The sequence below is a fragment of the Cajanus cajan genome, chromosome 5, assembly GCF_000230855.2.
Source record: "Cajanus cajan strain Asha chromosome 5, NIPB_CcT2T_4, whole genome shotgun sequence".
Taxonomy (NCBI): domain Eukaryota; kingdom Viridiplantae; phylum Streptophyta; class Magnoliopsida; order Fabales; family Fabaceae; genus Cajanus; species Cajanus cajan.
Window position 1 is genome coordinate 17,874,621 of NC_138521.1, and position 72,089 is coordinate 17,946,709.

The 72,089-nt window shown below is 35.8% G+C and overlaps 4 protein-coding genes across 6 annotated transcripts; 1 reads left to right on the forward strand and 3 right to left on the reverse strand.

The window, feature by feature from the left end:
- Positions 1-3,590: 3,590 nt before the first annotated feature.
- LOC145957879 (uncharacterized) lies at positions 3,591-3,902 on the reverse strand. Its single transcript, XM_083074300.1, has one exon. It carries the CDS (start codon positions 3,900-3,902, stop codon positions 3,591-3,593), a length of 312 nt encoding a protein of 103 aa, XP_082930426.1.
- A 9,589-nt stretch (positions 3,903-13,491) lies between these two features.
- Positions 13,492-14,428, forward strand: LOC109810833 (putative calcium-binding protein CML16). The gene has a single exon (XM_020374406.3). The coding sequence runs from the start codon at positions 13,771-13,773 to the stop codon at positions 14,251-14,253; it is 483 nt and encodes a 160-aa protein (XP_020229995.1). The 5' UTR covers positions 13,492-13,770; the 3' UTR covers positions 14,254-14,428.
- Positions 14,429-15,498: 1,070 nt separating this feature from the next.
- LOC109810803 (putative phospholipid-transporting ATPase 9) lies at positions 15,499-24,068 on the reverse strand. Of its 3 annotated transcripts, XM_020374367.3 has the most exons (12): positions 23,836-24,068; positions 22,142-22,552; positions 20,045-21,402; positions 19,424-19,534; positions 19,045-19,321; positions 18,866-18,954; positions 18,672-18,780; positions 18,009-18,221; positions 17,782-17,907; positions 17,576-17,674; positions 17,279-17,470; positions 15,499-16,556 (listed from the first exon to the last, which is right to left on the reverse strand). In XM_020374367.3, exons 2-12 carry the CDS (start codon positions 22,532-22,534, stop codon positions 15,924-15,926), a joined length of 3,600 nt encoding a protein of 1,199 aa, XP_020229956.1. In that variant the 5' UTR covers positions 22,535-22,552; positions 23,836-24,068; the 3' UTR covers positions 15,499-15,923. The 3 variants fall into 3 exon arrangements, with proteins under 3 accessions (XP_020229956.1, XP_082931156.1, XP_029129693.1); XM_083075030.1 differs by lacking the exon at positions 23,836-24,068 and having other exon boundaries at positions 22,142-23,730; XM_029273860.2 differs by lacking the exon at positions 23,836-24,068 and having other exon boundaries at positions 16,337-16,556; positions 17,230-17,470; positions 22,142-23,748.
- Positions 24,069-30,551: 6,483 nt separating this feature from the next.
- On the reverse strand, positions 30,552-31,836 carry LOC145957880 (uncharacterized). The gene is made up of 2 exons (XM_083074301.1): positions 31,282-31,836; positions 30,552-31,163 (listed from the first exon to the last, which is right to left on the reverse strand). Exons 1-2 carry the CDS (start codon positions 31,834-31,836, stop codon positions 30,552-30,554), a joined length of 1,167 nt encoding a protein of 388 aa, XP_082930427.1.
- Positions 31,837-72,089: the final 40,253 nt, after the last annotated feature.

The window sequence follows — 72,089 nt, forward strand, 5'->3', positions numbered from 1 at the left end:
GTTAAAAAGTTGAGTCTAATTACTATGCCACATCCTCAACCTTATCATTTGCAATGGCTTAATAAGGATGGTGACATAGTAGTTAACCAACAAGTGAAGGTCAAGTTTTCCATTGGGAAGTATGAAGACCAAGTTTTATGTGATATAGTACCAATGGAAGCTTGTCATATTTTGTTAGGAAGACCATGGCAATTTGAAAAGAAAACAGTACATGATGGTCTTACTAATGAAATTACCTTCACTCATAAGGAAAAGAAATTTGTGTTTTATCCGCTCTCACCTCAACAAGTGGCTGAGGATCAAACACAAATGAAAATAAAAAGAAAAAGTGAGAAAGTAGGGAAGAGTAAAGAGGAAGAAATATCCTCTAAGGGAGTTATGTCTAAAGAGAATTACTTTGTCAATAAAGAACCTATGAAAACTATTCTCTTTATTCATAAAGACCTTAACTCTTACCCTCACGCTGCCACTAGTCTTGAAGAAGAGATTCACAAATCCATTATTTTTAAAGAAAAAGAATCTCAACTTCAAGATTTTGTGAAGGAGAAGTGGACTTCTTTTAGTTCTACTTCTCATGCTACTTCCTTGGTGGTGCCCAAGGTAGATAGTCTTCCTACCTTAGTTGTGTCAATAATGCACCCAATTTATGGAATATATTATTTGTTGGATATAACATCTGAACCTTCAAGGTTCCTTGTGACAAATTCTTTTCATAACTATCCAACAAATAATATAATCCAAAATTGTTTAGGGAATTTCTTAGTAGTATTTTCCTTATTTTTTAGGAAAAGCCTAGCTTACCACATAGGGTACTTTAGGCAAGATATTTTAGTTTTTAGGATTAAGTCTTTAGAGTGGTATAGTTTTAGCTTTAGCACATTTTTAGGATTTAGAAATATACCTAGTCTATGTTTAGGAGAAGATCCTATTCATTATATTAGTAGGTCTAGTATCATAGATTTCTTTAGGGTTCATGAAAGGATTCCTTCTAGGATATTCCTTTCACATTTATTTGTTGAAAATATCACTTCTGATGAATTTCATTATATATTTGTAGGTATGGCCAATAATCATGAGGACCCTCGAGATTTGAGGTCAAATCCTTTTCAAGAGGGAGGGGATGATAGACTATGGCCAAGGCCAAGGAATCCAAGAGGTGATATCATAAAAGAACCAAGAGGAATGGGATGATCTTCAAGACCTTTTCATATGTTTTGTACATAGTTTCTTTTGTATAGGTTATTTTTGCCTTTGTATTTGTAAGGCACTTTATTTCCCTTTTTAGTAGCTATTGTATATTGATTCTAGGGTAGGTTACTTGGACACTTTGACTCCATTTAACCTAACCTAGAAATACATTCTTTTCTTAGTTTTCTAGTAGGAGTGGCATTAGCAAATTAGAGAGTGTCCTTAGTAAGCTAGAGAGTGCTCCTAGCAATTTAGCCAAAGGTGGTCTTAGGCTAAATTTTTCATATTAGACTCATTTTACTCCTAATTTTTCATAGATTTGATTTAGCTAGGTTCCATTCCCATTGAATGAACCTAACTAAACCAAATTAACCATTTTCAAATCAAAAGGAGTAAAATAATTCCAAGAAGCCGCCCACCTTAGAAGTGTGTTCACACTTGTGTGAACACTTGTGTGAACACTTGGACGAAATTCATGGAGTTTCTTAAGCTTGGAAGCTTGAAGCACAAGCTTCTCCTTGGCTAGCTTACCAAGCAAGCCAAGTGAGAAGCTTGCTCTCCAAGCCTCTTGACCTTGGACGGTTTATCTAGACTCAACCATGGTTCCTAGTGAACCATGGTCAAGACTAGCTTGCTCTCTAAGTTTCCTACTCCTATAAACTTGTAATTCTTTGATTGTAAAACACTTTTGACCAATTTGAGAAATGAAATCTGAATTTTCTCTCTAAATCAAGAGTCACAAAAACCGAAGAGAACTTTCTCTCCTAAGTTCTCTCCAAAGGTGCTTCAACCTTATCTTGGTTCCTTAAGCTTCTACCTCAAGCTAAGGAGTAACCGAGCCACTTCAAGGCTTCTTCTCCATTGAAGAACACTTCAAGGAGCTTCAAAGAGTCATTGGAGTCTTAACCTCAATAGCATTCACGGTCCTAAGCATGGAGCAAGTGAAGGAATCATCAATCTCCTCACCTAGTTCCATCATGAGGTCGCATTTTTGAAGAGTGAACTGGTGTCGGTAACCGAGGAGCGTCTCCGCGACGAGGTCATTATTAGTAGCAAAGAGAAGGAGATTGCTGCTCAAAAGGTAGACCTTTCGACGCTGGAGGCCGAGAAGGCGGCGCTGGAGAGAAGACTTGAGGAGGTAGAGCGTTCCATCGTGGTGGAGCATAAGAGGGGTTTTCTCAAGGCTACTCGCCAGGCCAGGCTTCTTGCGCCGGGGTTTAACTTCTCCGACATGCATGTGGAGATGGTAGTTCGCTTTGGGAGGCTGGTAAAGGAGGATGATGTTGAGGATAGTTCCAGTGAGGATGCCTCTGTGTAGGCCATATCTGTAGTAGCCTGGGTTTATTTTTGTTTCTTTACTTTTCTTTTCCTTGAATTCATGTATTGAACTCGGTAAATATAGCTTTGTATATACGTATTTTGCTTTGTCTATTTGTGCTTAATTTTTGTTGTTTTGCGCGTTTTGAGACACGTTTGGTGTCTGTTGTATGTTTTTATGCGTGGTGATACTTTGCCCCGAGTTGGTCATGCCGAGGTTAGACCTCGACCTTGGTTTTTTGTTAAGTGAATCTTTTCGTGAAGGTTCGAATTCGACCTGAGGTTCGGACTCGACCTCGAATTGAAGTGGGGTGAGTTGTACGAAGGTTCAGATTCGACTGTGTATTTTTGTTAAGTAACACATTGCGAAGGTTCGAACTCGACCTTAATCATGCCGAGGTTCAAACTCAACCTCATATTAGCGTATTAGGGTTCGTACTCGACCTTAAATCAGAGTAAAATGGATCATGCCAAGGTTCGGACTCGACCTCGGACGAGCGTATCTAAGGTTCGTTCTCGACCTCGAGTTTGTGTGAAGTGAGTTGTATCCAGGTTCGAACTCGACCTCAAATTTCCGTTGAATAATTTTTGTGAAGGTTCGAATTTGACCTTAATCATTACCGAGGTTCGAACTCGACCTCAGATTCAGCACAAAACATAAAATAATGTGAAAATAACATGAGTTGAATAGAATGAGTTGTTTTATTGATAATGTCATTGTGCCTCGTTAAAAACCCTCTCAGCCAAAACCCATTTTTCTGTTTTTTGGGACAAAAGACTGGGGTGGGAAAAGAGTGCACAGCTCATTCATACAAAATTCAGTTGAAATAGAACTTGAGATGCGTAGCATTCCAAGTTCGCGGTATGGGCTTCCCGCTGAGTTCTTCCAGCCTATACGCTCCATTTTCCAGGTCTTCTGTAACTCGAAATGGGCCACCCCAAGTAGGTGCAAGCTTCCCATCTGACGTGTCCTTCCGGGCTTCGCCTAGCAATCGCCACACCAAGTCACCAATTCGGAAAGAACGAGGTCGTACTCGGGTGTTGTATCTTCAGGAAGCTCGGAGCTTGCATGCTTCTTCGTGGATTTAAGCTTTGTCTCTAAGCTCGTCCACCAAGTCGAGGTCAGTTGCCAACTCTTGAGCGTTCTGCTTGCTATCGGAAACCTGCTGTCGGTGGGACGTCTCTCCAACTTCTACTGGGATCATTGCATCGACTCCATAAGTTATCCTGTAGGGTGTTTCTTGCGTGGTTGATTGGGGGGTGCAATGATACGCCCAGAGGATGCTGGGAAGTTCGTCGGGCCATTGTCCCTTGGCGTTTCCCAGCCTTTTCTTGAGTTCCCGGAGGATGACTTTGTTGGCTGCTTCGGTCTGGCCATTGGTTTGGGGGTGTTCCATTGAGGTCGGGAGATGCTTGATACCGAGCTCTCGGAGGAAGTCCTCGAATCCCTGTGCGATGAACTGTCAGCCGTTATCGGTAACGAGGGTGTGAGGGATTCCGAACCTGCATATGATATTCTTCCATGTGAATTTTTGTACGTTCTTAGTGGTAATTTTGGCGAGTGGGCATGCTTCAATCCACTTCGTGAAATAATCGATTGCCACCAGGAGGAATTTCAGTTGACCTTTCGCGGGGGGGAATGGTCCGAGAATGTCCATTCCCCACTGGGAGAAAGGTCACGCCGACATCATGTGGTGGAGAGCTTCGGGTGGTTGTCGGTGTGTGTCGCCGAACTGCTGGCACTCTTTACATTTTTGAATGTAGCTTTGGCAGTCCGACTTCAGAGTGGGCCAGTAGTACCCAGCTCGGAGTACCCTGGTCGCTATTGAGCGCGCCCCGGAATGCATGCCACATATCCCCTGGTGAATTTCCCTAATGACATAGGCTGCCTGAGACACAGTCAAGCATTTGAGTAGTGGAGAGGAAACGCCACGTTTGAATAACTCGTCTCCGATGATGATGAACTTAGCCGATCTCATTCTTATCTTCCGAGCTTCGTCCTTATCCTCGGGCAGGGTTCCTTCTTTCAAGTAGCTCCAAATGCCTGTCATCCATCCCAGGTCTTCATTGTGACTAACGTTGACGACTTTGTCGTCTAAGCTGGGTGAGTGCAAGGTTTCCTGGATGATGGTTCGGTGCTGGCCAGGCCTTTTGGTGCTGGCAAGCTTTGATAGGAGGTCAACTCGGGCGTTTTGTTCTCACGGCACATGCTTTATGGTGAATTCGTTGAAGGACGAGATCTGGTGGGATGCAGTGTGAAAGTACCGCCGCAGCAGAGTGTCCTTTGCCTGGTACGTCCCGCTGAGCTGCTCCACCATGAGTTTTGAGTCGCTGTTGCAATTCACCTTTCGAGATCCGAGGTCGCGGGCTAACCTTAGTCCCGCAAGAAGTGCCTCGTACTCCGCCTGGTTGTTGGTCACTTTGAAGCTAAACTTGAGGGATTGCTCTAGAGTGACTTGGTGTGGTCCTTCCAATATGATGCCTGCACCACCACCCTTAGAGTTGGAGGATCCGTCAACATGTAAAGTCCATACCTGAGGTTCCTCGGCTGTAGTAGGCGTGAGCTCGGCTACGAAGTCGGTCAGGCATTGAGCTTTTAGGGGTCCGCTACTTTCGTACTGGATGCCGAACTCAGACAATTCTACTGACCACGCAATCATCTGTCCGGCGAGCTCGGGTTTTCGCAAAATTTGCTTGATGGGGTAGTCGGTTTTGACTACCACCTGGTGGCTCTGGAAGTAGGGTCGGAGACGCCGAGCTGCGGTGACAAGTGCTAGTGCCAGCTTCTCGATCATCTGGTATCGCTTCTCCGCATCTTGGAGGACTCGACTGATGAAGTAGATTGGTGTCTGCACTTTCTGGTGCTCTTGTACTATCACCGCGCTAATAGCGCCTTCTGCTACGGCCAAGTAAAGGAGGAGGTCGGTTTTGTGATCCGGCCTCTATAGGATCGGCGGGGTTGTGAGGAAGGTTTTGAAGCTTCGAAAAGCTTCTTCGCACTGATTCGTCCACTGGAAATCTTTGGGCTTTCGCAGCAGGGTGAAAATGGGCCCTGCCTTCTCCGCGAGTCTGGGGATGAAACGGGATAGTGAGACCAACTGTCCAGCTAGGCGCTGGACCTCTTTCACCGTTTGTGGGCTCTACATCTGGATGATCGCTTTACACTTCTCTGGATTGGCCTCAATTCCTCTGCTGGTGATCATGAAACCGAGAAACTTGCCTCCCTGGACGCTGAAGACACACTTCTCCGGGTTGAGGCGCATGTTGTGCTTCCTGACCTGGGCGAATACTTCAGCGAGGTCGGCAGCATGGTCTGTCGCCGAGGTGGTCTTGACTACCATGTCGTCGACGTAGACCTCCATGTTCCTCCCGATCTGTTGGTGGAAGACCTTATCCATCAGCCGCTGGTAGGTTGCGCCTGCGTTTTTGAGGCCGAAGGGCATCACCTGGAAGCAATAGTTGGCGTGGTTGGTGATGAAGGACGTGTGCACTTCGTCAGGTGGGTACATCATTATCTGGTTGTACCCTGAGTAGGCATCGAGGAAACTGAGGAGGGCGTGTCCGGAGGCTCCGTCGACTAACCTGTCAATGCTCGGCAAGGGGTATGAGTCCTTGGGGCATGCTTTGTTCAAGTCAGTGTAGTCAACGCACATGTGCCACTTCCCCGAGCTCTTCTTTACCAGGACCACGTTCGCCAGCCATGTGGTGTACCTGACCTCACGAATGAAGCCAGCATTCAGCAGTTTCTATGTTTCGGTGATGATGGCCTCCCGCCTTTCGCCACCGACCTTCCTCTTCCTCTGGGCAACTGGTTTTGCCTCCTTGTGTATTGCTAACTTATGACATATGAAGTCAGCGTCGATGCCCGACATGTCAGCGCCGGACCAGACAAAGAGGTCGGCATTCTGGAGAATTTCAACTTCGAGCTACTGTCGCAAGTTCGGGCTTAACTGCCTGCTGATCTTCTGTTATGTCCGGGAAGTTTTCCGATCTGGAGGTCGTCAAGCTCGTCAATGGGGCTTGGCCTTTCTTCATCAGAGTCTGATCTCGGATCGAGATCATTGATTTCCACGTGGGTGCCGTGGGCCACGGTGGGGGGGTCACTCTTGCACTTTTCACTGGGTGAGGCGATCTTCAGGCTTTCGGTGTAGCATTGTCGTGCCGTCTTCTGGTTCGCCTTGAAAGAGATAATCTTCCCATCATTCCTTGGGAATTTCATGGTGAGGTGTGGGGTGGACACTACTGCTCCGAGTTGATTCAAGGCCGGCCTCCCGATGATTATGTTGTAGGAAGTATTGGCTTCCACGAGGAGGTACCGAACCATGACCCGCCTCGTGTCCGGAGGTGTTCCAAAAGTTGTCAGTAGGTCCACGTACCCCCGAGTGTGAACTCTCTTTCCTGCAAAACTGACTAGGGGCTCTGCGTGAGGTTGTATGAGGGAGTGGGGGACGTCTAACCTGAGGAACGTTGGCCAATACAGGACGTCGGCCGAGCTCCCTTGGTCGATCAGAGACTTGTGAACCTTCCAATTGGCTAACTCCACGGCTATAACCATGGGATCATCCTGGTTGGGATTGACCCCGGCATAGTCGCCGTCGGTGAAAGTAATCGTTGGTGAGTGTTGGTGCGAAGCTGAGGTGGTAGGGTGTATGCAGTTGATATTGCGTAGGTGTCTTTTGTGGGCCGAGCTGCCGGTGCCCCTTCCTACGAAACCACCTGCAATTTTATTGATTACTCCCCGTAGGGGAGCTGACCCTGTTTCCTGGCTTACCTCGGCTTGCACTGCTCCATCGGGGCTGCGTTGAGAGCTAGAGGATTGGTCCGTGCGAGCTCCTGAACCATGACCTCTGTCTCGTCCCTGTCCACCGTAGCTTCCCTGGTGACTTCGCTGGACATAATGGCCGAGGTGGCCTGATTGGATGAGTTCTTCAATGCGGTCTCGGAGTGTGCGGCACTCCTCAGTGGTGTGGCCATGATTCCTGTGGTACCGACAGTGTTTGGACTTGTCCGCAGTGTTGGGAGTGTGGCTTGGCGGTGGCAGGGTGAGCAGGTTGTTGTTACTGGCCTCCTCCAGAATGTGAACTCTGGATGTGTTCAGGGGAGTGTAGAAGTCATATCTCCCCCCTCTGTTTGCTCCGGCCAATTTTTTGAACTGGTTGTCATTGTTGACTTTGACTTTATCTTTGTGACCTTGCTCTGTCTCCGCTAGTCCTTTTCCGCGAATTTGATCACGGAAAGCGGAGTGTTCCTCCATCTGGATGTAGCCTGCCGCGCGAGCGCGAAGTTCGTCCATGTCGCAAGGGGACTCACGACATAGGCTATAGACGAATGGTCCGGGCTTGAGTGCCATAAGCATGACATGCAGGGCGACCTCGGGGTTCAGATTTCTGATCTTAACCGAGGTGGCGGCGAATCGCTCCATGAACGCCCGGAGTGGTTCGTCGTCGTTTTGCCTGAGACTGGCCAGGGCGGCTGAAGTGACATGGTGAGGTCGGCTCGTCGCATACTGTGCTGTGAACCTTCTGACTAGGGTGCCGAAACTATCAATGGACTCGGCAGGCAGTTGGGTGTACCAGTTGAGCGCGGCCCCCTTTAGCGAGGTTGGAAAAACCCTACACAAGATAGCGTCATTGTTAGTGTAGAGGTTTACCTGCGTTGTGTACAGGTCGATGTGCTCATCTGGGTCCATCGTGCCATCATAGCGATTGAGGTGGAGAGGCTTCCACCCATGAGGGAGTGGCGTCTCCATGATGCCATCCACAAAAGGGTGGCGGCAGAAGGTTGTTGGATCCCCTGCGACATGAGTAGGGGCCTTGCTGACTTCATGGGCCGACCTGTGCGTCGGTGCATGGGACCGATGCGTGGCAGGTCGTTGAGTTGGTGCCTTGGTCGCAGTCCGAGGTTGAGAGACTGAATGTTCTTCTTCCTCGTGGTGGTTGCTCACATGAGGAGGGTGATCAGAGTGGCGTCGAGGGAGTTGAGCGCGAATACGCTCGTTCTCGGTGCGTAGCGCTGCCAGGTCGGCTTCATTGGCAGTTCGCGTCGTTGCTAGGTCGGTTTCGTGCTGGGCACGCATGTTTCACAGATCAGCGTCGTGTTGCTGTCGCATCTGTTTGACCTGGTCGATCAGTCTCCTTAATGTGGCTTCGTTGTCCATGGTAGTTGAGTAATATGTATTGTCTGTTGCGCGTCTGCTATGGCTTCTGGTGAATACCATAAGCGTGGCCGATAAGAGCTGTCTTGATCGGCCCCACGGTGGGCGCCAAATGTTCTTACCGGAAATCTGCTGTAGAGATGATCCTCTGAGTAAGATTGGTGAGCCTCCTTCGCCGGTACGCTTGATGCTCCAAGATGGGGGTGGTACCTGCAAAAGAGACTCCGATGCTAAAGTTAGGATTTGTATGAGTATGAATCTCGTATATATAATGCACGTACCTTGATGTATATTAGGGTTGCGTTGGGCCTTGGGCTTGAGATTAGTTGTGATTTGATCAGGTAGAGAATCTCGCCTAGACCGAGATTCCCTGAGATCGGTTACGATCTATTTAAGTGCCGAGCTGACGCCACGTAGCGCGTGTCCGAGATCAGCTCGTGCTGTGGTACCGAGCTCGGAGCTCGGCTTCGGAGTACGGATAGTACAAGTCTAATAACCATCACATTAGTCAACATCTTTTTATTAAAAGTCATTCACTAATTACATGAGTCATTATTAGATTAAAAAATTTAACATTCTCCCACTTGGTTCATGTGATGACTTGAAGATTCAACATTAGACTATAAGTGTGCATTGTAGGTTGAAATTACAAGTCACCATCCTTAATTAAATTAAAACGATTGAATCATAGCGATTGCAAGTTATCTTAAGAACTTGGTTTCTTTCACGAATCATTCAATTGAACTTAACTTTAATTAATACCATAACATGTGTATTTATTATCCTTTCTAAAACATTTTATCATCTCACTAAAATAATAATGTATACCATATAAGTGAACAACCAGACAAACGAAACAACTATAATTGAATTCAATAGTGTTATACAATATGAGCATTATAATTATAATATATATCTATATTTATTTATTTATCTATATATATATATACACACACACACGCACACACGCACACACACACACATCACACTACATTCTTCACAAGGACTTATCCATAACATCCATCATTTCGACATGATCGATGAATATCTTAGGTGGTAAACCTTTAGGCAAAGGATTCACCATCATAACTTTTGTACCAATATGCTCAATCGATACTTTTATATATGTTTATTCACTTCTTTTTTAATTGACAAAAAAATTAAATGCATATATTTTGGTCCTTTAGAGTATTTGTCATTTTTAGGAAAGAACACAATTGCAAAGTCATCACAAAAAATCTCACTGGTTTGGCTATATAGTCAACAATGCTAAATCCTAAAGTAACCATAATGCCTGAATTGTGGCCTCAATGTATGTCACAAACTCAACCTCCATGGTAGAAGTGGAAATCACGAATTGTTTTGCACTTTTCCATGAAAATGCTCCTCCAACCTAAAGAAAAATGTACCAAAATGTAGAGTTCCTTGAGTCCACACATCCAAGATAGTTTGAATTTGAATATCTAACCACTTCAAGATGTTTGACCTCCTATATATAAGCATGTAATCCTTTGTGCCTTGTAAATACCTAAGAACTTTCTTTGCAAATTTCTAGTGATTTATTCTAGAATTGATTTGATATCAAGCCAAAGTTAATATCCCACTACACTACAAAAGATTTGCATATTACAGAGAGAATGATCCCTCACAAAATTAAAGGGTGAAGGAATATCAAGGGATTTGTGAAGGAATGTTCCTTCTCTAAATTCAAGTTGCTAAATCGCGATGGCCTTGAATCTCTTGTTAATCCCTTGCAAATTCCCTCGTTGTTCCCCTGCAAATTATGTTGCTAGTCCGTCCCAATATTCCGTCACTAATTCATTATTATTGCCTCATCGATGCAATTCATCTTATCCCTCGCTAAAGTTTCCTTGTTATCGCCCTGCGAAGCCTTTGCAAGGTATATCATTCGCTATTTCATCACTATTCCATCACAAAGCTTTGTTTATTACTTCCTTGTTAAACCTCCACTACTCTGTCACTATCATGCCTCGTTGTGACCTCTTTAATCCCTTGCCAAACATTGCCTACAATTTCCTTGCAAATACCTTGCAATATATTTGTTGTATTGTTTCGGTAATCCCTCACTAATTCTTTGCAATTATCCCTTATTGTGTGGCCGCTACTCTCTTGCAATTAACAATGCTTATTGCAAATCCCCCGTGAGTCCTTCACAATATATTTATTGTATTCTTTCATTAATCCCTCACCAATCCTTCGTCATTATCTCTTGTTGTATCCTCACTAATCTCTCAAATATATTTTTTTGTATTCTATCACTAATCCCTTGCCAATGCTTTGCAATTATCCCTCATTGTGTGGTTGTTACTCTCTTGCAAATACTGCCCGCAAATCCCTCACTAATCCTTCACAATATATTTATTGTATTATTTTGCTAATCCGTCATTGATCCTTCATAATTATCTCTCGTTGTATCCTCGCTAATCTCTCACAAAACAATGTTGGCAAATCACTCGTAAATGCCTCACAATATATTTATTTCATTCCTTTGCTAATCCCTCGTCAATCTGTCACATAATACAACTAAACGATCCTGATCCTAACTAATCTATCAAATTTTCCCAGGAATTTTTTACTTCATTTATTATTTTGTGGATTCAAAGAAATTTATCAAATACATTAAATACTTCAATTAAGTTGATTTAAATCAGGTATAGAAATTTATCAAAAAGAACTTGAGTTAAAAATAAAACTTTGAAGTGACATGTGTTTTAAAACCAAACTACTCAATGTTTTACAAAACCCAACTTGCCAATAATGTCTTAAAAACCTCAATTGATCAATGCCTTGTAAAAAAACAAATAAGTTAAATTATAAGTAATAACTTAAGCATATAAAATCAACCTAAGCTAGTAAAATCACCATCATATCCTTGATCCTTCCTAGGTTGGTTGGTTGATGATGTTGTTGATGGTTGGATTGTTTGAATTATCTTCCTCATCATCTCTAGCAACTATGCCTGCAAAAAAGAAGCTAATGTTGTATTTATAATTGCAATGACCCATTCTTCTGGCATAGGTGTAGGATTTATGAAAGGAACCTACAACCTCTAAAGATGAAACTTATGAAGAGCTACTAATGATAAGATCCAAGCTATAACCAACGTCATGGACTTTTTTTTTCACCTGTAGCTTTTAATCATAGATCAAAATCTACTAGGTGATGAGATGAAGTGTCCTTTCCATATTTTTGTGTCACTGATTCATCATATGTTTCTTACAAAAAAAAAATAGTAAAATGGCAATAGTTTAACAAAAGTAATCATTCTTAACACAAAAACACATACAATAATAAAGTTTTATGCCTTTGTTAAGAAAAATTCACCATCATTCCTTTTATGAACTTTGTTATACACTTAACAATAAGAAACAAGATGCTTCTCTTCCACCTCTTGTAAAAAGGTTATAGTGTAAATTGTAAGTAATGGCATTAATTAAAAAAAACTCATCACTTTTTGATTTCCATAGTTTTACTTCATTAGAAGACTAATTTGAAGATTTTTCCAATACATGGGGGACTACATATATTTTGTAGATTTTTCCAATACATGGGGGACTACATATATTTTGTACTAAATTTATTTATCTATATTTATTGTTTTTGTTTTGGCTGAGTTGTACACACTATTCATTTGCTTTATATGTGATTTTCACATTGTAAAAAAATGTAAGTAAATAAAATATTGAAAGACTACGAAAAACAAGGAAAATCGTGCATATTATCAATAAAGATGATAGGATAGAAAAATTTACTAGTTTATTTCATATTTTTAATGTTAGTTTTCTTAGGAAACAAACATTGATCCACATGAGAAAAAAAATAATTAACTTCAAAATAATTTACTAATCTCGCTCGCACACTCCCAAATCCACCAAAGCGTCGTCTTTGAGGATGCACATGACGACAAGGATAGGAACCACATCATTGCCAAGCTCCTTGGGCCATCCAATCATATTAGATGGGTCATCGACAAAGGCAGGCAAATCGTGCATTCGCAGATTTCAAAGCCCTAATTTGCTTCTACAACTTCATCACTTACCCAGTCCTTCCTACAACAACGATGCTCAGTATTGTTTAAGGGAGGCTCTCTTGTAGCTTTGACCAGTGACAACAGGGTTTTTTAATGACTCCAACTGATTCGATTGATCCAATCAATCGTGACAATCTGATTCGAAGTTCTGAACTAGTTTAATTCAATGTTTTTGGTCGTATCAACTTTGAGAAGATGTTGAATTATAAAGAAGGTTTTTTAATAATTTTAAATAATTTAAATTATATATATATATTGTAATTGTGAGATGAAAATATAATTTATGTAGTTTAATATAAACTACATATATACATTCAATTTACTGGAATAAAATATGAGTTATCTTATCCCCATCCAATAATTCCAAATTATATTAAATACGTGAAAAATAAATAAATAATGCAGGAACCCGAATCAAGAGTTATTCAGTTTTTGCTTCTAGAAAAAATTTTGACCTACCTGCACGGTATACTCACAAGTAAGCTATAGGTCATACTCATCCATTGCTATCGGATTATAAGCCAGCCTGGCCCCACTTTTAGTGGTATCAGCTGGAAAGCCTCAGCCGTCAATTTTTCCTAAATTTAAGGTAAGCAAAATCTGGTTCTGATGATCATTTACCATATCCAAAAGTCAGTTAATTCTCTCAAAATACTGATATTAGTTAAATTTGACCATGTGATTAGATGATTCGACAGTATCCAAAAAATCGAACATTTTGAAAACAATTCCTACTTTGTTGATAATAATTCCAACCAGACATGCATTAAATATAGCACCTTAATTATCCCGGAGAGGATGTATCTATCTATCTACACAGTTAACGAGTTGACGTTGAATCAAAACGACTTTACTAAGCGGTTAGTTTCCATCAAATCAATCCACCCCGTTGAACCATTCCAAATTGCCAAGCGCGCACGATCCATCGATAATCGACCATTGTCACACACATAAACCAAAACCAAAAATAAAAAAATAAAAATAAAAAAGTGACACCCCTGACCTGAGCTAGGTAAACCTTAATTCACGACCTGGTTTTCCTCGACGAACGAGAAACGATATGTCAATGGAGGAGAGCGAGCAAATGAAGCAACTGAACGACATATTCAAGCGCTTCGACATGGACTCCGACGGCAGCCTGACGCACCTGGAGCTGGCGGCGCTGCTCCGGTCGCTGGGCATAAAACCCACCGGCGACGAGATCTACGCGCTGCTGTCGAACATGGACGAGAACGGCAACGGCTACATCGAGTTCGACGAGCTCGTGCATGCCATCATGCCGGACATAAACGAGAACGTGCTCATCAACCAGGAGCAGCTCTTGGAGGTCTTCCGCTCCTTCGACCGCGACGGCAACGGCTACATCACCGCCTCCGAGCTCGCCGGCTCCATGGCCAAGATGGGTCACCCCCTCACCTACCGCGAACTCGCCTCCATGATGGCCGAGGCCGACAGCAACGGCGACGGCGTCATCAGCTTTAACGAGTTCGCCGCCCTCATGGCCAAGTCCGCCGCCGACTTCCTCGGCATCAAGGTCGCCTGAACAAAATTCGTTTCTTCTCTTTAAGGTTTAGATTTGTAACATAAAACAGGTTGGGTAGAATGTATAAGATTTTATGTTCGAATTTTGACGTTGTCATTGTAATTTTAATGAATAAAAAAATTGTAATGTAATTATATTTTATATTAATTAGAATGTGTTTGATTTTACGTTCAAATGCATGCCTCCAAACAGATCTTTGTACATTTTAATGTTCAATAGATTGAAGAAAAGGTGGGTTACTTTGAATTTAACGTTTTTCAAACATACACTTAAGAATTGGAAATCACGTGTCTGCATTTTTGTGGCTTTGGTTTTCGTACGTTTTTCTTTCCGCATGCATGCAAGAGAAAGATCGAACGAGCCCAGCTTCGACGTATCTTATTTAGATATAACGGGGACATGATAATTTGGTTTCTTTATGTCTGGATTTTCCTTGATGAAGGGTGAAGTATTTTTTCTTCTTTATTTTTTCATTTGATTTCCGGGGATCTTCTAAGTAATTGTGGGCAATTGATAAATCCGAAATATTGCTTCCTTGAATGTTCGTTTGCCCACAATCAATTACTAACTAATGAAAGATCTTTCAAACTCTACTGTGAGAAGGTGAGACGAATTACATTCGCGAATGTTCAGCCAAGATTTTAAATTCCAACGCGACTGTGGTTTTGTCATTACCTATCGTGTTACAGAAAACTATAGATGAATGCTTCCGCGGTTTTTCCTTGCTATGATATATATATATAGGAAGTTGCATCACTTGTTATAAATCATAGGTAGGATTGTAGAAGTATATCAAGAAGAACCCCTCTATATTTTTGTATACATAGTGATATGCAAAAGTTATGTCCTACATTCTAAAAGAATGAAAAAAAAAAAAAAAAACTCCAATTCGTAAGAATAATCCTCGCCAAGTCTCTCAAGAATCATGCAAAACTTAAGCACTATTTCCTACAAGAAAAAGGAAGAAAAAAAATTATATTTACTCTCTAAATTCAATAGGAAGGTTCAGAAAGAGTTGGAACAACTCTTTGGACGCTACATTACAAGACTAGCTTTCGACGAATAACTTTCCCAGCAACAATTTATTAATAATAAAAAAATTCAGATGGTTCAAGCTATAGGTATGTAGCTGATGTTGTTCTTTATATTTTATTCCTCCACAAATATTCTAATTTAAAAATTCCCTTGATCTATTAAGTACAGGGGAGTTAACATAAAGCAGCTGATTTATATATATATTCTCAGTTGGAACCAAAATAAGTAAATAAATGTATAGAACAAGGAAATAAGACTAGGATTCATAAGATGATTACACAAAAATGAACTTCAGTAATAGGATAACTTTGTTTTCTACAATAGCAAGCAGCTCTAATCAATCCTACAAAGAATTATTGCGTCTCTATACAGTAACTACTATGATACAAGAGGGTAATGAATGCTTTGCAGCACAAATGGCTGAAACAGATATACAATTTTAATTCCCTTTCAAGATCCGCGCCAAATGTTGGTGCTGTGCACCATGTAATCACCATGGATGTGGATCTAAGCAACATTCTTCTGGTTTAGAGGAGCCAGCAAGCAATTCTATGGACACATGTAAAGACAAAAAACATATTTTCAAGAAGCTATGCACAAACTACATGCTTTGGTGGTTAATTTGTCAAAATATCTTATCTACGGTTAACATTTCTGTTTCTAATGTGGTGAGCCTTAGCAGCTAAGCGTGCTGTTGCACCCACAGTTGTTGGCCGCAATGATCTCTGCCGCACCATGTCACAAAACTCAGGATCCTTAATATTCCCGTCATACCTTATCCATTGTACTATTTCATGATACATGGGAAAGAACCGCTTCTGAATTGCCGAGTATGAGAAGTATGGTATAAGGGTTGATATCACCACAAAGAATGTCACAATCCAATAGGATGGGGAGGGAGCAAGAGCTTCAATGAAGACTTTGTAAGCATTTGTAGAGAAGTGCGGAGGCATTGCTCCATATACCAGAAGAAAAAGATACCAGAAACCAATGGAACCCCAGATGAAAAAATGTTGGATCAAGGTGAAGTAACTTATAGCTAGTGCCATTTGCAAGTTTACAACCCAAACTACACAGGTATACATTGTTGCTCCCAGTATATCCTTTCCAGCGGTTCTCCCCTCCACATCAAAGGCCTGGAGCTCTATAGATTTTGTGCAGAAGAAGAAAATTATTAAGGCACTGATAAGTCCGTTAAGCATCCAGCTGAGTATTCGACGCCAGCTGAAAAGGACATTCTGTACTCCTTCTTGATATAACAAAGGAAACTGCTACATTAACAATGAAACATCATCAGAGAACCAAACAAAGGAACCCCAAGTCAACCAAATCAATGCTCAATGTATTTTTATTCAGAAACAACCAAGGGGGGTTAACCCGGGCTTTAATATATGTGATGTGACAGCTGTGTTTCAAAAGCTATGTCCACCCTCTAGAACTGAGGTTGATTGTAATTCAATTAAATCTAGTAAATATAAACTGGATTAATTCATTAAGTGGAAAATCAAAGTTGTTTCATGATGAATTCTAGCAGATTAAATATAAAGCTATACTGTTGACCACAATAAGTTTTATTCAAATATGATATACAACTTTCTTTGTTGACTTCCTGGTATGTGATATTTAGTGAATAATTGTGCAATACATGAATCTTTCGTCTCAGCAAAGATTCTTATAGTATTCAATATGAACCTGTGTTCCATGCAGCAAAACAAACTACCAGAAGTTCATACACCTGCCAGTGCTCAACTATAACCAACAGTGTCCAGATGAGATTCACTACTGATGTAAATATGACAAGACTAAAAGACCAAGGATCCAAAATCAAGAAGGCCTGAAGCTAGTTCTGATGTAGGTATTATGTAATCATGAGTACTATGCAGATTTTTTTTATTTTATTTTTCTCTTCTATGTGCAATCTATTTAATGACAGAGCAATACCCGTTACAATAAAGATGACCTGCATACAAGATGGAAAGAAGAAATTGACCTTCAAGCAGTACCGAGATGATACATCCTGGTCAAACACCCCAAGTGCAATCACAGGAAATGATGAAAAGAAGACATTATAGAGAGACAAAAACCAGTCATTGTAAGCAGGTTGTCCAGAGAATGATGCATACACCTCGTATAAGAATAGAGTAAAACCAAATGTGATATTCTTGTAGAAAAAATAGCATATCTGTCATAAAAACCAAAGAAAAAAGTTAATAGAATGTCAGCTTTCCAAGATATTCTAGAACTATTCTCTATAATATTGAAATCTAAATATAAGCATGGTAAATACCATAGAAGAGATCCTCCTGTAACACCAATGTCCATGCACCAGAAGTAATCGTTCCAAATACCGGAATTGTGCAATTGCAATATCACTGGACATAACTGCCTGGGGGATTGTGATAATAAGACAGAAAAAATATTGTTTAGAAAACCACATGCATAATTTATAATCAATAAAATAACAAAAGAATATTTTGTGAATTTTCACATCACCTGCATTCCTTCAACACCACTTATACCAATCCCTATATCTGCTTCTTGAAGCATTCCCACATCATTAGCTCCGTCACCAATAGCTAAAATTGTTTTCCCAGTTCCAGATTTGACCAATCTAGTGACCTTTAAACAGAGGAACAAGACAAATCATTTTTGTAACCATAACTAACCAGAATCCTTATCAGGATTAGCATATTATAAACAAATAATGGATTGAAAATTACCAGTGCCTTCTGCTTTGGCGATGAGCGACAGCAAATAACAGATGCACAACGAATTGCTAGCTCCAGAAACATGTTCTTCATATTATCTTCTAATGCATAAACAAGTGATTTTCCATCAATAATCAGAGAAAATGCCTGTTGAGAGCTCCCCCTGTACGCAGTGAGTTGTGCAGCGCCTTCAGATATCTGAAGGAGGACACTTTGTCTTGATGCCTAAAACAGGAATCAGCATAAAGAATATCAGCATATAAATTTTCAAATCTACAGCATCAGTACCAAGACACTAACCCACCAGCAATCACAATTCAAATGATGCAAAGACAAGTTTTAAGGAGAAAAAAATAAATGGAAAGAAACAAAATGATGGAAAATTTATAACAGCGTAGAGCTTAAAAGTACACAGGCATGCATTGCCACTCTTTTATCTTCTGAAATATAAGAGAAAAATCTAGGTTGAGCAATCTGTTTTGTTCAAAAAAACAGAATGAAATATAAGTTCAAATAGTCAGCAATATAAAGCAGATTATGCTGCTGACATGTCAACTACATATAGGAGGATGCAACAGGAAGGAACATTGCATGCTTGCTAAATATTTTACAACTACAAATGCAGGATACATCATGGTAGTTAAAAACAATACTAAGGTATGAAGTTTATGTTACTTTGGCAATAGCCATCTTGTCCCCATCCTTCTCTAGTGCTTGAATTTCTGGAGTATCCAAATGAATTATAATCTGCTTCATTCCTTGTCTAAGCAAACTACAAGCAAAACTGCAATCAAATATTTATGTCAGATAACATGGAAAATAATTCATGAGGTGAAACCATAGTACTAAAAGCATGATCAGAATAGTACCCAATATTGATTGCAGTCTCCATTTTATCCCCCGTCAAAACCCAAATTTTAATTCCTGCTTGGGCAAGCTTGTCGATGCAATCAGGAACCTAGCAAACAATACGAGAGGCATCACTTTGAGTCCTGCTCCAATGAATAAATATTCAGAAGTAAAACATGTATTTTTTATTCTAACTCACCCCATCTTGCAGCTTGTCCTCTACAGCAGTGGCACCAAGAAGGATTAGGTTCTTCTCAATCTTATCTGATACTTCCTCAATCAGTATTTCCTGATCAGCACTAACTATGTTCTTGGCCTTAGAGAATTTATTATCAAACTCCTTGTATTCTTCTGCATCAAGTTCACGATAGGCCAGTATAAGGGTTCTCAGACCTGCATCAGCATACTCATGCACGTGCTCCATGGTTTTCTCTTCAAACTGCCTCCCATTCTTGGCAAGCCTTTCAAACATGATGCTGAATTAAAATATCACTCAAGGCGGGTCAATAGGGTGAAACACAGGATAAATGTCAGAGAATTCAAAACCATTAAACGTTACAGACAAGTTTATCACAAACCTGTCTGCACCTTTGCAGAGAAGAAAAATTTTCCCTTCTTCATCTTCCACTATCACTGACATTCGCTTCCTTGAGCTATTGAATTCTAAAACATTGAGAAGTTTGTATTTCCTGCAAAAGAAACTAGTTACTGAAAATCTGTATCATTGACATGCAGAAAGAAATCCAGAAACATAGTAGTTATAAACAATAACAAAGTTGGGTATACTGCATTTTACAAATATTAACATTAGGTAGCATGAATAAAGCGAAATGACATTATTATTAAATAGTACAAAGAATAGCTGAAAAAATATAATGTAGACACAATTTAAATGTTTTTTTTCATTTTAAATATTTGAAAACAATACAAATACTTTGGGAAAAACAGGTATAAGAGAAAAGTACAAAGTCACCTATTGTATAAGCAACTATAGTAAACTGGTCATGTGCAGATGACTAGACCATCATCAGATAGTAAAAGATTCTACTTAAAGTTTTTTCTATTAAAAAGTACTTACCTTTATCAGATGAAAGTCATTACAAAATTTCATGTGTGCTCTTCTTAAAGAGTATCCATCCTTAAGCTTTTCATATCCAAATGCAAATAGACAAAACAATTGATAGTTTGAAACAACTGACCTTTCAACTTTCTTGCCCGAAACAGGATCCAACTCATGTGTTGATAAACTAGTCTGACCCCTTTTGTAGAATTCAAAACCAAGTTCTCTTGCTGCAATCACAAATGCTGCTTCATCCGGGGATTCAGCCTCATATGAGACATTTCCTGTGTCTTCATCCACTTCTGGTATGGCTGTATGACAGACAGCCAATAGGCGAAAAAACTTCTGGATAACATCTGCATGAGGTTCATTAACCCAATTTCCATTTATGATTCTTTCGTCAGCAAAATTAAAACCTTTAATGAGTGGCTTTTTATCTAGAGAACCCCTAATGTCATCTTCTTCTAATTCAATATCATGCCCATGAATTGATAGTGAACCTTTTCTTCTATCCATGGCCTTCTCAACCTCTGTAGTACCACGGCCATAAGCTACCCCTGCAATAGAACATTTGATGAACTCCATTGAGTTGCAGGTCAGAGTTCCAGTTTTATCAGAAAGTATTGTATCAACTTGGCCAAGCTCCTCATTCAAGTTTGAAGTACGAGCTCGGGCTGGTTTGTCTGCTTCCTTGTAGTACATATGGATATCTTGATTGATGAAAATGCTCTGAAGGACTTTGACAATTTCTATTGACACGTACAAAGAGATGGGAATAAAGAACCCATATAACATTAAGGCTGTCAAACAATGAAATAAAACAGCAGCAGCTGATCTTTTCGGATCAAAGAATATAGTAGAATCATCTGGTCTTAAATACCATCTTTTCATCGACCCATTTTGAAGGTCATTTTTAGTTATAAATCCAAAGAAAATAGATCCCACGAATGCCATTAGAAATAGAATACAAAACAAGAAATAGATGACTCTGTCCATCTTCTTCTCAATTCTGCTTCTTTTTGAAGGTGGATCAGTAGAATTTTGAATAACCTTGGTGTCATGACCAGTGAAAATGACAGCTCCAAAAATGTAGTCTGTATTGCGAAGTTTAGAGTCTCGGAGAAGAAGTTGCTGTGGAGAAAGGGCATATTTTTGCTCTTCAAACTCCATGCTCCCAACGAAAGAGTACAAATTTGCGTTGGGGTCTTCACATTTGACTGTAGCGTTAAATTTTTGGAAGTTGAGATCCCCCTGTAAAGAAGAAGTTACTTCTAACCCTTGTTTAATCTTTAAATTTGTCTCCCCATCCAAATTCATGGTCTCAACATAGCAAACTGCATCATCATAACTGGATGAAAGCAATAGGAGATCAGCTGGGAAGAACTCATCCTTCTCTACCTTTACTATATCCCCCACCCTCAGATTCTTCCATGCAGTATATTCAAAAATACCATCAATTTTATGCACTTTAACTCTTCTATTGTTCACCAATATATCCTGCAGAAGTATTCAACTAGAAAAATTATATACACTGACATCATAGCTTGCCACAAAAACCAACCTCTATCTTCCCTTTCCTCCTCTTTTTGGTCATCATATATACAACACTAAACCATTATTGCTTTAGAACCTTGGTCTATTATTTTAATTCCATGCAAATATTAGAGAAAGAAATACATTTAGAAGAAAAAAAATAACAGAAAAAGGGAAACATTGTAGCACTAATAAAATTTAACATCCCAATGAATAAACAAAAAAAACAAAACTTAGGTGCCATTTTAGAAAAATAATTGGTTTCCAACCATACTGGCATGTATATCAAATTATCAACAATCTTCTAGTCTGGTAACAGCGTTAAGTTGTAGCGAGAGATATTATTTTATCATATGCAGAACACACATTAGAGAATAGAGTTCAATGTGGGTAAGTAACCATTGATTAAAAATAACACTTTAGATTTTCATATAATACAAGAAAAACACACTATGACTTTGTTTAAAAAATTGACCTCCTCAAATATTTATGGGGTTTATCACTTGCAGTATAATCTATAAATTTAGACAATTCAAATCCTTTAGCAAAAACTGGATTTGTACGAACAAACAACTTAGTAACTCCATTTCATCCCTTCCAAATATGTTACCAAGAAACTAAATAGAAGGGACAAATGGTTAACAAAAATGACTTTATAAGAAGAAATTCACAAGAAGACAAATAGGTAAGCAGAATAGAGCACCTGCTTTTTCCGGCGCCAGTCTTCAATGCCTTCTTTCACCATAGTTGCCCCAATAACAATAATCAGTGGAAGAATAGCACTAACAGCAGTATATGGAGCAAGTTTTGTGAAGGCCAAGGTGCCAGTGACCAAAAAATAGAAGTTTGCCACCCTCCTAAACTGTTCAAACAAAGATTTGGGAAAGAAAGTAGCAACAGTATATTTTGTAGATCTGACAGAATTGTCTGCGTAATTTCTAACACCATCCTCAAATCTATCTGGCTCATTGCAGAACACCACCCTGGAATAACCTTTTCCTCCAATCTGTGAATGATCCCCCTCGAAGGATGCCTTACAGCATGCAAATGAGTAGATCTTGCTTAAACGCAGCTTCCTCTTCCTGCCACCACTCATTCTCTATCCTTTATCCCACTGATAAACAAAAATTCAACACAACATCAAGAGACAGAAATGCTGTCTGTGATGAAACAATTTCTCTTCCAGCCTTACTGCCAAAACTAGGAGTCAAAATGGCAACTTGCCCCAACCCCAAATCTCAAAGCAGGGTCAACTCAGTAGAAGACTCACTAAGGAGCTAAGTTTCAAGTGCAAAATAATCCTAAACGCACAGCATCTTCAAAAACAACCACCAAAAACTGCAAAGATACCCCGCAACCCAAAACTTGGTAACCCATTAGCACAAGTACCAAGTAAAACTCAAATTACAAATAAAGCAAGAAGCAGATACTAAACCCCAGAAAGGCTCCCACCAGAAGAAGCTCAAAAACCCAGCAATTTAATAAGCAATGAGCAACAAAAAAACCAAGCAAAATAATAAAATAAAAAACTAATAATTGAGAGAGAGAGAAATTAAAAAATAAAATAAAATAAAAAAAGGGACAGCTAGAGGAACTTGGAGAGCAAACGGTTGAAGAAAATGATGATACAGGTGGAGACAAAACATGCGATAGACACAACCAGGCCTGCTATCTGTACAGTTTAGTGAACAACCAATGTGAAATCTACAATGAAAACCCAGAAGAAGACACGCCCCAGTGAGCCTAAAACACCAGAAATTATTGGGGAAGCACAGACAAGAACCAAGAGAAAGGAATAATAAAAAACAAATCTGCAGATTTAAAGCTCTCTGAAACGGTGTCTCAAGAAGAAGAAGAAGAAGAAACTTTGCACAGAGACTTCAATTATTAGATCTCACATTTGGACTCTGAAAGAGACAAGCATTTCATTTTCCCTATCCCAGCGTGACCAATTCAAATTGGCCTAGATTTTTCCAGAAAGCTCAGTGCCATGACAAAACCTTTTCTCTTTCTAAGAAAAAATGAAACGGAAAATGTTGGCACGAATTTCCACGGAAAACGAACGTGCACCAGCACAGCCTCAGCCTCTTCTCTCTCTCTCTCTCTCTCTTCAATTTCGCGGGAAAGCTATGAATGAAGCATGTGTCAATGGTGGAAAACTGAGCGAGTATAAGTGTCTCTTTCTCTCACTCTCAATTTCTCGTAACAAACTTCATGACAAGTTAATTTAATTAAAAAAAAAAAAAAAAAAAAAAAAACATTTTTTTTATATGACAATAATGTGGTACGAAATCGAAACCTATGACAAAGGGTCATCCATGTAACAAGTAACAAAAACACAGAAAATGGAACTTTTCTTTTTCTTTTTCAGTTTCTTGTTTAAGGAAAAAAAATTACCTGAACCGGTGTGGTTTTTTAATTGCAGAAACAAGCAGAGAATCTAGAGAGAGGTGGTGTTTATTATCAGTGTGATGAGGTGGAACAAAAAATGAAGTGACATGTTATGTGGTCGTGAGGAACATGGAAGAGGTTTTGCTGAGTTTTACTTGAGCGTGACGAGTAGCATGAGATGCGCCGTCAAGAGAGGCTAAACTTCTGTCATTCTAAAGCTGTTCTCTAGATAGTCAAATGTGAAAACCATACCATGTTTCTGTTTTTCTTTATACTTTTTTCGGGGATTTTTTTATCATCGAGAAAATTATGTTTCATTATCTTTTTCTAATTTTATTCTTTCAACTACTTTAGATTTAGAAGGTAAAGTATAATTAATTCAACTTTAGATTTTTTTTTAGTACATGTATATATTAAACTTTAGATTTTATCAATGTATTTAATTTTATGAAAATTTTTAATGAGTTTTGTACTTGTCTGAAGGGCACACTAATAATTTTCTCGTATTTTGAAGGTCGAACGAGAGCTCCGATCGAATATTCCGGTGAGGGAGAGGTACCTGCAAAAGGCACTCCGACACTCAAGTCAGGACAAAGCACAAATATCGATAGTAATTAATGAACAGTGACGTTACCTCGTGACATGAGCTATTTATACTGACATTTATGGGCCCGAATTCTCATGGGCCCTGCAACAGGATTACCAGATTAGGTAATACGCCTCTAATCGGCTTATTGGTATGATTAACTCTTAATCCTTAATTAGGGGGAGTCCTTAACTCTTTATCAGTGGGAATCTGGATCTATGGATCATCTGGTAGCGCTAATCGGCCACCTGGTTCGGCCACTCGGGTGCCGATTGGGTGTCGGCTATCAGGTGGCCGAGTGGCCGAGCCAGGTGGCCGAATAACCCTGCTAGTACACTTGCCCCCTAGCCTTGTGGAAGGGAGACCTTTTGCAAGGGTATAGATGTGAGGTTAAGTGATGGGGTAGTCGAAAGGTTGGGATGATCTCTAGCGTTGGATCTTGAAGATTAGGCAGTTACACTTTTCAAATTTTTGAATTTTTCCCACCTTTTTTCCTTTGCTATATATAGCGATGAGTGGTGGGACCTTTTACACATATCGCTCTCAGCCGAATCGTGTTGCCCGAGCAAGTTTGAAGATTGAATTGCGCGCCGAGTGACCATTATGAATTTGCATTGTTGGTAAGTCTGCTTCTATGGCTACTTCATCTGAAAGCTCTTCGGCTAGTGAGGTTCGGTCGTCATCATCCGAGGGGTCATCATCCGAGGGGTCATCATCCAGTGATTCGGGGCATTCGCCGAATGAAGATGGACGATCTACCGAGATCATGAGCGCATCCGAAGAGGCCTCGACCAGTGGAAGTGAGGGGGTGCCGATTAGGACTAGGCGTGTCTCAAATCGACAAAGATATGGGCCTTCCGAAGTGCCAGAGTATGAATGGGTGAACGGAGAGGTGACTTCATATTACTCGCGTTACCGAGATACCACAATGATTACCAACCTACTGGATTACATGAAATGTTTACATTTTGACGCGAAAGAGGAACCATACCCAATCGGGGTTCGAGCGTGCCGAAACAACGCTTTCCCAGATCCCGACACGGTCTGCTTAGACAAGCAAGCCGAGAGGATGGCGTCTTTCTATATATATGACTGCCTTTTGAGAGATTTGAAAGTGACGCTACCATTTGATGAGTTTACGATGGGAGTTCTTCGGGTTTTGAATGTGGCGCCGACCCAGCTTCATCCGAATAGCTGGGCCCAGCTTCAGGGGTTCAAACATCTATGCCGATGTGTAAATATTAGGCCTTCTCCCTTGCTTTTTATTTATTTTTATTCGTCTCGGCCGTCGGACTTGGCGAAGTGGGTATCTCTTAACCGAGTGGGGACTCGGCAACTTTTGGATAGCTTTACTTCGTCCTATAAGAACTTCAAGGTTGGGTTCTTTCGAGTGACCATTCGGCCGAACGGACGGCGTTTCTTCTTTGGTGTTGATGACAGGAGTTTGTTTCCGTTGTACTGGACACGTGCCCCTCGGCCATATGATGAAGTGCCAGACGAGCTTCTCACAGCCGAAGAGCGACAAAACGTCCAATTTTTGCTTCAACTACCTCGGCGTTTGCCGACGAGGTCGCTAATTAACTTGGTCGATTCATCCCGATGGGATTTTGATTTGATAGGTGAGTGACTTTCTAGTTTCGGCCTTAAACTAAATTCATATTGATGTTCACTTGGTTATTCATGCAGGAATCATGGTGAAGAGTGGTGCGAACGAATTCAACATTCGTGACCTCCTTGCCAGTCGGGTGCAACAGGTGAAAGCTTTCGGGGTTATGGGTAGTTCATCGGTTGCTCCATCGCCTCGGCCAGAACAAGATAATCGGACTCCTCCTTCGCCGACTCGCAAGCATAAAAAAGGGAAGAAAGGGAAGGAAGTGGCCGAGGAGAGGCATAAGAGAAAAACTGCAGAGGAGAGGCCTGAGAAAACCAAAAGGTCAAAACAAACCGTGTCTTCACCAGGTGGAACGGTAATTTGCGTCCCCCCTGGGTTGATGTCTAGGGCCTTTTGGGGTGAAGGTGTGTCTGCCGATTCACTCGTTCGGCCAGAGGGCTTCTCGAAGCAGGGCTGAGAGTTACTGAGTCAGTTGGACGCAATATCAAAGTGGAAATACTACTGTGAACTACAGTCTCGGTCCTTAGCCTTGGTAAACCAACTTGCTATGGGGCCGATCGGTGAATTGATGCAGATGAGGCAAAGACTGGAGGAGGCCGATAAAGCAATAGCCGAGGCCCGTGCAATGACCGAGGAGGCCCTAGCTACCAACCGCCAGCTCGCAACGGAGTTAGACGTGCAGAGGCGCAACAACGACACTCTTCGGCTGGACCTTCAAAAAGCAGAAAACAAGGGGAAGCGCCGAGCCGAAGAGGCCCAGGCCGAGCTGGAGAGGTTTAAGAAGGAGGTGAAGGATCACATAGTGGCTCAGCATGAGGCCGGTTTTCGTCATGCTCTTCGGCAAGCACGATACTTCGGTCATTTTCGTGAGGGCTTTGAGTTTGATATGACCAAGGATTTTTACCAGGGGTCATTTATGTCGTTCGGGGAGATGCCCGCCGGGGCGATGCCTGATAATGATGAGCCGAACGACACCCCTGAAGAGGAAGAGACTCAAGGTGCTTCAGATGACGAGGCTGAGGATGAGCAACCCCGAGCAGGATGGCGAGCAAGGCGACGAGCCGAAAATTCAAGAAGATGCCCCCGTGAATCCTGAAGATTAAGTGTTTCGATAGGCCGATAGAGCCTCTTTTTTTTTGTATGAAAAAGGTCATTAGAACCTTCTGAATAAAAGTAGTGTTTTTTCTTTCATTCCGAACTAGTGCTTTATATTTTTGACTTGCAAAATCCGGGGAGTTTTACGCAAAACCGTATATTGCATAAGTTAATAACTGAATAATTCGTCCCAGGAAGAACCGAGTAAGATTAAAATCGAATGGAGCCGTTCGGGATAGAATGCTTTTGAGTCAAAACTGACTTGAGTCATTCGGAATTGATGCCTTTTGAGTCAAAACCGAATTGAGTCATTCGGGATTGATGTTTTTCGAGTCAAAACCGAATGGAGTTATTCGGAATTGATGCCTTTTGAGTCAAAACCGAATGGAGTCATTTGGAATTGATGCCTTTTGAGTCAAAATCGAATGGAGTTATTCAGAATTGATGCCTTTTGAGTCAAAACCGAATGGAGTTATTCGGAATTGATGCCTTTTGAGTCAAAACCGAATGGGGTTATTCGGAATTGATGCCTTTTGAGTCAAAACTGAATGGAGTTATTCGGAATTGATGCCTTTTGAGTCAAAACCGAATGGAGTCATTCGGAATTGATGCCTTTTAGGTCAAAACCGAATGGAGTCATTCGGAATTGATGCCTTTTGAGTCAAAACTGAATGGAGTTATTCGGAATTGATGCCTTTTGAGTTAAAACCGAATGGGGTTATTCGAAATTGATGCCTTTTGAGTTAAAACCGAATTGAGTCATTCGGGATTGATGTTTTTCGAGTCAAAACTGAATGGAGTCATTCAGAATTGATGCCTTTTAGGTCAACACCGAATGGAGTCATTCGGAATTGATACCTTTTGAGTCAGAACCGAATTGAGCTATTCGAGATTGATTCTGAGAGAAGTGTTGTTGAGTTTTGAAGGTACATCCTTTGCCGAGTTGGTTACTCAGGAGGGAAACCTTGGTTGAGATTTGAAGGTACGTCCTTGGCCGAGTTGGTTACTCGGGATGGAAACCTTGAGTTGAGATTTGAAGGTACGTCCTTGGCCGAGTTGGTTACTCGGGAGGGAAACCTTGAGTTGAGATTTGAAGGGACATCATTGGCCGAGTTGGTTACTCGGGAGGGAAACCTTGAGTTTTGATTTGAAGGTACATCCTCGGCCGAGTTGGTTACTCGGGAGGGAAACCTTGAGTTTTGATTTGAAGGTACATCCTTGGCCGAGTTGGTTACTCGGGAGGGAAACCTTGAGTTTTGAAGGCACATCCTTGGCCGAGTTGGTTACTCGGGAGGGAAACCTTGGTTGAGATTTGAAGGTACGTCCTTGGCCGAGTTGGTTACTCGGGAGGGAAACCTTTTTGGAGTACAGCTTAAGTAAAAAACGATAAGACTGAGCTGAAATGCATTTCATTGATATGTGCCTCGTTAAAAACCTTGTCGGCCAAAACCTCTTTTCACTTTTTTATAAGAGGAAAAAAGACCGATCAAGGAAAAGAGTGCACTCTGCATGTATACATGGATCACTAACTTTACACAAAACATTGCTAACTAAAATAAGCCTTCAAGTGAGTTGAGTTCCATGTTCTTGGAATGACCTTTCCTGAAAGCTCCTCAAGCTTGTAGGCACCGTTATCCAGAGAGTGGCGGATTCTGAATGGGCCGTCCCAGTTGGCTGCCAATTTACCTTCACGGGGGTTACGCCTGGCCGATCCTTGAACGCGCCATACTAGATCTCCTTCCTTGAAACATCACTTTGAAAGGGTGGAATTGAAGTGTCTGGTCATCCTTTGCTTGCATGCTTCGGCTATGATACGTGCCTTGTCACGGACTTCATCGATGACATCGATTTCTGCTCTAAGAGATGAGTTGTTGCTTTCTTCATCAAAACGCAGTCGGCGAAAAGAAGGTTCACCTACTTCCACGGGAATCATGGCATCAGTGCTGTATGTCAATCGAAACCGGGTTTCCCTTGTTGTGGATTGAGGCGTACATCTATAAGCCCACAAAACTTCTACTAGTTCTTCGGCCCAGGCGCCCTTAGAATCTCCCAAGCGCTTTTTCAACACTGTTAAGATGACTTTATTCGCCGCCTCGACCTGTCCGTTCGATTGAGGATGTTCAACCGATGTGAATCGGTGCCGTATGCCTAAGTCTTGGATGAACTTGTTCAACTTTTGATCTGTGAATTGGAGACCATTGTCGGTTATAATGGCATATGGTACACCAAAGCGCGTGACAATGTTCTTCCACAAAAACTTCTGCACCATACCAGCTGTGATCGTTCCTAACGGCTCGGCCTCAATCCACTTTGTGAAGTAATCGATTGCGATCAAGAAAAATTTGCATTGGCCTTTGGCAAGGGGAAACGGACCGAGGATGTCCATCCCCCAAAGTGCAAACGGCCAAGGAGCGCTAATACTGTGCAACTCTTCAGCCGAGGCGTGAATAATATTTCCGTGGCGTTGGCATTGCATGCATCGCTTTACAAATTCAGCACAATCAGTTCTAAGAGTTGGCCAATAGTACCCGACTCTCAATACTTTAGCTGCTAGAGTTCTTCCACCCGAGTGAGACCCACAAATCCCTTCATGGATTTCTCTCAGCACGTAATTTGCTTGTGTTGAATCAATGCACTTCAATAACGGAGTGGAGAAGCCTCTTCGGTACAATTCCCCGTTTACTATTGAGTATCGGGCTGCCTGTGCGCGGAGTTTTTTGGCGGCGGAAGGCTCGGTTGGTTGTTTTCCCAACTCGATATAATTCATTATGTCGGCGATCCAGGTCTGTTGAGGTTCATCGACCGGCATACACTCATGCGGTTTCACACTAGGAGTTGCGAGGTCGAGATGAAGAGTAGTTCGAAGCTGCCCGGGTTTTCGGCTACTGCTAGCCAGCCGAGCTAACTAATCGGCTCGTTCATTGCATTCTCTAGGGGTATGCTTGACCTGGACTTCGTCGAAAGCGTTGCGTGCATTCCTAAACAAACGGTAATATTTCAACAAGTTGGGGTCTTTCACCTGGAAGTGATCATTGACCTATTCCGAGACGATTTTTGAATCTGTCCAACACATTATTCGCCGAGCACCAACTTCTTGGGCGAGTCTTAACCCTGCCAACAATGCCTCGTATTCGGCCTGATTATTGGAGGTCTTGAATGCAAATCGTAGGGACTGTCGAGTATTAATCCGGACGGTCCTTCAAGGATCACTCCTGCTCCGCAACCTTGGTTATTTGAAGACCCATCTACGTGCATTGTCCACAAGTCACTTACAAAATGGCCTTTCGGCTGTAATTCGTTCACAAAATCAGCCAAGCATTGGGATTGAGTGTAGTAGCAGGGTTATTCGGCCACCTGGCTCGGCCACTCGGCCACCTGATAGCCGACACCCAATCGGCACCCGAGTGGTCAAACCAGGTGGCCGATTAGCTACCAGATGATCCATAGATCCAGATTCCAGTCGACCGACTCGTCTGATGCCGAAGGGGTTATGGCATGAACACATTTGGATTTTTGTCGTCTTTCTTCGACGGGAGATATGCGCAGACTAGCAAAATAGCATTCCCGAGCAGCCTTCTGATCGGTGTGGATTGTAAGGATCTTCCCTTTGTCGGATGGGAACTTCATTGCTAAGTGCGGTGTCGAGACAATTGCCCCCAGCATATTCAATGATGGCCGACCGAGGAGGATATTATAGGACGTGTTGGCATGCACCACGATATACTTTACCTGAATTTCTCTGCTTTCTTGTTCGTCAAAACAAAAATGAGTGAATAGCTTAATATATCCCTTAGTGCTTACCCGTTCTCTTGAGAAACCGACCAACGGGTCATCGTAAGGGATCAACTCTGTCTCGGAAATACCTAACTGCCTGAAGGTATTCCAGTATAAAATATCCGCCGAACTGCCCTGGTCAACCAACGTTTTCTTGACTATGCAATTGTGAATTTCCACACTGATCACCATTGGATCGTCCTGCACGGGGTCGATGCCTTGAAAGTCGGCGTCAGTGAAAGTTATGGTTGGTAGTCTTCGGGAAGGCTGCCTATCAACGACATGAACCGAGCGAATAGCACGTAAATGTCTCTTTTGAGCCGAGGAAGTTGATCCTCCCCCGGCGAACGCCCCCCCCCCCCCCCCCCGCGATTGTATTGATAACCCTCCTATGCGCCGCCGAGGGGTCATCCTTTCTATCGCGAGACCTGCTTCGGTCGCGCCGAGTCCTCTCAGAGTTATCATGCCGATGCCGATCCTGGTGCCGTTCTTGGTGTCGAGGTTGATATGCTGAGCGAGGCCGAGATGAGCCGGACCGATCGACGAAGTTATGAAGCTGTCCCTGCTTGATCAAATCTTCTATTTTGTCCCTAAGTGCAGCACACTCCTCGGTAGAATGTCCACGGTTGCGATGGTACCTGCAAGATTTGCTGGTATCTGCCCGTGGTGGGGTAGAAGCTCTCTTCGGGACCGCTAATACTTCATACGCGAGGGCTTGTTCTAGCACCGCTGCCCTGCTGGCATTCAGGGGGGTGTAATGAGAGTATTTCGGCCCACGAGTGGGTTGGTCTCGCAGTGTTATTTCTTTGCCTTTCCCTCTGAAAGGTTGTTCTGCGGGCTTTCCGGCCTTGCTTAGTGACTCGGCACGGGCCTGATTACGGTATTCAGCTAGCTCCTCCATTTGCATATACTTGTCGGCCCTTCTTCGTAAATCGTTCATGTCCGAAGGAGGCTTTTTGCAAATGTTGTTGATGAACGGCCCCGACTTCAATGCCGTTGTGAGGTGATGGAGTGCTACGGCCGGATTAAGGTCTCAGATTTCCAACGCTGCTTTGTTAAACCGATCCATGAAGGTCCGAAGAGACTCCTTCTTGTCCTGCCGAAGGCTTACCAATGATAGAGAGGTCAAGCTATGGGGACGACTTGTTGCGAACTGGATGGTAAACTGCGAGGATAAAGTGTTGAACGAATCGATTGAGTTAGGAGGTAGCCGAGTGAACCAACTCAAAGCCCTGCCTTTAAGAGACGTCGGAAAGATCCGACACAAAGCCGCATCATCCATGGTGCTCAAGGTTACCTGCGTGAGAAAAACATCAAGATGTTCATCAGGGTCGGTTGTACCATCATATTTATCAATGGGCAACGATTTCCAGTTATCAAGCAAGGGCAACTGCATAATGGAGGATGTGAAAGGGTGCCGATGTGAGCTGATGGTTGCCACGTCGGCGGGTCGTCCGACCGTATGCAAGGCCGAAGGTGATTTTGCTGGTGCCACGACCGAGCCGTGAGGAATCGATGTGCGGATCTCATGAGATTGATAAGACCCTTGTGTCTGAGTAGTGGTGGGATGAGTAGGCTTCCACGAAGAATCTTGGTTTTTTAATGCCTCGTTTTCGGATCTTAAGGCCGAAAGCTCCCTCGCATCCTTCTCCCATTGTTGCTTCATTGCGGCCATTTCCTGTTTCAGCAAACGCACTGTTTCGGACAGATCAGTTTCATCAACAACCTCGACATGTTCCTCCTCTTCAGTATGATGATCTTCTGTGTTGGTTCTCCTTGTCTTCGCCATAGCTCAATTCGGTAGACTCTGCAGCTGTCTTAATTTGTCTTCTCAGTTTTCTCGGTTCGTCCCCACGGTGGGCGCCAAAATGTACCTGTCTGAAGGGCACACTAGTAATTTTCTCGTATTCTGAGGGCCAAACGAGAGCTCCGATCGAATATTTCGGTGAGGGGGAGGTACCTGCAAAAGGCACTCCGACGCTCAAGTCAGGACAAAGCACAAATATCGATAGTAATTAATGAACAGTGACGTTACCTCGTGACATGAGCTATTTATACTGACATTTATGGGCCCGGATTCCCATGGGCCCTGCAACAGGATTACCAGATTAAGTAATACGCCTCTAATCGGCTTATTGGTATGATTAACTTTTAATCCTTAATTAGGGGGAGTCCTTAACTCTTTATCAGTGGGAATCTGGATCTATGGATCATCTAGTAGCTAATCAGCCACCTGGTTCGGCCACTCGGGTGCCGATTGGGTGTCGGCTATCAGGTGGCCGAGTGGCCGAGCCAGGTGGCCGAATAACCCTGCTAGTACAAGTTTAATGATGATGTACCACCATTAACATAAGTATTTTACACTACTAATCATTATATATATATATATATATATTACACTACTAATAAATTAAAATTTATTATTGTTATATATAGTAACTTTTAAGATAGGATTTATAGAAGGGAATAAATTTATTATACATAATAATTTTATATTCTTAATACATAACTTATTTACTCATTTAATTATTATTTTTTGTAATATATAATGATATTAAAAATTTTAAATTAAATCTTTGTTTGACTTAGTCCAAATGATTCAAATTACTCGTTGTGGAGAAAAGAGAAACGTTAGGAGGAAATTGAATAATGTTATTTAGAAACTTCTACTTTTTACAGTGTAATGAAGTAGTGATCGTGACAAATATAAGAGAATAGACATAATAAATAATGAATTATGGGGTTTATACCGATTAATCTTAATAATCAAAATTACGTCTAATTCTTGATTTAATCAAATCAAAGACTATGTTCAGTTCTTGATCTAATCATATAAAGTTTCACTATCTTGTCAAGGATACAAGTATAAGTATTCTTTGAATTATTTCTTTAAGTAATCTACCCAAGTATTCTTTTTACAAAATGTATTTTCATGCTTCAACATTAATTATTCTTTTATAGTCACGTTTCTCTAAACTCAAACAAGTATTATTTTACAGACAAATTTCTTCAAGCTCAAACTCAATAACTTGGAGTTACTAAGGTTTAGAAAGTTGTTTCGTCTTCTTATCAAGACGTGATACAATGGATTAAGTACAAAGACTTTTTTACAGAAATAAACAATGTAATTTTTACAATGTCGATTTCTTTTCTTTTTGAACCTCGAGCTTCCTTTTAAATCTTGAGTTTCTCTTTTATAGCTTGCTTTTTCTGTCTTCATGATTTGATTTGCTTCTAAAATATAAGTGTTTATTGGTGTAATAAATGCTTGTATTAAATGTTTCACCAAATTGTCAGTTTTTTTTATCTTATCAAACTTATCACCTTTTGGCATCAAGTAGGTAGAACCATGCATGAGTCAGGACATTACAATGGCAAGACAACTTCTGATTGCATCTTTTTGTATTTGCAAAGATTTATTTATCCTTTTCTGACGCAAAGCATGTATTTCTTTCCTTTTTGTAGAACATTGATACCAAGGAAGCATTTTATAAATTTGATATGTTAAGGAATTGTTCAGACTTAGTCAATTTTTATTTAGAAATCATAAATAATAAAAATTTAATGCATATCTCATTTTATGACTAATGATTTATCTTATCCATTATCAGAATTGTCTTAGTAAGATTATCATCTTATACAAGATTTGCTTAGAGAAAGATTCGTCTTAGTCATTTCGAAAACTTTATACTATTAATGAAAAACTTTTATGTTTGTTAAGAGCAAAGCTTAAGATTCGAGAGATCTAGTATAGTCTTTTGACCTAATACTCATTATTAAGTAAGATGTCGTGTTTGAATCTTGTGTATGAAAAAATGTGATTAAGAGGAAAGATCCTACTAAAACTAGTCAACCAAATTCTTTAACAGAAATTAGTCATTGACAAAGTCAATAGATACACCGTACTGATAATATAGTTAAAAAAATCACTCATCATTAAATTTATTTTAGTAATTTTTACTGTTTATTTTAAAATCAATTATTGTAATATAATTTTTATAAAATTCTTAATTTATTATAAATTATTATATAGATTTGACTCCTTTAAAGTGAAAAGATTTTACTTTAAAGAATAAAGTGTAATAATAATTATTGATTAAAATATCAATGATAACTATTATAGTTAATTTCAAATTTTATTATATATGTATTTCATTTTATCACAATTTTTTATTATTAATTTTTTAATTAATGATTATTGTTGCATTTTATTCTCATGTGTACTCTTCATTTTAGAGAAGTGAATTTTTGTCTAAATCCTATTATTTTTTAATATACTTTTAGTGTATATATATATATATATATACTTTTATGTTTTTCAACTTTCAATGGTATACCTCAATACCTCATATTTATTTATTTTTTTTAGTTTTTTGGAGATTATTTTAGAATTGTCTGACTCGCTGAATCCCAGCTTATTTTCCTAAAACTAGCTAATTTTATTCTTTTTTATTTCTACCTCTTTCCTTTTTTCTGTTTTTCTTATCACGAATGTTAAAAAAAAAATACCTCAGATTTATTCCTTTTCAAGATGAGTGCAATAATGACTTAATTATTCACCAAATCTAAAAGTATTCATTTTATTTTAAATCAATCCTTATATTAAATACGAACTTTTTTAATAATAATAAAAAAAAGAATTTATAAAAAATTTTAAATTTCTTTTTTCTTTAATTTAATATTTATTTATCTAACTTTTTATGTATTACATATTAATATTTTAAAATAAATTATTAATAAATAAAAATATTTTTATTATAATAAAAAAATTACAAATATAAAATATAATCTATATATTTAAAAATATTTATGTATACTAATTTTAAATATAATTTACAATTCGAACATAATATTTATATTATAAATTTTAATTATATATAATAAACATGTTCATACACATGCTAAAATATTATATATATATATATATATATAATTTATATTTAAAATTTATATAAATAAACACTTTAAACATATAAATTATATTTTAAATTTATGATAAATAAATTATACTAATATTTTATATGTACAATGTATAAGTATATTTCTTATATATAATATAATTAAAATTTATGATAAATTATATATAATAAAAATATTGTATTAAATATATAAGTTATATTTAAAATAAGTATACATAAATATTTTTAAACATTTTTTTTATGTTAATGGAGTTACTGGAGTTTATTGATAATTTGTTGAACAATACAAGAAGGAATATATGTATAGTCTACAAGACCAGCTTAAAATTTGGTGGCCCTTCCAAGCTTGTGAGTTACCAAATTTGCTTGTCTACCAATAAAACTAACCTTACAGTTTTCTAATCTAGTTAAAAGGGTTTTACAATTATTGATAATAGAGCCAAACTTAGATAATTCGTAATGGTATAAATATTTTTAAATATATAAATTATATTTTAAATTTATAATAAATTATTTATATTATAAAAAGTATTTTTTATTTTTTGATATTTTATTTTAAAATATTAAAATTTAATTAATAAATAATTATGATGAATAATAACCAGATTAGGTAAGAGATTAAAAAAAATCCTACAAATAATCTCATTGAAGAAAAATCCCTAAAAACATTCTCGCATAACATAAAGGTTTATGTTTAATATATACAAAGGATTGTTTGTATATATAAAATATTATATTTGAATATATAAATTATATTTAAAATAAGTATACATAAATATTTTTAAATATATAAATTATATTTTAGATTTATATTATAAAAAAATTATTTATTAATAGTTTATTTTAAAATATTAAAATTTAATTAATAAATAATTATGATGAATAAAAACCAAATTAGATAAGAAGTTAGAAAATTTTCTACAAACCCTCTTGCTGAAGAAAAATCCCTAAAAAAACTCTCTTGAAAGATAATAGATTGTTTTTAATATATAAAAGTTGATTTGGATTTAAATTAAAAAATAATATTTTCAATTGTTATTTACAATTGCATAAAATAAAATAAAACCAAACATTTGAATGATCCATAGTCCTTTTTTATAATTAGTATTTTAGCAAGTATATTCTAAACGTTAAATATTTATTATATATATAATTAAAGTTTATAATAAATTAACTCTTATATATTAAATACGAACTACTATCTTACGTGATTCAAGAGTTATTTAACTTCTTATTAAGTTTAATTTTTAATTTATTAATTTATTTATAAATTAAATTTAATATTTTTAGAATAAATTATCAATAATTAAAAACATCTTTTGTCACTATATAAATTTTTTTATCTTAAATCTAAAATATAATTTACATGTCTAAAAGCATCTATTTATACAAATTATAAATATAATTTATATATAATATTTATTTCAATATATAAGTTATTATAATTTTTAATTATATATAATAAATATTTAACCTATAAATTTCACATGCTAAAATACTAGTTATATATACAAATCAACTCATATATATAAAATGAAAATAACTATCTAGGAGAGTGCATTTTTAAGAATTTTTCTTCACTGAAAGAATTTTTAGAAATTCTTCTAACTTTATATATAATTTGCTTTTATTTATTATAATTATTTATAAGTTAAATTTTAGTATTTTAAAATAATTTTCAATAAATAAACATAATTTTGTACTACAATATAAATTATTTATCATAAATCTAAAATATAATTTATTTATTTAAAACATCTATTTATTTAAATTTTAAATATAATTTATATATTCAAATATAATATTTATTTATATACATAATTTATTTTAAACTTTAGTTATATATAATAACATTTAATTTGTATTATACAAGTTAAAATATTCATTTGAAGAAAAATCTCTAAAAATACTTTTATACAACATAAATATTTGTACTTAATATATAAGGTCAATATATTTTAAAAATACTAAATATTAACTTATAAATAAATATAATATATATATATATATATAATTAAATTAAATAAAAAATTAAAAAAAATTTAAAAAATATTATTATCAAAAAATAATTCTTAAAAATACTCTCATACAAATTATAAATTAGAAGTTCACATTTAACATATAAAATTAACTTTTATCCAATTAAATTTGTATCAGATTGATCTTGTTTGAAAACCGATCCTATATATTTGAATTATATATCTATGATTGCATGCAGTGGTAAGCCAAGCAAGGGAAAGGAAGAGATGAACCAATGGAAAGCATAAGAAAGGAAGGAAAGACGAATACAAGAATATATAATTTTGTTTTTATTGGGTTGGGGGAAAGCAAAGAATAATGAAAATGTCCGACTTTTTGTACTTAACGAAGCAAGTAAAGCAATAAAGAATAGAGGCAAAACTTAAGACGATGGTAAAGAGAACCTTTTTTTACTCTCAAAGACTTTTGTCTTTCTTTTAAAAACTTTGTGAACAAATTATCGATACTAATATTTTAATATGTATTTTATAGATTAAATTTTTATTATATATAACTAAAATTTATAATATTATATATATATATATATAAAAATACTACTTTCAGTCTTTTTTTACATCATAACTTATTTTTTTATAATAAAGATTGAAGGGAGTATTATATTTAAATATATAAAATAAATTTTAAATCTGTATAAATAAATATTTATAAACATATAAATTATATTTTATATTTAAGATAAATATTTTTTTGTTACAAAAGAGAAAAGGAAACAAAAACAAACAAGAATAAACTAAAGTCTACTATAAGTAACCTCACTTGCTTCACCATGTAAGTGATGAGACTAGTGAAGGAGATGATTGTTGTTTCACTTCTACTAACTTCAATAATACTCTCAATCTTCATCCATGGACTTGAACCTTCAAAGAAGCTTCAAAAATTATGTAGAGAGTAAAGAGTAAAAATTTCTTAATAAAAGTTCATAAGGAGTAAATTCTCCTAAGAGAGAATTAAAGCTTTTGAAAGAGAAAATTAAAACTCAATTTCATTCATATACTCAAAAGTGACACACATAATGAAGGGAACATGTATATATGAAGTTTGGTAGTTTGTGGTGCAAGTTAAGCTAATTATGATTACATGTAACTTAGGTTAGGTTAACTTGTACTCAAAATTACTAACTCTATTTATAATTTGAGTTTTGAATTTTCCTCTTAAAAATGTCACTATCCTAGATCTAGAAGAGTCAATAGAAACTTTCCACATGGAAAGGGACAAAAAGTGTGACTCTTATCAATATTCTAGACCTATAAGAGCCAATCGGGGCTCGTCATATGCCAAGGTGTCAAATGTGTGACTAGACAAGACCATGTGACATGTTGAAAACTTGAATTGGTCATGGGAATACCTAGTCCACTAGAAGTGGATGTCCAACACTATGGACCTCATGTCCATGGTGCTTCTATAGGCAAATTTAAGCCAAATAAGCTCATATTTCATTTTCTAGTTACACCTCCTAAAATACTATATACACCCTTAAAAATAAAAAATTACAAAGAAATAAATACACTAATTAATACAAAAATACAAGGTCAAAAGTAAGAAATATTTACAAGGAAAAATATGAACAAAGAAAAAATGGACTAAGTAATTAACTTATAACTCAAAAGAAGCTTAAGCCTTCTACGTTCATCAAAAGCCCATTCTTCTTGCATCCTTCTTAGCATTGTCCTTGTAATAAGACCCTTAGAATCATTAGTAAGTGAGTTCAAATCTCATCCAAGGATGATTAAAAAACTAGATGTTATTACTCTACCTAGCATCTAATTGTGCTAGTGTATCTAAACATTTATTTCCTTCCCGACAAATGCAAGTTAGGGAACACAACCAATCCTTGTTAAGCATTGACTTGACTCGTTGGATTTCATTTTTGTATTGGTGATGATGTTGTAAATCTAAATTTACAAGTTGTACCACAATCAAAGAGTTTGAGAAGCATTCAATATCCTTGTGACCTTCAATCTAGCAAATGTTTAAGCCACAAAGCAACACTTTAATTTAGATTTGGCTTATCTAAAGTGAATGATGCACTTTAGAGGATAAAGTGCAATAATAACCATTGATTAAAATTAACGATGGAGAATTGTGATAAAATGGAATACATGTATAATAAATTTTAACATTAATTATAATATTCATCATTAATTTTTTAATCAACGGTTATTGTTACACTTTATTCTCTAAAGTGCAATCTCCTCACTTTAGAGGAGTCAAATCCCTTTAATTTTTATGTATAGAATATCTTTACTTGCCACTTGATCATAAAAGCCCTACTTGAACAAGCTTTCATGATCCCTGCACAAACCATATATTCTTACTTTTTCATCAGAAAAACTTCAATCAACATTGAAGGTCATTGTGAAAGGTTTTCGCCAACATATACTTTTTCCTCTCATCTAGTCCATAAAGTTGTTGTCAAAGGCCTTGTTAGTTTGTTCAAACAAAGCCAAGGACTTGATGTGGATGTTTATACTTGATATGATTTTGCCTTCAAACACTACCTAGTTTCTTGCTAACCATATCTACCACTAGTTAATAGGTATACTAACACCTTCTCTTTCGACCCTCTCCTGAAGCCAATTCGCTACTTGATCTTCTCTTGGTGGGAGGAAGTTATGAATTATGCCCAACAACCTCTATGACCCCTTAGCCACCACATAGTTGAATAAGTAATGGGGTAAGGTCTTAGTATTGTTGCACACTAGGCATCTTACATTATCACTTATATCCATATGATTTAATATGTTTTTCATTGGTAATGCCTTGTGGAAAACTTCCATACAAAAATTTGAATGGATGTTGTTACTTTCATCTTCCATATATATTTTCGTTATTTATTTCCTCTTACAAACCTAAGATTATTCCTAATAAACTCATGCACTTTTAGTCGTATACACTCCATGTGAGCTATGATTCCAAACCCATAAGTCAGGGATATCTTCTTTAAAGTGGGGCCATATATTATTAATGTAGTTGACTACCTCTATGGGAAGAGGGGTGTAAAATGCATTCATATTCCAACCAAGCATTTTTTACCCTTATCCTACATCATGAATATTAATCCATGGAATCTAAAGGGATAAGGGTTTCTTATTTATCTAGACATCATTCTAGAAGTCCATCATATCATTTCAAATCCTTCCTACAAAAAGTACAAAGCCTTCACAATGGTGTTCCATGTTGTAGAGCCCGTTTTGTCCATCAACCATCCAAATGTTACACTTCTACAATATTGTGCTTTCAAAACTAGAACCTAGAGTTCGTTTGAATAATTCATAAATTCCCAAACAAGCTTTCTTAGAAGTGTAATATTTTATTTTCTTGCCTCAAGTATGCCTAGACCACCTTGGTTGATCTTTAGATTTTGTAATGATCTCCCATTTGACCATGTGAAGACCACAATCCTTATTACCTCTCCAAATAAAACCTAAATTTCTTTATCATTAAAATCACAAACTGATTCAGGCTATCAAAGCATCTACATCCCATAGCTAGGGAGCAATGCTAACATCAAGTTAGCAACCATAAACCTTCTCGACTTGTTAAGGAGTTTACTTTTCCAAGAGCTTAGCCTTGTATTAACATTATTAATAACTTCCTCAAAGTTAGATCTAGTCAATCTTTCCTAAACAATTTTAAATCCAAGGTGTTTTCCCAACTAGCTCGTAAAAATTATATTAGAAAGGGATTGGATCTCATCTATCTTAGTTACCAATACACCTTTTTATGTGAATGTTCTAGATTTTTCAATGTTGATTTTCATACTCGCGGCAAAACATAACTTGATTAAGACATCCTTAATAACTATAGTATACTTTTTTGAGGCTTTTGCAAACAAAAGTACATCATCTACAAAAAAACAAGTGGGAGATATTTTGTGCATCTTGTATGGGTTTAATAGGTTGCCATCTTCCCTTATTGACTTCCTCCAATATCATTTCCCCATGTGCTCCATAGATAGAACAAACAAGTATAGAAAAAATGGGTCTCCCTGTCAAAGGCCTTTAAATGGTGAAAAACTATATAGTTTCTCTCGATTCAACAATAAGGCTATGTTTGTAGATTAGATTCCATGCATGATGAATGAAATGATGACTCCTCGAAATTCATACATTTGCAAGGTCTGTTTAAGGAAGTTCCATTCAACCCTATCATATGCTTTTCTACATCGATCATAAACATAATTTCTCCATTTTTCTTACTTGATTTTCGCATTTGGTTAATGATTTCTTGTAGTATTATTCTAACATCCCAATTTTCACAAATAAAATAAAATAAGTGTTTAATAAAATAATTAAATTTTCTAACTTAATTAATTAGGTTAATAATGTGATTAAAAAATTATTTAATAACAAGAGATTTGGGTTAGACTCTTGAGCCTAACATGAAGACCTTTTTTATTAAAAAAAAATAAGGGATAGGTACACATTTTTTCTAAACTCTAAGAGTACCTTTAGAAGAAAACCTAGAGAGAGTAATGGAAACCTCAAAGAGATGCTAGATTGGTGAAGCTTTTCCTTCAAGCTTCTACCTAGATCTTTGACTTTTTGACACTCCTCAAGCTTCTTCAAGGTCTCCAATGGAGAAGGAAACCTTTGGACTTACCTTCAAAGGTGAATAACTCTCTTCAAGTGGTGTCCTTTCAAGGTAGAAGATAGACAACTTCAAATATCACCACACTCTTAAGAAGAGGATAAAACAATTGGAAGCAAATCAAAGAGAGAATTTATACTTTTGAGAGAGAGAAATTCTCGATCAAAATTTGAATATGCATCAAAAGTGAATTTTACATGTAATAGAACCTATATATAGTGGTGGACAAGCTTGTAGTGCAAGTTAGACAAGGTAGAGACAAGGTAGGAACAATTAGATCTAGATGAGCCAATCATAGAGTGCCAAGTGTCACCTTGTCTCCTTGGCAAGCCAAGTGACAAGGTGTGTTGGAGAAGCTAGACAAACTTGGCTACAGGAGAAGGAAAGATGTCCAAGCTTGGTTTTCTTCATTTAATCCAATCCAAAAACATGGAATTGGTTTAGTTAGGTTCACCAAATAATGGTGAGACATAGCTAAATCAATTCCTTGGATTAAATAGAAAAAAACAAGCCTAATATGTAAAATTTGGCCTAGGCCCACTAAAGGCTCAATTGAGAGCTTCACCTACACATTTGCTTCTTGCTACCCTACTACTAAAACTAAAAATATGAAAATCTGTGACCCTTAACAGAAGGTCAAATGAAGTAAAATTTTCCAATCAACATACCCTAAACTCCTAAGGGTATGACCTATAAAGAAGAATAAAGGTTCCTTACAAATATAAAGGCAAAACAAACATATATGTGCATCTACTATGTACAAAGTAAGAGAACTCAAACTATACAAGATATGTACAGTAGAGACTATGAGACTAAAAAGAGGAATCATACTCAATGCTCATATAGAGCATAGGTCTAAGAAGCACCTCCTCTGTAGAAGCCTCATAACTATGGACTTAGTTAAAGGTCCAATAGTTTTCAAGTGTGAACTCTTTATGGATGGTCCTTCATCAGAAAGCCACTCGAGAATATGTAGAGTAGTAGCAAAAGAAACAAAAGAGTGTGCTATTACTATGGAGATCGTCACTTAAGGTAAGAGGAGTGAGAATGTCTTATCCATGAGCATGTGTGAGGGGGTAGTGAGACAATCCCTAAGCCTCATAAGTTGCTGATTTTAATCTAGCTAGATTCATGTTTGTATAATTTAAGATTGATCTATTGTCTTGTCATGGTAATTTCATAAATTGTGATGATTGATTCAGCTTGTTATGTGATTTGGGGGTTGGATTGAATGTATGATTTGAGAATTTTGGTGTGGTTTGATTGATTTTGAAAATTTTCATATGAATATGCCTCAATATTTAGGTAATTTCTCTCTATGTGATTAACGAAATAGAGTTCTATTTATTAGGATGGAAAGTACACATTTGGGAATATAGTTTACACATAAAAATGTTAAGAAATTATCGAGTTATGTGAGTTAGAAGATAAGCCTTATGTCTAATGCTAAAAAAGTAATGTCTATAAATTATAAGCTTTGTAAGGAGCCTTAAATAACTGAATTAGGTTTCATACTATTTATAAAAGTTGTAGACTTGGATATTATCTTTCTAATGGAGCTAGAATCACCAAAAAAGGAAGTCTAGAACTTAAGTTATGATAAAATTAGCGAGCAAAGGTCAAGCTTTAGTCTTAAATATTGGGATTTTGTAATATTTTAAAATAGTAGGTAGTATAATAAACTCTTGAGTCTAACATAAAAATTATAGACAAATATCTTATCTCTCTAATAAAATTATGATCAACTTGATAGCATAGGTGCAACTCTAAATATCACTTTTAGACCAAACAATGTCGCAAAAGCTTAAGAAAAAAAGAGATAGTTTGTGAGCTGTTTTATCCTTTAAGTGCTTAATCTTGATAATAGCTTGAAATGATAATACCAATAGTTAAGAAATAGAAAATGTGAGAGGAGATAATTTTAGACGAGTGACGAGTGAGTTATGATGATGGAGTAAAGTTATGTTTATAAGACTTTGTGGAGAAAAGATAGACACTAGAAAGGGGACAGGTTTGCAAGTCAATGAATTAGTTTCTGCGATAGATGAAGTGATAGCAAGAGTAATCAATGAACAGAATAAGTTTCTATACTAGTTCATCTCAAGTGCAAGGCTACATCCAGTTCTTAATCCAAGTAGATTGAATTCCACTAACTTTCAACAAAGTTACAAGTATTTTTTTCACCAAGCCACTTCTAGCTCAACACAAGTGTTCTTTGGTTGGCCTCTTTAAGCTACTACCCAAGTATTATTTTTACAAATAAGCCTCCATAGGCTCAACCCCAAGTATTCTTTTATAAACAAGTCTCTCTAGGACTAACCCCAAGTATTTTTTTACTAATAAGCCTATTTAGGCTCTGCCCTATAACAATGGTTATAAAGGTATTATAAGATTGTTGTTGTCGTCTCCTTTAGACGTGATTACAATGAAAGTTTAAGTGCAAGAGATCTTTTGAAGAGAATATTTTCTATGTGCATGGTTCTTTCTTGTGTTGTATGTGTTCTTTGTATAAATTGTATTGTGTAAATCCTTTATGGTGTCTTGAGTTTTAGAGCTTTTTATATAGTAGCTACTAGAAAAATTTAGAATTTCAAACAAAAGATCCTTGACAATGAACCTGATGGAGGACCATCCAAGGAGAGCTCACACATGAGGACCATTGGGCCTTTAACTAGGTTCATGGTCAAGAAGCTTCTACAAAGAAGATATTTCTTAAACCTATGCTTTACATAAGTATTAAGTATGATTTCTCTTAGTAGTTTCTTAGTCTCCATTGTAAATACATTGCACATATTATATAGGATATTTTTTTGACCATGTATTTTGGGTCGAGTAGTATAGGAATTTTTTTCCTTGTACTTTCTTTGAAATGTGTAATTAGTAGTTTATGGGAGGTTTAACTAGACTAGACCATGGACTTTTTTGGGCTTGGATGACCCAAACACATTTTAAATCCACCAAGGTTGGATGTCCACTTGCCTAAGCAAGTGGTTTGTACGTCCAAGCTTAGTGAGGAAGCCATCCAAGTTTGTTAAAGCAAGTCACATGACCTTGAAAATGACATCTCAACAAACTAGTTAAAAGTAATCATTAAGTTAGTTAGATGGAGTTAATTTAAGCTAACCTAGGTTATTTATAAACTAGGATTAGTTTAGCTTGTTCCATAAGTTTCTAGGAAGGTAACTAGAGTTGGTTAGCTTAAGTACAAGATAGCTAACCATGGTTTTATTTGACCATAGTTAGTCTAGCTTGCACCATAAGCCAACTACACTATATATATTGTAATTTTTCCATTTTGTAAACACTTTTGGATGTTAATAGAGAAGTTTTCAAGTTATATCTCTGAATTTCTCTCTCCCTAAAGTCTTGAAATCTCATTGATTTGGTTCCAATTCTCTTATCATTTTCCTAAAGAGTTGTGGTGAGGATTGGAGTGGTTTATCTTCTTTATAGGAGTAACACCACTTGAAGAGAGTTCCTCACCTTCTAAGGTGAAACCAGAGGTCTCTACCTCCGTTGGAGACCTTGGAGAAGCTTAAGAAGAATCAAGAAGCTAAAGATCTAGGGAGGAACTTGAAGGAGAAGTCAAGCCAATCCGGATTCTCCAAGAGTGTTCCATCAGAACCACCTAAGGTTACAACATTTCAAGTTGAAAACACATAACTTAGGAAGGATCTTGCTATGTTTGTAGACGTATCTTCTAAGATGAATATGTTATTGAAACATAGAAGATTCCATCTGACAAAAGTGGTCTTAGGTTTAACTTAGAGTCTGGGACATCACATTCCAGACCTAAAACTATTCTCTGTGGCATTTATGGAGAGACAAATCACCCATGAGCAGATGCAAGAATAAAATAAAACAAAGAAGCCAGTCTAACATAAAAGATACTAACAAAAAATGACCTAAAAAGATTTGGGTACCAAAATCTCAAATAATTCTTATTGTAGATATCCTTGGTGGGAAAAAGAAGGATTCATATTGGTACCTGGATAGTGGCTACTCACGACACATTATAGGAGAAAGGTCTATGTTCGCATACCTTTAACCTCATGAAGGATCAATTTCAATCAAAGGAAGTGGCAAAGGAAAAAATCAAAGTATAGGTAAGATAGGTAAAAAATCTATACCTATTATAAATGATTTTTATATGTTGAAGGATTAAAGTATAATATGCTTAGTCTAAGTTAATTTTGTGATAATGGATATACTATTTCTTTTGACAAAGATGTATGTATAGTTAAGCAAGATGACATGCCTATACTTTTTACTACCTACACAAAGAATGTTCTTTATGAGATTAATCTAGAAAATCTAGGGAAATAAAATGTAACATGTTTGGTCTCTAGAGCAGATGAAAGATGGATTTGGCACAAAAAAAACTTGGGCATGTAAATTTAAAACATATTTCAAAACTAAACAAGAAAGGTTTATTAAGAGGACTGCTTGAGATCTCTTGGAAAACCCATCTTATTTATGAAGCCTATCAAAAAGAGAAACAAATTAAAACTTCCTTCAAATCTAAAAAGGTTGTTTCCACTTCTTGACCTTTAGAACTGTTATCTATGGATCTATTTGACTCAACCAAAACATTAAGTATGGGTGGTAAGAAGTATGGATTTGTCATTGTTGATGACTATTCTTGATACACATGTGTATACTTTTTAGCCCATAAACACGAGTCTTTCAAAGTCTTTGAGATATTTTGTAAAAGAGTTAATGAAAAAGGTTTGTGTATTTCTACCATTAGAAGTGATCATCGAACATAATTTGAAAATTTTGATTTCAAAATGTTTTGTGAAAAGAATGACATCTTTCACAACTTCTCTTCACTAGAAACACCTCAATAAAATGGGATAGTTGAAAGTAAGAATCACACTTTACAAGAAATAACTAGAACTCTTCTTTGAGAAAACTTTTTACCGAAACACTTTTGTGCAGAAGTAATTAACACTACTTGTTATATTCAAGACAAAAAATTAATAAAACCTATGTTGAATAAGACTATCTATGAGTTGTGGAGGGGGAGAAAACCAAAGATATCATACTTCCACCCTTTTGGATATGAATTTTATGTCTTAAACATTAAGGATCAACTAGGAAAATTTGAGTACAAAGTGGATAAAGGCATTTTTCTTTGATATTTAGAGACTTCAAAGATATATAGAGTCTAAATCCATGTAAAGTTTAACGACACTTTGATGACTGATAGGAAACTATCAAATCTAGAAGAAGAATTTGCATATTTGTTGATAAATCATGAGAAGACGAAGGAGATAGATGCAACAGAGAAAATAATAACTGAGCTTTAAGGATAAAGAAATTATTCAGATAAAACAATAGATAATATTAAGCCTTAGAGAGATTAGAAGTTTATCAATTATCATCCATAGGATTAGATCCTTAGAGATAGGATTGAAGGAGTCAAAACAAGGTTTACCCTAATAAATAATGCTTCATATGCTCTAGTCTCAAATATTGAGCCAAAGATTATAGATGAAGCTTTCAACGACAATGACGATTTTGGCTATGGAAGAAAAACTCTATTGATTTGAAAGAAATGATGTTTGGACACTTGTTCCAAGGCCTAGATATCATAGTATTATTGGAACCAGATGAGAGTTTAGAAATAAGCTAGATTAACAAGGTAAAGTAGTTAGGAACAAGGATAGAATGGTAGCATAAGGCTTCAATCAGCAAAAAGGTATATATTTCATTGAAACTTTTGCACATGTTACTAGACTTGAAGCTATAAGAATTATGTTAGTTTTTGTTGCTCATAAAGATATTAAACTTTAATGAATGTAAAGAGGGCTTTTCTAAATGGAATCATCGAATAGGAAGTCTAAGTGTAACAACCTCCTGACTTTGAAAATCTAAATTTTGAAGAACATGTTTTCAAATTGAAAAAGACTTTTTATGGTCTTAAACAAACTCCTAGAACTTGGTATTTGAAAATCTAAATTTTGAAGAACATGTTTTCAAATTGAAAAAGACTTTTTATGGTCTTAAACAAACTCCTAGAGCTTGGTATGAAAGACTGAGTAATTTTCTTTTGAACAATGGTTTTATGAAAGTCAAAATTGACATAACTCTTTTTAGAAAAGAGTCTGGCTTAGATTTCATTATAATACAAATTTAGTTGATGATATTATATTTGAAGCTACAAATGAATCTCTATGAGAGGATTTTTCTAAGCTTATGTAGAAGGAATTTGAAATAAGCATGATGGGTGAGCTAAATTTCTTTCTTGGACTACAGATCAATCAAATAGAAGAAGGAATGTTCATTCATCAGCAAAAATATACATAAGAACTTCTCTTGAAGTTCAAGATGAGTGAATATAAACTAATGTCAACACCCATGCATATTCATTTATAGGCTTGTCAAAAGATGAACCAGGTAAACCGGTTTATAGAGGTATGATTAGCTCACTCTTATACCTGACTGCTAGTAAACTTGACATCATTCACAATGTATGCATATGTGCTTGTTTTCAACATGATCCTAGAAAGTCTTATCTTAAGGCTATAAAAAAAATATTCAAATATCTTGAAGGCACTACTAACTTGAGTTTGTTCAATGAGAAAAACAATAATTTTAGGTTAGTAGGATTCTGTGATATAGATTATGTTGATGATAGGATTGGTAGAAAAATCACAAGTGGACAATATCATTTCTTAGGATCTTGTCCCATTTCATGGACAAGAAAAAAATAGAACTCCATAGCACTCTCTATTGTAGAAGCAAAGTACATCTCTATTGCTAACTATTGTTCACAGTTATTATGGGTGAAGTATCAATTAAAAGATTCTTTTAGTCCTGAGCATAATATACTTGTATTCTATGACAACAATAGTGCTATTAATTTGTCTAAAATTCTCATACAACACTCTAAGGCTAATTAAGCATATAGAGATAAGATATCATTTCATTATGATTGTGTACAAAAATGAGTTTTTAATATAAAGTTTATTGATACTGATCACCAATGAGTTGATATCTTTACCAAAGCTATAGTTAAAGAATGCTACAAATTCAATAGAGAGCATCTTAATTTGAAATGCATATCAAACTAATCATCATCTTAGTTACATGGACATACTTACTTCATCTAACTCATTAATTTGATGCATATTATTTTATTGATATATGTTCATTAATGTATTATTTTTCTTTGAGAAGTTATATTTGGCATTTAATGCTCATAAATGCTTTTAAATGATTACAAAATAGGGATTAAGAAAAGGAATGCATGGAACAGTGGGATAGTCAGAGGCACATCACATTAGCTTAATTTTGTTCTCTCTCCTTGTCCTTTCACCTACCAACACGTTTTTTGAGAAACAAAACTACCCCAACCCACTCATATTCAAATTTTTACCATTTTTGTATCGTCATTCTCATGATCTCATCTCTTCCAAACCCTTCAAGCCCTTTGACTCAGACGAAACCCTAATGGCCCCTAAAACCCTACTAACAAGAAGAAACAAAGTTTCCATGGAAGAGCACTCACAGACAGTTTTCTTTCCAGGTAAGAGCATTACCCTGACACAACTACAACGAAAGACAATTTGGTAAATTTCATTTAATACAAACAATTAATGCACCAATAAATACTTTTCTCCACAAGGAATGAAAAATTGAAAACAAATGAAGCAAGTCTATGAGAGACACTAAAGGATTTGCAACGATCATCTTTATTAAAGCTATATAAACGGAAGTTTGAAATCTAGAAAGAAAAAAAGAGAGAGAACAAATATATTATAAAAATCATATTCATTCTTCTAGTAAAAAGATTATGCAGTTAATGAGTTATATCACGTTTTGATAGTAAGATGAAACAAAATTGTTAATTAATTTACCCAACTTTAACTTTGTGTTATTACTTTAAGCTTAGAGAGACTTAATTGTAAAAGAATATTTGGTTGTTTGAAGCCTGAAGAGAATTTGTATTAAAGAATACATGGATAGTTTCTTGAAGAGTTGAGTGAAAGAATTCTTATGTTAAGTCAGAAGTAGATTCTGAAAGAATATTTGTATCTTTGTAAAGATAGTAGAACTTGATCCGATTTGATCAAGAATTGGATGTAGTCTTAGTAGTTAAGGCAAACCAATTTAAAATACTTTGTGTTCTTTTGAATAATATTTTGTCTGCACTTCTGCTGCACTTAATACTACTATTCAGTGATTCAAAAAATAAGTTTTTTTATAGACACTATTGAATCCCTTTTATAGTGTTTTTCTTTTCTCCACATGTTGTTTTTGGGTTTCTCTCTGATAGTGTGACATTGGGATAAGAGATCTCACTTTATTTTCCTTATTTATGAATTGAGTTTTTCAAATTGTCTTTATGATGTTTCGCCTTGGAATTTTGTATAAGAGACTAATTTGCCCTTTGGTTTTTAAACATACACTAGTGGAAAAAAGGCTTTTAAAATTGGTTATTTTCAACTTTTAAAATCGGTTCCGTAACCGATTTTAAAAGAGCCGATTTTAAAAGTTAGACTTTTAAAATCGGTTGTTTTATAACCGATCTTAAAAGTCCTGGCTGCGACAAAAATTAAACTGGAACGGGCCGTTCCAGGTTGTTAAAAAGGAGTACGGGCCGTTCTCCCTGAAGAACAGGTCGTTCTCCTTACAGAACGGGCCGTTCCAGATTCGAAATTTACCCAAAATGAACCTACAACAAAAATAGAGACAAGAGAAGAGCAAGAGAAAATGAAAAGAGACACAAGAAGAGCATGAGAAGACGAAAATGAAATTTACCTTATTGGAGACTTTAGAAAATGAGAGCGCGAGAGAGTAAAAAAATGAATGGAGGGAAAGATTAAAGAGAATGAGAATGGAGGGAAATATAAAAGGTTTCTGACGATACTTTTAAAATCGGTTATTTAAGAACCGATTTTGTATACTACATACAAAATCGGTTCTGAAATAACCAATTTTAAAAGTTGTACTTTTAAAATCGGTCATAAAATAACCGATCTTAAAAGTACTTTTAAGATCGGTTAAATTTTAACCGATCTTAAAAGTGTTCATATTATTTACAAAATTGTCACCACGTCACTTTTAAGATCGGTTACCTTGTAGTCGATCATAAAACTCCGATTTTAAATCCAATTTTTGCACTAGTGATATATTGATGCTTACTTTCCTTTTAATTTAATAAAATTTATTTAACAAACTGTGAACCCTTTAATTTACTTGGTGGATTATTTTAAATACCTTTCAATTAAATGTATTTGATAAAAATCTTTATTTATAATGTTTTTTTTTTTGGAAGAAAGGTGTCATAGTCATAACATTTTCTTTTGTTAGAGGGATAGTGAGATTCTATAAGAAGGGATGAAACTTATTCACCATCACTTTTGTTATGAGTTTATAAAAGACATTAGGTAAACTTATCACTTTTGTTATGAGTTTATAATCGACATTAGGTAAACTTACAGGCCATAGTTGTTTGAAATTTGTTGGTGGGTCCTCCTTTGGAGTCAGAACAAGGAGTGCTTTTGCGACACTTCCCTCAAACATTCCAATTTTGAACCCAATGGCCACAAATATATCTATACATCTTCTCCAATTATGTTCCAATACATTTCGAAGAAAATAGGATAGAACTCATCTGGCCTCAAGCTTTTATAGGATTTCATTGACATAAAGGCATTGTAAACCCCTTTTTTTGGATACTAGGGCCAATAGTGCAACCTTGGCCTCTTTTTTATGACCGAGGCAACTACACAAACTACACAAATGTTCCCTTGGTCTCTTCAGATTATATTTAATGCAGCTTAAACTTAATATTTTTAATTAAATTGAAATAATTCCGCTTTAATTAATCTCCTTGTTCGTAGAGATGTAAAAGAATTCACAAATATTTATCAACAGATCTTCAATATTCTTTTCGATCAAAAATAAAAGTGAGTACAGAATATATAAGTTAAATTAAAGATGATTTTTTTTCAAAAATTTGTGCAAGGAAGCAAATCCTTTTCTATTTTGGTTTTTGTCCTTTACCGCATTATTCAAGTCAGTTAAAGCTTTTTGTTTTTATATTTTCTGCAGTCATGATTGTCTTTTTGTTACCACGCTGTATAATTAATAACTTGATTGTTAAGGTATTCTTTTTTATAACAAAACTTGAGTATTAAGTTGAGAGAAAAAGTTACGTGCAAAGAAAAGAATTGAATTGTCACCACCTAAAATTTGGTAACTTGTACCTGAAAAACATGTTTAAATTATCATTTAAAATAAGTTTATGATGAAACTAGGTTTGAAGATGGATAATATTTTTTTTCAACTAATTTCAATGTGTACCTAATCTTCTTTTATGTATCATAAAATTTAAAACAAAACTTTAAATAATGAAGGAGAAAGAAGGAGTTAGCTACATCTCATTTTAAGTGAAGATAAATAAGAATATGAAGAACTTGTCATATGGAGAGATTTCTTATAAACATTCATAAGGAGAAAATTTTCTAAGAGAGAAAACTAAACTTTTGAAAGAAAAAACTCAATGTTATTTCTCATAAATGTCTTAAAAGTGATCAATTACATGGAAGGTAAAAGTATATATAGATTTTGGTTAGTTTATAGTGCAAGCTAGATTGACTTTGATTAAGTGTAACCAAGGTTAGTTAACTTATACTTAATTAACTCTAGTTACATGGTTAGAATGTCACTATCCTAAAACTGAGAATCAATGAGAGCTTTTCATATGACAAGATACCAAAGGTGTGATTAGACAAGGTCATGTGAATTGTTGGAGTCTTAAATGAATTATTAGACATCTTATCCCTCCTCTGATATTGACATCTAATCACTTATCTTCTATACACGTGGACGTGCACACTTGTCTCCCACATAGAGGACGTCAAACTTCAAAAGTCTAGGCATTCAAGAGATGTTCTCATTGATCATTCAAGCTGAATAAGTCCAAATCTCCTTTTCTAATTACACCCCTCCCAAAATACTAATTACACCCTATAAATACTAATTATAATGAAATAAATTCCTACATTACTTAATCCAAAAATATAAAGCCAAAAATTAAGAAAATATTTACAAAGAATAGAAAGTAAACTATTAAAAAGTAATCCAAAATTCAATACGAACTTAGACCTTCTTCCTTTAAACTTAACTCAATTCTCTTGACTCATTTAGGATTTCACCCGTTAACATAATGTCATCCATTTACATGATTTAACTTGGTAGTTGTATGATTTCTAGGTAAGAAAATACAATTACAAACCGTTCAAATCTTTATTATTTAAAATAAGTACTATAATAAATATTTGATTCCTTTAAAATAAATGGTATTAAAAAATAAAATGCAATAATAATAACTATCAAAAAAAGAATCAATAAAATTATGATAAAATTATATATATATATATATATATATATATATAATAAAATTTAAACAAAACCATGACCTAGATGAGATTCCAAAAATAGATCTTGGTAAATGGTATGACAATGAATTAGATTTTAAGAACAAATTACACCTGGACAAAATAGAAATACAATTTGAAATATTAGAATCATTCTCTGAAATTTCAGAAACACACTCCTTCATAATTACAAACCGTTCAAATCTTTATTATTTAAAATAAGTATCATAAGAAATATTTGATTCCTTTAAAATGAATGGTATTAGAAAATAAAGTGCAATAATAATAATTATCGAAAAAAGAATCAATAAAAATTATGATAAAATTAAATACATATATAATAAAATTTAAAATTAACTATACTATTTATTATTAATTTTTTAATAAATAATTATTATTATATTCTATATTTCCAAGTAAAATCTACTCATTTTAAATATCTCAAATCCACGTCAGAATGGCATGAAAAAGCTAATAATTAAGCTGCTCAAGAGGCTTATCCATCCATAATTCTGCCATTGTTGGAATACAATCATCAGATTAGCAGTCTAATCTTTTGCAGTACAGAACTATATATGATATAGTAAGAGATCATTCACAGGACCACTGTTATAGTAAGACAAAAGCTTTATACAACTATATACATTAAAAAAAAAACTATGACGGACACCACTTTCAACTTCAAGATGGAAAATCATCTAAAAGATAGAGAGAGAAATAAATTCCATATTCAATAAAATAATTCTTATGTACTTTCTGATTCTGTAAGACTATTATTCCTCGTAAAATATATGCACTTGCCCTTGCCCTCTGCTCCTTCTCGAACGAATCATGCACACTTATATTATTTAGTTCATGTTAAACTATTTGTATAAAGTTACGTGGGACCTGCGATTTATTTAATTTGGCTCCATTCTAGGATATTCAGAGAGAATATCATATATTGAGAAAATAGCCAGAGGGTTACGTCGTTTTTGTCATTATGGTTTTAAGATTTTGTGTTTATCCTTTTCAGCCTCATGTTTTTTTTCACAAGATAGGGAAAGTAATCTCAACAAGACCATTATCTATTGAACTGTTTCCCTTTGGATGGGAATCTTTCATAGAGAAATAAAAGAACCTGTAGATTTTTAAGAGTCGTAGATATTTTGACAACTGAAAGTTTATACGAAACGTGAGTTGTTCAACAACAAATAGACACGCGATTTGATTGATTCCCAAGCTTGCATAAACACACCTATTAAAATTTTAAAATAGACGATCGCATGATATTTGAGTGGTTAGAAGAGGATTAGATAAGAGATTAATTACATTACATAAGATATCCGGATATTCATAATCAATCTTTTTATATTAAATACGAAATATTATTTTGTGATAGTGATTTTAAGAATTTCTCTTTTAATAAGAGAGTTTATAAGAATTTTTAAATTTTTATTTAATTTATTTTTATTTATTGTAATTATTTATAAATTAAATATTAATATTTAAAAATAAATTATAAATAAATAAAAACAATTTTTTATAATATAAATTATTTGTCATATATAATTTTAAATATTTTAAATATTTATTTATATAAATTTTAAATATAATTTATATATTTAAATATAATATTTATTTATATATAATTTATTATAATTTTAATTATTATAATAAACATGCTTCTACAATACATAAAATAAAATACTAGTTTAGTTTATTATACCATACTTCAAACCATATTAAATGATGGGACAATTAACAAGTTATATAATGTTTATGCTATTACATGTCTTATTCCACGTACCAACACGACCTAATTTAAAAAGATTTTTCTTTTCTCACAAATTTGACTTTTGTGGCAAATTTTATTTAAATAGAATATTTTTATAAATTACTTAAAATGGATAAATTAAAATATGAAGACTATGTTATTTTATTTGGATAAAAGAGTTGTATTATTCACAATTTTGAATACTACAATAATACTGTATTTTAAAAGATAAAATAGAAATATCTTTATATAAAGTCTCAAATTTCAAATAAAATTAAATTAACATATATAAAAATTAAACTAGAATAATTAAATATAAAATTATTCTAAGTTTCAATGTCACAATATAAAAAAACACAACTCATAATTGATAAAAGGAGGCTTTTTGACCAAAGTGGAGTCCTTTTAAAACTTTATTACGTAAATGAGGCTGTTTTGTAAGTATTTACGCCTTTTGAGGCTGTTTATAACGGTGTCGCTATGGCCCATAGCGACACCAGTGACACGTGGCAATTTTGAACTCCAAAGAAGCCATGAAAGCCATATTAATAAAGTCGCTACAACCCATAGCGCCACTAAACGGCTTCAATAAAGTCGCTATAGCCAATAGCACCTCATTTTGAATATAAATTAAAAATTTTAAAAAAATAATTTTTTTAAAAAAAATACAAATAAAATACAGAAAAGATAAATATATAAATATAAATTATAAAAAGAACTGAATAAAATAAATTAAAAATCTAAAAAACAAATTAAGTAAATAATTTAATAAAAAAAGGTTAAAAATAGTGGCGCTATAAATAATTAAATACATATTTAACTCGTGATAAAATAATTTAAAGGAAATAAATATATATAAAAAAAAAAATTATAGAGAAAATAAACTTATAAATAGAAAATAATATTTAATTGCTAATATAAAAAAATTTTTAAAACAAATTAAGTTAATAATTTAAAAAAAAAAAATTAGTGGCGCTATGGCCTATAGCGACACTGTGTCGCTATAGGCCATAACGACACAAGTGGAAGACCCTCACGCAGCTCTCGTAACACCTTTGCCAAGGCCACTAACAACTCCTCCAGTCACCAACGCGTACTTCATTTTCTTCTCTATGCCTTCTTATTCTACACACTCTTCAAACAACAAAGCAGAGCAACAACCTTTTCACACAACACTGGAAAGTGGTTTTTCTTTATTTCTTTTATATATACTTTTGTGTATTTTTGCTTTCAAACTGTGCAACAGAAGAAGGTGACTAAGAGAGCACAAACAGCACAAAATCTGTGTTTGCAATAGTTACAAGGAAGCAAATAATATAAAATAAAATTTTCAAACAAATTAAGTTAATAATTTAAATAAATAAAAAATTAGTTGCGCTATGGCCTATAGCGACACTGTGTCGCTATATAGCGACACAGGTGGAAGACCCCTTTCATTCACTCATTCATGCAACTCTCGTTCACTCTCCTCATAAGGCATCCGAGAATCATCAAAAGGTAAGTTTTATTTTCTGTTAAATTTAAATTTAATTTAATTTTTTTTTATTTTAATTTGTTTGTAATGTTTATTAATTTAAATTACTATTTCAGGTTATTTCAGTTTTATTTAGGATATCTGCAGAGGTTTTTCGTGTTGAGGTATTTTTTATTTTTTTTCTGTAAAATTAATAAAAAATTAAGTTTGTAAAAAATAATTTCAGTGAATAATTAAAAAAAAAAAAAGCTTGTGGCGCTATGGCCTATAGCGACACTGTGTCGTTATAGGCCATAGCGCCACTTAAAAAGATTTAATATAATTTATTTTATAATTAAATTTGTGTAGAAGTTAATTTTAGTTTTATAAATATATAATAACCAAGTCAGTTTATTATTTTTATTTTTACAGTTGTATTATTTTCGTTTTTTTTTATACAGTGTCGCTATGGGCTACATCATTTTCGTTGGGCCATCAACTGTGGTGGCGCAGCCTATAGCGACACCGATATGGCTCATTCGAAGATATAAAAAAAAGCCACGTGTCACTAGTGTCGCTATGGCCCATAGCGACACCGTTGTAAACAGCCCCAAAGGCGTAAATACTTTCAAAAGAACCACATTTACATAAAAAAAAACTTGTAAAAGGACCCCACTTTGGTCAAAAAGCCATAAAAAGAAGCTTAAGCTTCATTTCTTAAATGTTCATCCACAATTGCTTGTACTTCGCTTAAAAGTGGCATTCAGCTCAAACAAAATAAAGTAAATACAAAAGACAGCAGAATGGATGAAAATATGCCCTACACATGCTTTTAGTACATATAGAAAGGTCAAACTACATTTAAAACACAAACATAAATATAACTCGTAATATGTTCTCTTTGTTAGATATTGACTTTATGGTTGACTTTTCACTTTTCTGTTGACTTTCATCAATTTGTTTTGTCTAGCATTGTAAGTCTTATTTCTATTTTTAAATTGTGATTTTAGACTTGTTATTATTATTAAATACTTATGGATAATGTTTTGACTAAGTTGACCCCCTTAGTCCAATAATTAATCATTCGTGATAATACTATTAGAACTTATTATGAACCTCCATAACAATATTATGAACCCCCACAACAATATTATCATGATTCATACTCTGAGAGGTATGGTTCTGAGCGGATAGGTCATCATTGGGGTCCTATTGAGGATTATGTTTAGCTACCACTTGTACAGAGTAATGGAGTTATATTAGAGGAAATAATTAAACAAATGATTGAATGTAATAACAAGTTTTAACAAGAGTGGAATGTTGAAACTTTCAAGATTTGCAAATAGAGATTGAATAGTTGATTGCTAATGTCAACCAACTATATTTAGCACGTTCATCTATTTCTATCTTGAGGAGTGGCATTCCTAATCTTAATTGTACTAGTATTGACTCATTTGGTATTAATTCATTTATGTGAGATTGTTTACCTTACATATGAACATGAATTTGACATTTCTAACATTGTAACTAAGTTTGCCATAGTTGACTCTAATTGTACTTGTGATGATTCTATTATGTGTGTTATATGTGTAGAGATCAATATTGTTATTATAGGTATAATAGATGCCATAATATCAAATGCTTCACTAGCAGATGTAGCTACAAATAGTGGATGTTCAGTCAACATAAGAGCCTCCATTACCATCCATTATACAACCTCTATCCTTAAAGTTTAAACTTGAATCTTCATTTGATATATGTTTAGAGAGTTTGCCTAAGATGTTAGATAGGTGCATTGAAACTATCCTTGTGCTAAATTTTGAAATTTTACATTTCATGGTAATAGAAGGTGTATAGTTTTAAAGCACTTAGTATCTACTAGATTCTTGGAGGTTATTAGGAGTGATATTCATGTTTTTGCTTCTCTACCTTACCCCATATCTATGCGAGAAAAATATTCTTTTGTTGGACATGTAAGTTTTATAAGAAGAAGGTCATGCCGGATTTCCACAAATTAACCTTGCCATTATCCAAAAACCCAAAGTGGAGGAGCAAGTGGAGGATCTTCCTTTGGTCAAATCATGAGAAATATCATGCAAATTGTAACATCCTGTTCTTTTTTAGAAAATAATATTATTATTAATATTATGTTCTTTCTTATATTTTGGGGTTAGAAATATTTAATTATTATTATTAAGGAAACATATTTTTGTATTATTATTTATATTTATTTTGTTAAATTATTTTGAGAAAAAGGAGAAGAGGGTCGGGAAGGGTAATGAGTTGGGTTGACCCGACTCGAGGTAATGTAAAGGAGTTAGCAAATTCATCCTCATTAGTCTCATTTGGCATTTTCTAAAGGAGTAAGAAAAAGAGAAAAGAAAAATAAGAGCTCTGGGGAGGAGTGCCCAAAAAGAGATCAGGAGCAACTTCTATTACATGAAGAGTATCCTGATTAACACAACCAGAAATGGGGGAAGAGGGGATTTTTATATGCGAAGTCACATGAGGGAATGGGTAGAGGGAAAGTTCCCTAGGATTTTTGGTAATTTTATATTCGTTTTTGTTTGGATGCCTAATACTTCTGATAATTTCTATGTGGACTTGCGAGTGTATTTCTGGTATTAGATGTTAAAATCAATGTTCTGAGAGAGAGATTGAATTGTTTGAAATGTGTCTATGAGTTAAGGTTCATGAGGGATTGGGATTTTGATAATTGGTAGGTTATTTTATGAAATTGATGATTCAATAGAGTTTCATATTGATTTATAAACGTGGTTGTGATATTATTTGGCAAAATTGATGATCTAGATAATGATTGGATTTATTGGGATGTACTTTGTAAGTTAGGATTTTTGTAGATTGATGAGTACCCTTAATTATATGAATTAATGAGTAATTGAGAGATTTTACTTATGGATGTACCTTAGTATTTTTGTAATATCTTTCTGTGTGATTAACCAAATCAATTTTCGTTTGATGGGTTAGAAATTAGACACTTGGGACTATAATTTATACTCTAGAATCGTGTAAAAATGTTAATAATTGATTGAATTATGCGAGTTATAAGTTCAATCTCCATTCTAGTGCACAAAATATTAAGCTTTGTGTTGTCATCCATACAAGGTGACCTTAATGACATTTTTAGATTTCGTGTTCTTCACAAAAGTTGTAGCTTTGGGTGTTATATTTCTAATGGCTTTGGAATCACTCAAAAAGGATGTCTATAAATCTAGTTATGACTATTTTAGTGAATAGGGGTCAAGTTGTCAACGTGAATTATATCTATTTCGGATTTTGAAATTTTTAGCTAAGTAGATGATTTTTTATAGAATTTCATGTCTTCATAAGAGTTGTAGATTATTCTCTTATATTTATTTTGAGATAGGTTTGAGCTTATTTGGATGAGTATAACTCTCTGTGTATTGTTTTCTTTGACAATTGTTGAAGGGAGATGCATATTATTTTGATGTTCTAAGGTGTTATCATGTAGATTGAAAATTGGTTTAAAGTTGTATGATATTATGTTGTAGATTTAATTCATATATGTATGATGATGTGATGTGAATTCTTGGTGAATTGCATGAGGAATATGTGAACCATTGTTTTGTGTGGATTTATCTATATTGTGCATGTGATGTGGATTGAATTGAAATGTGAACTATGATGTAATGATTGGGCATAGTCGTATGCATGATACCAAATTGTAAGGACGTGCACGTGATATGGTGTTATTTATGTGTTGTTGGCGGCATGTTCGTATGCATGATATGGTACTAGATGTATGATGCATCAAGTATAGTCGTATGCGTGATATCGATGCCAATAGTGGAATGCATTAACACAGTCGGGTGCGTGACACTATGTTGGACGTGTGAAGCTTCAGTAGGGGCATGTACGTGATCTGGTGTTGGATGTGTGACACAATGTATATGTGCAATTTATTTATATGTACATATGTGAATTGTGATGAGATAATGAAATATGTGGATTGTGATGAGATGATGGAATCTATGTGTTTATGGATTATATTGCTTTGAGATTGTTTTGTCGAATTTCATGATGTACTTTCTATAAAAATATTTTCTTTTCACATCGTATGTTTGTGGTTTTTTTTTTAGGTGAGGAAGATGTGGACATGGGTGGCATTCGAGGTGTCAATAGTTGAGTCATGGAATTGCTCTGATAGTGTAACATTGAGGCAAAGGATTTTAGATTATTCATTTTATTGTATTTGGATTGTATATTTCTTTGTTAGTTAAATTTATGAACTCATATTTTATAAATATTTTTTTTTAAACATTTTATTGTATTTGGATTTTGAAGTTAGATGAAAAACACATAGAAGGAGGGTTCAATATGTGTGTATGTGAACAAAGGAATTTTAAAACTTTTTGCAATAAGGCTCCCTTTCGTCCAATAAAATAATATTAGTGAATGTTGAAACAGAAACTACCCAGGATTGGTTTAACAAAATCATTTTCAGTCTAGAAGTTTCATCATATGTTTAGATAAAATACTTCTTTAAACGAAAACCGTTCTTTAGGGTGACAAGTTGAACAAGTGTGGTTTTCGTCTGAAGATGGTTTTAATAGACGATAATCATTGGACGAAGTTTTTCAGCGAATTAGATTAACCAAATAAAGTACATCTGAAACATTAAAACGTAGAGCAAATATTTTTATACTAGTTCACTCAAACTGAGCTACGTCTAGTTTCCTTCAAAAGAAGGGTTCCACTAAATAATCAATAAAGTACACGTATTATTTGTTCAGCCTCTTCAGGCTCGCACTGAGTATTATAGACCACCCATGTCACGACCACTCCTGGTCCCAAGTATTCTCAACCACTTCTGGCTCATCAGCTTCACTCGTAGACGCTAGTATTCTTTACTCAGTCACTTCTGGCTCTCAGTGAGTATTATCGACCAACTCCTGGCCCGTTGACTTCACTCATCAACGCTAGTATTCTTTGATCAGCCACTTCTGGCTCCCAGTGAGTATTCTCGACCAACTCCTGACTCGTGGACTTCACTCATCAAGGCTAGTATTCTTTATTCAGCCACTTCTGGCTCTTAGTGAGTATTCTTGGACAAGCCTCTCCAGACTTTACAAGTATTCTTTCCCTAGCCTCTTCAGGCTTTACAAATATCAACTAGATAGGTTTGGTTTGAGTGTATGGGTTACTCTCATAGAGAGGATACAAAGGTTGATACACTCACTAAGGTTTTGTTCCTAAGATGCACATGTTTGGAACTCCTTAGTTTACAGAGATGAATACATTATGGTACATTTGACTCTAGACACTCTATCTCTGGTTTCGTTGTTTCGTGGGCTTGATAACACTTTGTTAACATTGCAAAGATGGAAGCCAACCTTTCAAGGTTTGAGATAGCAATATATATATTGTCTTGTAGAATCTGCCCGTTGCAAGTGTCCGTTGAAGCAGATATAGTTGTTCATGACTAGTTTGATTTCTCATTTAATGCTTGAGTTCTTGCATTAAATGTTGCTTCCTATGATAGACATTGTGTGTAGTCTTCTTTGCCTTGTTAGCAGGTGTGTCTGAATTTAGCAGAGACCTAGGAACCTTTTTGTCATTTTCTGGTCACATAGCTATAGAGTTCTGTCTTTATATGAAAAAGTGATGTACTTTTTCTGACACATGCATGCTTTGCTTTTGCGTGCTTTTCTTCTTCTTCTTCTTCTCTTCCCTTTGATCACGCGTTTACGTTGAGAGCATTTGAGTGATTGTACACGGTGCCTTGATTTGTCTTTTAAGACTTGATTCTTTAATTTCTTGCATGACAGTCTTCGTCTGCGTCTGTTGGTCTTTTGCATCTCAATCTTGACCTCTGTCTGAGCATCTAAGTTTAATGCTTTGACTTTCTTTTGATCTGGTCAACGTTACAAATGGACAGACTTTGTTCTTTGTCTGACGTGTCTTTCAGTTTGTGCTGTCCTTCGTCTTCTATGTTGTTGACTTTCTTCATCTGAGTTGACCATTTGGCTTTCTTTTCTATTTAATTCATTTTTGTTTGGTTCTTGATTTGGTCTTGTTTTGGCTTTTCACTTGATGCCTTCATTTTCAGTGCATGAAGTGGTTCTTATTTCACTCTTCACAACTTGCCTATTCTTATGTTTTTCTGAAATACTAACACACTTGTTAGAAATAACAATATGTATTATATTTGTCATATTCAAAATCTCACTTGGAATTGCTTCGTCTTCATCTGACTTAACTATCTGCCCCATTTTGATGATGACAAATATAATTGATCAAATGGTTTCAGATGAACTAAATTGGAGATATTCACATTTATATGTCACAACAAGATCATATGTTGTTTATAATTCATATTTGCACCTCTCCCTTTGCACCTTACTAGATTGTCTCTTAGGATTCTGTGATTTATATAACATATTAACATATTTGATTAATTTTTTTCTATTTCTCCCCCTTTGTAATCATCAAAAAGAATCAGAGGAGTTTCTAGGCTAGATCATTCACAATAAGATCATACATGTGACACCCTCTACCCCAACATACATATATAGTAATTATAAATAAATATATATAATTTTACATCAATAAAAATCAATTTTCCAACCACGTAAGGGTAAAGAGTTCACATTCATAAACTTAATCCAAATAACATGCCGGTAAAATTACAAAGAAATAAAACTAAATTTTCCAAAATAATTTAATAAGAACATCTTAAACTAATCCTATCTATGCCCCGATGTCACATGTCCTATCAGAGCAAAACCCAACATAGAAGCTTAAGCTTCATCACCAACATCCTCAGCCTCACACTGATGATCACCTGTATAATAGTCACAGCAAAACAACACGAGAAAAGGGAGTGAGAAACATCTCACTCTGGCTCACAGTGTAGAAATATATGCAGGATAGCCAAACACAAACAAAACAAGTATAACATAAATAAATTAATAATAACATCACATTCATCCAAGACATAAACCATCACTTTATCGTATAACATTAAAAATGCATAAGTATGGACACGGACTACATATTATTATGCATGTGGCGCCAGTAAAACATCACATGGCATATTGCCGCTAGCAATACACGAAAAGTAGTCTAGGAGTACATGCCGGGTCACACCCTCTGCGCACTCTCACTAGAAGGATATACTACCAGAGTCTCGTCGGGATAGCTAAGTCACGCAAGATACATCCCATGCACACAATGGGCGAGACTGGGACTTCCAAACCGAGCTATCCCCAAGGACTAATCCCCAAAGCTTTTACACTAGGGGGCCTTCTCTGGCGGTGTATTCCATATCGTACCCTTAAAACACTTTGCAAATGATGCATGTCAATCAAGACTCTATGCATTCTCATATCACATTATCATTTCCCATGGTTATTTCACATCATCACATTTCGTCATCACATTTCGTCATCATATTTCATTATCACATTTCATATCTCATGTCTCAATCACATTCCGCATTATCTCATCATATTCACAAAGCCTCCACAGAGCACTTTAATTTATATCAAAACTCGTTTATTTATAAAATTAAATACATATTTTTACATCTCATCAAACAAGAAATATAACAGAACAATCAGAAATCAAAACAGAAAATATTCATATTTTGTCTGTTTCTCATAGGGTTCCCACAGGAACCCACAGAGCACTCTAATTCATATCAAAACTTGTTTATTTTCAAGATTATATACATATTTACACTCAACAAATATCAAGAAACACAATAGAAAACTCAGAAGGTAAAATAGAAAACATTTAAAATTTGCCTCTTACAATTATCAATGCATTCCCTTAGGGTTTCCCATAGGAACCCATAGAAATCTCAATTCATATGATTAATTACATATAAGAAAACAATAGGCAAAACAGATACAATTGGGAAAAACCCCTCATACATAAGCATACAAAAAATGCAACAAACACAGGATTGGGGGCCAATCCCACTACCCAGCATACAATCCCACACCCAGAGCAAGATTTCTCACTCCCCCCTTACCTCGATAAGCAGAAGCCGAATCTTGTTTGGTCGCCCCCTCTAGGTTTCCCTTCGCCTTCAGAGAGGAAGGAGGAAAAATATTGGAAAATGAAAAAATGAGTTTTAGAGAGTACAAAACGCTCTATTTATAGGCATCAGGCCGCGGCCAGAACGGCCCGTTCCGAATCTGGAACGGCCCGTTCTGGGCACACATCACATGGTCAAAAATCTCTCCCAGAACGGCCCGTTCCAAACCCAGAACGGCCCGTTCTGAGTCAAGACTTTGTCCTTTATAAACACATCCGGAACGGCCCGTTTCCAAAGTGGAACGGCCCGTTCTGGGTTAAAATTTTACCCACGCATGCTTGATTTGGAACGGCCCGTTCCCAAACTGGAACGGCCCGTTCCAGAGCTATGAAAATTCAGAATTATTAATTAATAAATAAATAAATAACATATATATATATATATCAAATTAAAATAAAATATCAATATAATTTAAAACATGATTTTCTTCAAATAATAATTATAACAAAATATCATAATTAATAATATTTATACAAAATAATTTTCATAAATGATTATTATTAAAAACCTTTAAAACTTCAATCAAACCCATTTAATTAATCAAAATAATTATAAGGAAATAATCTTCATAAATACAAAAATAAATAATAATTATTCGTAGTATTAATAGGAAAAATTCGGGGTGTTACAATACACAGTAAGGTCACAATAGTGATTGTGAGGGAAACTGACATATCATATATAACTCAATAAGAATTGAATACAACGTGAAAAGTCTTTAAGTAATGGAAATAAAAATACATCTGATTATTTTCTTGACCTAGTTATTCCTACACTAATTTTCCCGAATGATCACGAAGATGGAGGTGGTTCCTTAGATAACTTGGAGGTCATCGGGTTGAACAAGCAGTCAAACTTGTTATCTAGATCTGCTTTGAACTTTTTGAATGTCTCAATGGAGACATATTGTTGTTCAGGTTCATATGTGGTTGGAAGTTCCTCAAGAGGGATAGATGTTGAAATTGGTTCAGCGGAGATAGGCTCAAACGATTCAGACTGTGCAATTTCAGAGGGAGCATCCCAAGGCCTAGGCATGCCTGGTTTCCATGGTGGAATGTCCTTGCACCAGTCATAGATAGGAGCTTTAAACCATGTGTTTGTTATGGCCTTCCATTCATTTTTGTAGAGATCTAAGTTGAAGAGTGCAGAATGAATAAAGTATCTTTTGTTGAGAGCATCAAGATCTGGCCCACGTCATCTTCGAAGAAAGGTGACAGATGTGTCACTAAAGTGAATCAGTCTGCTAGGGGTCGTCCAGCGATAACCACGTAGCATGAGTGTCTTAGCCTTTTCTTCGTCTAAGAGTCCAGACAAACTTGCCTCTTGATTGCACTTGTACATGAAGTTTTAATAGAACTTTTCAGCATCATCTTTAGTGTATTGTAGTGCTATGGCGAGGTCCTGTTGCTTATCTAAGTTTACTCCTTTATAATAGCAAACCTCAACCCTTGATGGTTTGGGCTTGGTCCTAGATGTAGTGCAGGGTCCTTCAGCTTATTCGGATTGATTGGAGGAAGACGGGGGTAGACACGATCAGGATAGACAAAAATTGGAGTATCTTGATTGATGTATAAGGAAGGAGGTAAATATAGTTATATTGGTGTATCTATACAGAGACACAAATGGCCAATTGCAGCATAGTCAGACACACAGAGAGAACGATAAAAACCTATATGTATAGGGGAAAATTTGTTTGGTAAGTTGATGAACTCTACCTTTGGTATAGATGGTGGCAATTTTCTCAGACGGATGGTTGTGGTGAATGGGGTTTTGTTTTTGCGTTTGGGAGATGAGGAGGATGGTTGTTGATGTGGAGGAAGTATGAGTTGAGGAGTTCCTTGTGGTGGAGTCCATGCAGTTTTGGACTTGATCACCCCTCCTGGATAGATCTTCCTCTTGAAGGTAGGTAGAGGAAGAGTAGTGATTGTGCCTTGTGGATCAGCAACACCAGGAAAGATGATGGAGTATAGATTTGTCTCAAAGTGCATGCCTTCTAGAATTGACGAATTTATTGGCCGCCATGTTAGAGTAGAAGGAAGGCCTTGGAGGCAAGATTATGCAATCGGCCCTGATTGTTGTCTTTCTTTTCCTTAAGGCCATAGTATTTACAGAGGCAACCTATAAGGAGGTTTTAGATCAGATCAGGTTTATAAGAGATGAAAATAAGGAAAGGTATAGAAATGTCACTTACGAAAGGAGAATGTATAGTGACGAGAGGGGATGGAACATTCACATGAATTTTTGTCTGAGCTGAAGAAGCGACAACTTTAGCTGCAGGTTTAGCCACCACCTTTGATGCAAGCTTTATGACCCTTTTCTTTGTGGGTTGAGGTGGTGCAGAAGGAGGTAACGAAGCTTTTCTTTTTAGAGCCTTCTTGATGGGTTGGTTGTCCTCTGCATTAGACACTGAGTCATCATCTAATTGAAGAACCATTTTTTGCTTAGTTGTTGGTGCTGCAGTAGCCAATGGTTCAGCCTTCATGGGAGATGGAGATGACTGACGCTTCCTTGTCAAACGTGTCACAGGTTGCTCTTCTCCAATCTCCTTCTTTATTCTTGTGGCTTCCGTGGGATCAGGAATGGTGTAGTTTACAGGAATCTTCCCTAGATTAGCCTTTCCAAAGACGATTGGCTATAGTCGTTTGTTTAACCCCATATCCATGATCCTTTGCTTCTCCTCCTTATTTTCAAGCGTGTGGAATATGTGATAGACATTTTGATCCCAAAGGATTTTTTTTAGAGGCATAGTGTGAACCACAAAGTCCTTGTAGTCTTTCAAGCATCCTTTCCAATGCTGAAATAGTATATGAGGTAGGTTGAAGGCGGTTCTAGTCATCATTTGGAACAGACAGAACTTGTGCATGTCTGATATGCTATCCTTGCTGCCTATCTTGTGAAGGATTGATTTATTTAGAATTTGTTGATAGACCTTGGCTTTGTCATCAAGTTTGATGTAGGCTATTGGTCCTCCTTCACCCTCCTTGTGAAGAGTTTTGGTGACATTGGTCAGCCCACCAGCATCAGAAATTCATTATTTATAGTAGATGTTTCCTGCTCTCTCGCATCCAACGGCTTGAGCGATGGTGGAAGGGGAGACTCTTACTCTTATACCGAGCACCTTTCCTTCAAAGGATCCTTGATCGATCCTTAAAGATTCGTAGAACATCTTTATCAGCTCAGGGTAGACAGCTTCCTTAATTTTGAAATACCCAAGGATTCTGCAGTTAGACAAATCCTCATAGATAGGTATTCCCCATTCTTCCATCTTGTTAATGTCAAAGCGATGCTCTAAGTACATAACTAGCTTTACCTCTATGGAGAAGGTATGAGCACAGTCAGTAGCTACGCGCATTTTTGCGGGTATGTTCACGTTTGTGACGTTTCCGGTTTATGCGGCCATTGTAGTGGAAGAGAAGGGTTTCTAAGATAGGAAAAATTAGGGTTTAGAGATCAGAGATAGAGATGGAAAGTTTTGGGTTTGAAAGGTACGAAGCGTAGGGAGTAAGTTATCAAATGCGAGGGAAGATATAGGGTTTTTGAAACAGAAAGATATTTCCTGTTTTTATTTTCCTTATTATTCGCATGACGTGGCGCCCTTTTGCCCTCCTTGTGTAGAATGTCGTACAACTCGCATTAATTTTAGGATAAATGATTTGTATTTTCAAAGGAAAATCCCAAACAACGGTTTTGTCATTTATTAATTTAAATGTTTTAGCCTTTAAATGCGGAGAATGTTTGTCTCTGACTGCACATCGTTTTAATTAAGAAGATCATTTATTGGATTATACTAGACTGAATTTCTTATACACGAGAGTAAAGTGCTCAAACACAGGGAAACCTTCCTAGATGCTTCATCAGATAAGGATTTTTTAGATGCAGTAATTTCTTACTGCACTCTGAGGAATATTTAAACGTAGTGACTTACCACGTTTGTTGCCCTATTGTGTTTCAGACAAAATTGCATAAACACAAATAATGTCCTACCCTGTCAGATGTAATCTATTCTTATAACATAAGCATTATGCATTATTTGAAGTAGATGACTTGATACTAAGTTTACCTATACCAGTCGTTTGTCTCCCTTCCTCTTTAGTTTTCCTTTGACCTTCATTCTTCCATGGATCGTTATGTACCCTTGCATTGTTAGATGCTCAACCCAAGGGGTCAAGCTCTGATACCAAATGAAGTTAGACGAAAAACACATAGAAGGGGGGGTTGAATATGTTTGTGTATGTGAACAAAGGAATTTTAAAACTTTTTGCAATAAGGCTCTCTTTCATCCAGTAAAATAATATTAGTGAATGCTGAAACAGAAACTAGCCAGGATTGGTTTAGCAAAATCATTTTTAGTCTGGAAGTTTCATCATCTGTTTAGATCAAATACTTCTTTAAACGAAAACCGTTCTTTAGGGTGACAAGTTGAACAAGTGTGGTTTTCGTCTGAAGATGGTTTTAATAGACGATAATCATTGGACGAAGTTTTTCAGTGAATTAGATTAACCAAATAAAGTACATCTGAAACATTAAAATGTAGAGCAAATATTTTTATACTGGTTCACTCAAACTGAGCTACGTCCAGTCTCCTTCAAAAGAAAGGTTCCACTAAATAATCAATAAAATACACGTATTATTTGTTCAGCCTCTTCAGGCTCGTAGTGAGTATTATAGACCACCCATGTCACTACCACTCCTGGTCCTAAGTATTCTCAACCACTTCTGGCTCATCAGCTTCACTCGTAGATGCTAGTATTCTTTACTCAGTTACTTCTGGCTCTTAGTGAGTATTATCGGCCAACTCCTGGCCCGTTGACTTCACTCATCAACGCTAGTATTCTTTGATCAGCCACTTCTGGCTCCTAGTGAGTATTCTCGACCAACTCCTAGCCCGTTGACTTCACTCATCAATGCTAGTATTCTTTACTCAGCCACTTCTGGCTCTTAGTGAGTATTCTTTGACAAGCCTCTCTAGGCTTTACAAGTATTCTTTCCCTAGCCTCTTCAAGCTTTACAAATATCAACTGGATAGGTTTGGTTTGAGTGTATGGGTTACTCTCATAGAGAGGATACAAAGGTTGATACACTCACTAAGGTTTTGTTCCTAAGATGCACATGTTTGGAACTCCTTAGTTTACAGAGATGAATACACTATGGTACATTTGACTCTAGACACTCTATCTCTGGTTTTGTTGTTTCGTGGGCTTGATATCACTTTGTTAACATTGCAAAGATGGAAGCCAACCTTTCAAGGTTTGAGATAGTGATATATATATTGTCTTGTAGAGTCTGCTCGTTACAAGTGTCCATTGAAGCAGATATAGTCGTTCATGACTAGTTTGATTTCTCATTTAATGCTTGAGTTCTTGCATTAAATGTTACTTCCTATGATAGACATTGCGTGTAGTCTTATTTGCCTTGTTAGCAGCTGTGTCTGAATTTACCAGAGACTTAGGAACCTTTTTGTCCTTTTCTGGTCACATAGTTGTAGAGTGTTGTCCTTATCTAAAAAAGTGATAGACGTTGAGTGCTTGTAGATGCTGCCTTGATTTGTCTTTTAAGACTTGATTCTTTAATTTCTTGCGTGGCAATCTTCGTCTACGTCTGTTGGTCTTGTGCATGTCAATCTTGACCTCTGTCTGAGCATCTAAGTTTAATGCTTTGACTTTCTTTTGATCTGGTCAATGTTACAGATGGACAGACTTTGTTCTTTCTCTGACGTGTCTTTCAGTTTGTGCTGTCTTTCGTCTTCTATGTTGTTGACTTTCTTCATATGAGTTGACCATTTGGCTTTCTTTGTTGTTTAGTTCATTTTTGTTTGGTTCTTGATTTGATCTTGTTTTGGCTTTTCATTTGATGCCTTCATTTTTAGTGCATGAGGTGGTTCTTGTTTCACTCTTCACAACTTGCCTATTCTTATATTTTTCTGAATAGTAACACACTTGTTAGAAATAATAATATGTATTATATTTGTCATATTCAAAATCTCACTTGGAATTGCTTTGCCTTCATCTGACTTAACAGATTTTATATTTCTTTGTTAGTTAAATTTATGAACTTATATTTTATAAATTTTTGTTTTAAATTATTTGGATATTGGAAGTATTTTAATGGTGAACTATTTTACCCAAGTTGGGAACTATTTCTTTATATTTTATATGATATGTGTTGGGGTAGAATGGGTGTCACACAAATTATTTTCCTTTAATTTATTTTACGCTTGTATTTTTTGTAGGATTATATGCTTCCTATGAAATATTTTATGCTCACATTGGAGATAACGCAAATTTCAAGTGTGGAGGGGGATGTGGAAGATTCGTCAAGCTACTATGAGGGAGTTTTACCCCCCTCCCCTTTATTATAATGTGCATTTTCTTGATTGTTGAATTTATTTTTACATTGAGGACAATGTGAATTTTAAGTATGGGAGGAGGTTGCACGTTTAACAAAAAAATTGTTTCTATTTTTTTGTTTGCTATTTTTAGTATAAAAAAACTACTATTTTCTGTATTCTATTTTTTATATATATTCTATGTCTATATCAATTTCTATTTCTATTTCTGTATTATATATTATGTTTCTATTTTTTGTTTCTATTTTGTTTCTGTATTTTGTTTCGATCCTGTTTCTATTTCTATTTTTGTATTATGTTTCTATTTTTGTTTTCTGTTTTATATTTTCTGTATGAATTTTTTTGTTTGTTATTTCTATTTTCTATTTTTTAAATAATTTTTGTTTCTATATTTTTACTGTTTCAACTTTTCTATTTTTGTACTTTTGATTTTTCTGTATATTTTTTGTTTCTAATTGTTGATTTTGTTGTTTGTAAAAAAAATTAGTAAATACATAAATTTTCATACTTTCTTTTGAATTTCTAAATGTATAAATTATGAAAGTTGTTGCATAATTTTTAGTTGATAGGTTGCAATACTTTATATGAGTTAGTTTTACATTTTTAGTAT

Excerpts from the sequence above, each read along its gene's own strand:
- LOC109810803 (XM_020374367.3), bottom strand. The coding sequence starts at position 22,534 with ATGAGTGGTGGCAGGAAGAGGAAGCTGCGTTTAAGCAAGATCTACTCA. Across the intron at positions 18,955-19,044 it reads AGGACAAGCTGCAAGATGGG|GTTCCTGATTGCATCGACAA; the intron begins GTGAGTTAGAAT and ends ATTGTTTGCTAG. Across the intron at positions 18,781-18,865 it reads GAGACTGCAATCAATATTGG|TTTTGCTTGTAGTTTGCTTA; the intron begins GTACTATTCTGA and ends ATTTGATTGCAG.
- LOC145957879 (XM_083074300.1), bottom strand. The coding sequence starts at position 3,902 with ATGGAACACCCCCAAACCAATGGCCAGACCGAAGCAGCCAACAAAGTC.
- LOC109810833 (XM_020374406.3), top strand. The coding sequence starts at position 13,771 with ATGTCAATGGAGGAGAGCGAGCAAATGAAGCAACTGAACGACATATTC.
- LOC145957880 (XM_083074301.1), bottom strand. The coding sequence starts at position 31,836 with ATGAACGATTTACGAAGAAGGGCCGACAAGTATATGCAAATGGAGGAG. Across the intron at positions 31,164-31,281 it reads CCTCGGCGGCGCATAGGAGG|CCTTCCCGAAGACTACCAAC; the intron begins GTTATCAATACA and ends GTTGATAGGCAG.